Below are 71,543 nucleotides of genomic sequence, written 5' to 3' on the forward strand. Positions count from 1 at the left end.
GCAACATCTCCTTGCTACTTGGGTATGGAGGCTCGTCGGCGCGTGGAGTTCACCGGTGTAGAGCTCGCCAGTGACGCGGAGCTCGCTGCTGCAGTTGAGAAGGGCGTGACAGGTCCTATAGAGAAGGTTGTGGCGAGTCCGTGCGATGGAGAAGCCCGCGGCGAGCGAGAGGCGCGGTGGAGAAGGAGGAAGACAGGCTACCGTGCTCTGGCACGGAGGAGATGCCGGCCGGTAGAGCGGAGGCGCAATGGATAGGGATGCACGGTGGAGAGGGGAAGCGTGGTGGAGAGCGCTGTCGTCGAGGAGGAGCACGGTCGCAGAGAGCTGTCGCGGTGATGCGGTGAGGGGTTTTTTTTCTTTTTTTAGAACAGTTGGGGACGAGTGGATGTTGGGCTGTGTCGCGGCCCACCATCGGTACCGTCCGAACGGATGGACGCCCTATACCTAGCATTACCGTTTAAATATGGACGGTTTGTAGCCACCCCTGAAAACGACTTTTAGAGATGGTTGACGTAAGAAACCAAGTCTAAAAATCGATTTTAAGGGTTGTTGATTAAAGTCAACTGTCTTGAAAACTGCAAAAAAGTCGTTTTAAAAATATATTTCTAAGAATAGTTTTATTACATGAACTGTCTCTAAAAATGGATTTGGTCCAAGAGCTTAGGTTCACATACTGATTTCTAGCCGGATGTTTATTTGGGCCGCCTCTAGAAAATGTTTAAAATTTATTTGTCTAGTGTGCCTACGGATTATGTACTCCCTTCCCTCCTGAATAAATTTATTTTTACAGTTGTCTTAAGTCAAACTTTTAAATATTTGATCGGATTTGTAGAAAAAATATAAATATATGTGATACCAAATAAGTATATTATGAAAATATAATTTTTAATGTGTATCTAATGATACTAATTAATTTGGTGTCATAAATCTTGCACTCTTTTCTATAAATTCGATCAACCTTGAAAAGTTTGATTTCGAACAATTCTACGAATTTATTTATTCATGGATGAAGGAAGTATATATTACTAGCAAATATGTCCGTGTGTTGCAACGTTACATTCATTTTGTTGTGGAGCAGTCGATTTGCATCTTGAAGATTCATTTAGGGATCGGCATCGATTTCAATACGTCTTGGAATACAACTATGTACCATCTAGTAGACGTGTTCGTGTGATCACCTGGACGATGGTTCGGAGATTTATTCAATGACGACTCATCTCGGTTGTACCTGGTCGTTCTTGTTTTTAATAAAATGTTGGAGAGCTCTGCTCTACTGTTCTTTTAAAAAAAGACGGTTGCAAGAATATCTCTGGAATACTCTCATCTTCCTTCATCTTGAAGCTTGTCAATTTATCCTTGAGGATATACAACTTGGCACTCTTCACCGCCGGTGTGCCCTCATATGTTTCCTCCAATCTCTTCCACACTTCATTTGCTCTATCACAATCCTTGATTTGCTCAAACACCTTGGAATCAATGGCATTGTATATGGTGTTGAGAGCCATTGTATTGCATTGCTTGTTGATCTTATCTTGATTGGTTGGATCATCAGGATCAATGATAGCATAGTCATTTTTGGTCACTTCTCATACTTGATCATTGATTGAACCAAGATACATCCTTATCTTTCTTTTCCAATAATCATAGCATGTGCCATCAAAGAACGGTAGTTTGCCCCCCACATGGTTGAACACAACTTGAGCCATAATTTGACACCGAGGTTGTTAAGCCTTTAATCAAATGGTGACCATGACTCCGATACCACTTGAAAGGTCCTAATATGGCTAGAGGGGGGTGAATAGCCTATTTAAAAATCTACAAATTAACTAGAGTAATTTGATTAGTATGACAAATAGCGTAATGCAAACTTGCTCTAGCTCTACAAGGGTTGCAAGCCACCTATCCAACCATTCTAGTTGCAATGATTACTTACGCACACAAACTTGCTATATAATTACTCACTAAGAGCTCTCAACCTTGCTACTCTAAAGAGCTCAACTAGATGAATGTAAATAATAAAGCAAGTTCTCAATTCTAATTACACTAAAGAGCTTGTATCAACTAGTTTGTAAGAATGTAAATAAGTGAGTAGGATGATTATACCGACGTGTAGGGGATAAACCAATCACAAGATGAATATATAGCCAATCACCGGGAGAATGCCAAAGACAAGAGACAATCGATTTTCTCCCGAGGTTCACGTGCTTGCCAACACGCTACGTCCCCGTTGTGTTGACCAACACTTGGTGGTTCGGCGGCTAAGAGGTGTTTCACAAACCTCGTCCACACGATAGGACACCGCAAGAACCGACCCACAAGTGAGGTAACTCAATGACACGAGCAATTTACTAGAGTTACCTTTCGACGCTCCGCTGGGGAAGGTACAACTCCCCTTATAATCACCGGAGACGGCCACGAATAATCACCAACTCGTGCCGATCCTCCACCGCTGCACCGAGCCGTCTAGGTGGTGGCAACCACCAAGAGTAACAAGCAAAATCCGCAGCACAACACGAATACCAAGTGCCTCTAGATGCAATCACTCAAGCAATGCACTTGGATTCTCTCCCAATCTCACAAAGATGATGAATCAATGATAGAGATGAGTGGGAGGACTTTGGCTAAGCTCACAAGGTTGCTATGCCAATGAAAATGTGCAAGAGAGTGAGCTTGAGCCGGCCATAGGGCTTAAATAGAAGCCCCCATGAAATAGAGCCATTGTACCCCTTCACTGGGCACACTGTGGGCTGACTGGACGCTCCGGTCAGACTGACCGGACTCTAGACCCAGCGTCCGATCAACCGATGTAAGCCACATGTCATCCTGCATTCAACAGGAGTCGTCTGATCTCAACGGTCATGACATGACCGGACGCGTCAGTTACAAAGTGACCGGACGCTGGATCTCAGCATCCGGTCGTTTCTAGTATGGTTCCAAACGTGAGATTTCACGACCGGACGCGTCCGGTCATGCTCGACCGGACTCACCCAGCGTCCGGTCACTCAACTTCTCTTCTGTATGCCCTACGTCAGCGTACGTCAGCACTGACTGGACACACCCTGCCAGCGTCCGGTCGCTTTTAGTGCCAGCGTCCGGTCGAAGACCAAAACACACGCCCTCTACTGCCACCGACCGGACGCTCCAGTCCAACCAAGGCCAGCATCCGATCACTTACAGTGACCTCCAATTTTTCTGTCTAGGGCGCCGGTGGCATCGTCGGACTGTCCGCACTCCGCTGGTGGAGTTTCTTACCCTTGCACCTAAACTTCACCACCCTTGATCAAATGTGCCAACCACCAAGTGTATCACCTTATGCACATGTGTTAGCGTATTTTCACAAACATTTTCAAGGGTGTTAGCACTCCACTAGATCCTAAATGCATATGCAATGAGTTAGAGCATCTAGTGGCACTTTGATAACCGCATTCCGATACGAGTTTCACCCCTCTTAATAGTATGGCTATCAATCCTAAATGTGATCACACTCGCTAAGTGTCTTGATCACCAAAACAGAATGGCTCCTACATTTTATACCTTTGCCTTGAGCCTTTTGTTTTTCTCTTTCTTCTTTTCCAAGTTTAAGCATTTGACCATCACCATGCCATCACCATTGTCATGATCTTCACCATTGCTTCATCACTTGGAGTAGTGCTACCTATCTCATAATCATCTTGATAAACTAGGTTAGCACTTAGGGTTTCATCAATTAACCAAAACCAAACTAGAGCTTTCAAACTTGGTAAAGGTACTTGGTCAACAACCTTGATACCAGCGCGTGCCGAGCAGCGTCACCATATGGCAGCTGCTCCATGGGGGCCCTCGATTTCACCGTGGTACCATAAGCTATTAACCAGGCAACTACTACCAACTTACATGCAATGAAGACGGTGGGGTCATAGACCACAGAATCAGAGGAGTATTGCAAGGAAAGATTCAAACAACAAGGGTTTCTTTCGCAACAAGGGACAAGGACTTTAAATCCAACAACGGATTTGATTTAAAGAGATTCAAGTGTTCTACTAGGACATCCACAATTAGTCAAGACAGTGTCCTATGTTATCCAATCACGGTTGGTCTGCTCGCATCTGAATAGTAATTTCTCTTGTAACCCACTTAACATCGCGCTTGAAAACCCTAAGCACGTCTAACGAGACTTAAGGTAGATGGACGCAATAACACAGTGAAATAAATAAAATGCATATTCTGAATGTTCTTATGTTGGTACAACACACAAGCACTTACTCTCCCATTCTCGACACATCGTTCACCTTTTTCTATGATCGGACTACCTCAACAACAACGGACAAAATACAATGGAAAGATTACAATACCAGTGGACAGCGACGAAAGACACTACTAACTACGGGTACATCATCCCAAGGCAACTAATCTACTTTAGACCTCGCATCTTCATTCTCGGGCTCGGTGAATTCTTCTACTGCCCTAGCTATGGATCTATCTCCTCTCCTGACAACGACTGAGTGAGAGAAATCAAGGGTTCTACTTCTAACACTTTCGAGGGTGGAGGTGTCGGCGGTACTGCAACACCAGTTCTCCTTCTTTTTGGCGGGTGGATAGGGATCCCCTCCACGATCAAGGGATCCTGCCATTTAGCAGCCAACGTCCTCCGCTTGGCCCTGGTGACAAGGTAGGCCTCTTCCAACTGATGGGCATGTCGATCTTCAGCCTCCTTCAGAGCTTCCAACATGATAGTCTCTCGACTCTCAACAGCTGCCGCACGCACTTTGGCAAGATGAACCTAGAGCATCCTAGAGAAGATCTCGGCTTCCTCGGCTCACCGAAGGCACTTCCTCAGCTTCGAGGCTTGCTGGTCATACTGCTCATCCAGAACAAGTAGGTACGTGGTCAAGTGCACCACGGTAGGACTATCTTCTTGCGCATCCCACCCTTGCAAAGCCTCCATGTAAGCCCTCCATGGCCGTCGATTCTTTTTCAAAGGTGGAAAGAACCTCATGGAGGTATGGGCAATGGGCTCTTCATAGATTTGGCAAAGGTACCGCAAGGCTTTGCGGGTCACGGCAGGCGTGAACCACAGGCGATGTGAAGCACAAAGCCATAGTTTAACATTAACTCCAGAACAGGAACGAGTCAGGGTGCACCATACGACACGCGTGACACCTATGGATGGCATATCTGCAAGCAATACGAGCACTATAATGCACAAACAGGATATGCATGAATGCACGTCCTCCTACTGTTGCCAACATATAGGGCAACCGTTCTTAGATTTTTGACACGCCGACCTCTCCCTGTAGCTAGTCGATACTATCGGACTATGCTTGGGGTCAGTGTACCTATAGAGAGCTTAATTAAGCCTACCTAAGTCAACAGAGTGCCATCTATCCTAGATATATAACCATAGTAATATGGCTACTTATATAACTTCGCAGGCAACGTCCTAATTTTTTGAAAAGAATTTGTTGTCAAGTTTTAGTTTAGAAATACTACTGGACAGCGTCGATACCAACCCTGCCGGTGAATTAGTGTACAAACGATGTGATAGCTACGAAACTCAAGGTCTTGTTTAGCTGCACATCAATCAATGTAACTAGGCCCATAGATTAGCCACTTAGCATTAAATTTAATAATCTGTTTAGTATAATATCCCACGTAATCAATCAATGAACAAACGTATGTTCACCATGTATAAATATCCAACATCAGTCAATGGAAAATATAGCCCAATCATTCTAATTTTCTCTTCTTGTTCTGTTTACATTCAAACACATTACCAACACTGTTACTCTCTCTTGAGTTCACTAACGACAGGTGTTGGAAACTTCTCTTCTGAGTTCAAGAGAAACTCACCAATAATAACAGAACTCGATAAGAATAGAGGAATAAGGGATGATCTCTCCATCTCGATCTGATTAACGTCATGGAAGGATGATACCTAACTACATTGAATGCTACGTCATAACTTGCTGATTGCCCTAGACTCCACACTACACAGCGACCACAGGACTCCACGCCCCCATCTCCATCTATGTGTAGCATTGTAGCCTGCCACCATGCAGCTCCAAAAGGCCACCACACCCTCGCTAGCCTCTGACAGCGGGGCATGCTTACATACATGGCAGAGATGGTGTTGTTTCATCGATCTTACAAAGTTACAGTATACATCAATCGTCTCTTCCCAAGCAGCGCGATTCAAGACACCCCACCCCGCACACGAGAGTGCGCCTTCCTACTAATAACAAGTTGTAGCTGAGGCTTCAAGCAGATCCAAGTTCAAAATGATTGGCTGGCTAACGCATAAGGAAGCCCAAGGACCGCATTGTCAGATTTCTAGGAGAATTAGAATAAAAAAAGTGTTAGCTTGCTCTGTGTAGAATTGTAATATTTTACCAAGTTCTAGTTAAAAAACGATGACTTACTTTATGCATTTCAGCAAGTAATAAAAGAATACTTGCATTCTCAACCTGCATGTTGTACTTGTAGCACGTAGAGAAAAGGGAATTGGCCACAGCTGCAGTCTATGTGAAAAAGTCAAGTGTCAGATATTATTCTATCAGATCATGTACTGGCATGATGAAGAGTGTACTCAGAATCAGGAAGGGCCCTGACCCCTGTAAAACCTAAGGTAAGAGGGAGATATCTTCCATGCAATGTGCTCGCAATTTGCATATATAAAAGGAAAATGCATTATTTCATTTTTTTCTTAATGAATGGAAAACAAATAAGATGAAATGCATACTTCTTGTGTAAATATAAGCAAGGAAGTGCAAAGCCTGGCTAAACTATTTTGCAGCAAGGAGAGTGTGAGCACGGTGTACACTAAATTTTGTCTTTAGCTCAATGTCTACTTCAGAAACAGAAGATGACAACACCCCAAACTCATCACAGATTTGTTGCGCGGCTTTTAGATGCCCTCTAAGTAGATCAATTTTACGCAAATAATAACACATTAGATTATGGAAGCAAAATGCAACTACAAAATGAAGTGTAGAAATAGTTTTGTATCGATGAAGTGCTCGCTCATGTAGAATCTGCATTCCTAGAAGCTGGATGTGCAAACTTGCTGACGATGGGAATTTCTTTTCAGCAAGCTTTAGAGCACAGAATGCAGCTACAGATCAATCACATAACAGAAGGCCATAAGAAAAGGTCGATAAATACATGGCTCTTGGGACACTACACAGCCTATGGGCTATGGCACATTTGTGGATTGTGGTTGCATTATAGGAACTAACCTGAATATCCTTTGAACACTGCCAGTTGTTGAATTAGCTCTACATATGCTAGTGATAACTCTGATGAACTATAACAGAAAATACAATAGCATCACAAATCCAGGTTCACAAAGCATCAGAGCTTTCATTTAAAAAGTTTAAAACTATGTGAAATAGTTAAAGAATAGTTGCAACATAATTTATATAAAAATAGAAAAGTTATTGAAAAGACACTAAATTTAGGCATTTAGCACATTCCCACCTTGCAGCATCTGCAAAGCAGGTTGCATAAACCAGAGCATTCATCCATACCATTGGAGCACTGTGAAGAGGGTTGACAAAATATGGAAATATTAATTTTCTTGAAATGGTACCGGTAGAGTGAAACTCCACTTTAAGATATGATTCAATAGGGACATAAAACAACCATAAAAAGACAGTTAAAAGAATTGCTGACAATTTGGTAGTAAACAAGACAGATATGAGCATAGGGGAAAGGAGGGGAGAGGGGGGGGGCAAGATTGAAGCAACAGAACACCAGGATCATAAAAGGTCTTATTTTTTATAGATGATAGAACTATAGAACAAACAGTGATGTATAGACCCTGTTGTTACTAATATAAATAGACATAAGACTGATAATTCCTGGTACCAGATAAAATATGAATCAACAGTGCCCACAATGAGTCAAGCGCTATTAAATTATTCATCAAGTACCTGCTCTTTCTTAGTTGCAAGACACTTGTTTGCTGCTTATCTAACCCATCCTTTTCCATAATACAACACTGTACAAGTGGGAGAATTTGGTATGACAAACCACTATGAACACTGAACCCTGACATTAACAGAAAATAGATACATACCTCCCATAGTGCTCCCAAGCGGTGGCTCTCAACAAATATGCTGAGCTAGCTAATTGCAATATTGGTGCAGGTACTGGACTTGGTTATGCATGATAATGGAAATTGTCGAAGTCATTAATATGTAATTTCTTGGTGTTCTTAGAACTTCTATGCCATGAATCAGAATCAGCGGATAGATTCCTAAGCCACGAAGTGATAAAACTACCATTATCATTTGAAGTGGAAAGAACATCTGCTCCAAAGTCAGTCAACACACGAGAACCTAATCTTAAATTCTACCAAAAAAGGAGCAAGAGAAATTATGAATACTTTAATATAGAAGCAAACTTTACAGCCACTCTGAAGGATGAGCATAAAATGTTTTGGAGTAAATGCAACATACCTTAATGACATCTGCAGGACATGTTCTAAGCTTTGTAGATGCATTAGGGCCAAAAGAGACTAGTGGCCTTTGGACATGCTGACAAACCAAGGAAGAAAAGGTTCATAAACAAGGATGCTCTGAGTTGAAGCACATGAGTCCGTTCTTAAGCCACATCTAGCCTTTTCAAGACCAAAGTGACAGATGTTATAGTAACAGTAGCATGAATACAATGGTAACTACACTGTAAGTTTGAAGTTGTGCATTATGTTCAAACGTTGACGTAACTATGACAGGAGAACTGCACAGGAGGATAAGCAGAGAAATTTAAACATGACTAGGTAAAGAGATCTTCCTAAATCCTAATGTCAAACAGCAATAAATAGTAAATACTAGTAGCAGATTTCTTTTTTTCTCGAGCACACAGCAGAGTTGTGTATCATTATACTAATCAGATTCATCACATTTGCACAAAAACCGATCAGATTCATCATGAAAAGAAAATTTCTGAAATCAAGCACATCAGTAGCAGTTGAGAGATAGATAGAGAAAGAGAGAGCCGATGCTCTTTACATCTAGGATGGGAGATGCTATTCGCAAAAAGAAAAGACAGAATCTGCTCCTCCGTTGGCCACTAGAGACCTAGGACGTTGGATCTTGCTACCGGGGGAGAACCAGGACGACGCCGCCATCGCTGTTGTCGTGCAGTCGTGCAGGGCCACTGCCGGTCGCCGAGGAGCCATGCCGTCCTGGTTGAGAACGCGATTCAATGACATCACCGCCGAAGGAGACCACGCCACCAGGGAACGCTGAGCGTGCGGGCCTAGGCACGCCATCGCAGAAGAGGAGGAGCAACTTCGGAGCGCTGGCCACCCGTCGCCGATGCGTCCGGCCTCCTGCAGGGGAAGCCAGGGGATCCGCCCATCAGTGCCGCCACCAACCACGGCACGCAGACGCAGAGACGCCATTGGCAGCGTGAGGGCCACTGACGCCATCGATGGGGTGGAGGATGAGGGCCGGAGCTCGAAGGGGATCAATCCACGGCGCCCCTGCACGGATCGTCCTCATCACCGGAGGGAGGGACGAGGAGGGTGGCCGCCGCCGGATGCAGGGGGCCCTCGTCGGCGCCAGTACCGGAAGGAGGGGAGGGGGTAGTGCCACCGGTGGGGTGGGGGCAGAGCCGCTGGTGGCGTTGCAGCCGGGGAAGTCCGTAGCGTGAAGAATATAAAAGACACCGGCGATTGAATGATGGCGAGGTTTGGGGACAGGATTCTCGGGGCTGGAACGTGGAAAGGACGAAACAAAAATGATGGATGCATGTGTAAGTGCATGGTCAGTGAATCATACTCGCATGTGTGCCGACCACCGTGCCTAATTAGGCACCGGCCATGCATGTCGAGAATCCACCGTCCCCTGCTACGAGCCACCGTCCATTTGCGTGCCACATACAATCACTAGGGAAGCCCTTCTTTATTGAATGCATCCATGCACGGAGGAAGGTCGGTTGTGACGCGCCTCATCTGAGCCGTGAAATTTCTATCTAACGCACCAACTAAACAGAACGTACGTGGACATCCTGTGAGGCCGCCGATTCGACGTGCCTTCATATCTTTAATTGTGAAGTCTCATATATTAGATCTTCTTCAGTCTCACTCAAAAATATCCAACAGCGTAGGTGTATTGGCCTTTTTTTAGACGGTTATACATTCTGGAAGGCTATTCTAATTGATATGAAAATTACGATTATTGTACTCTCTCTCTCTCTCTCCACCTAGAAAATTACAAATATCAGCTTGAGATTGCAGTATATATGCCTCCGTGCATTCTTTTTTATCAGTGGCTTATTCCTTATTTAGGACTTGTTTGGTAGAGCTCCACCACTAGAAAAAGTAAATCTGGATATGGGATTCACCTATATCCATAGTGGAGTAGCTCCACCATGGATCTAGAATTCATGGAAGTGTTTGGTATAGCTCCACATCTCTCTCTATCTCACTTCCACCTGGCCCCACAAGTCAGAAAAAAACCTTCGGCTTCTTCCTCCCAATGAACTCGCGTGCACGGGAAAAATCCTCAGGCGGGCACGGTGGCCGGCCAGGGGGCGGGCGCGGCCATCCAGGGGCGCAACCGACCAGCTTGCGGACGCTGCCAGGCGCGGCGACGGTAGGAGACGGTGACCAGCTCACTGCCCCGGCAGGCGCGGCCACGGTGGGCAGCAACAGCAGCTAGCTCGCACGCCCCGTTGGGCGTGGCCCGTGTCGGGTGGCAGCGACCAACTCGTGAGGCTGAGCTCGCGGTAGCAGCGGCTTGCACACGGAAGAAGACGACTTGCGACAACAGCGGCAGCCAGCACCGGAAAGAAGAACGTACGCGAAAATAGAACAAACCATTTTTTTTACAAGAGGCAATGGAGGGTAATCTTTCTCAACTCTACCGAACTTGGATTTGGTGGAGCACCCCTTGAGTTGCTCTACCAATTTGGTGAATCTGGGGTAGATCCACCGTTTTGGTGGATCAAATCCACGGTAGAACTGGTGGAGCTAATAGCGTTTGGTTAAAAAATGGATCCGAATCCGTTTTTGATGAATCTAGAGTTGGTGGAGCTCTACCAAACAGACCCTTAAAACGACTCATGTTCAACAAATAGGGGTGTATGAGTAATTTCCATTAAACACTAATCTATCCTAAATTAAAATTGTAAAATGTCAAGTTTTTTGGACCGAGAAAGTAGTAATTACTACCTTTTTTTCTCCAGATTGTTGAATCTTTTATGGAAGATTTGGAATAACAAACGTCAATCTTTTATGGAAGATTTGGAATAACAAACGTCAAGCTTTGAGCACCCAACAATGCAAACCCGGGCGTGTAAATGCAGGGAATGACGGAACTGAACTGAACTCAAAAAGAGATCCGGTCGTTGGGTCTCCGGTCAAGACGAGCTAGCGTTGTTTTCCATCCGCGGCGCCCTTTTCGCGAGGCGCTTTTCACCTGTGGTCGCCGCACTGCCACACAATCCACAACCGAGCTGAATTGAACGAGCGAGCTACGGAGTACCTTTCAGCGTCGGGGACGGCATCCGTTTCGGTCGATTTGACGTTAACTTCGCCGAGGCAACGCATGCTAGCTTGCTCAGTCACACACGTAGACTGACGACGACTCTGACTGAAACTAAACATCCCTGCTGGTGGCCGTTGCTGAAAGATATGATGCATGGTGAAAATATTTCCTCCCTGAAGTGACCTGTCGCGCGCTTTCTGTTCCCCTGTCGCGGCTGAATTGCTGAGCTTTTGGTGCGCGTGTGAACGCGTTCTTTGACTCTGCTGACGACCATCCATCGATCTAGCTTCATGTTCAGGGTTGCGTACTTCGTCATTTCTTTTCTTGGTTGCAGTAAGTGCATGCATGCGAGCAGGCCGCAAAAACACAAGGATCCTTGGATCAGACGTTTTGCAGGGCTGGTATATATATGGGCCGATTCGAACTCAGACTCAGGTATGAAATGACTCGGTGGGTGGCCCAGCGAGGCCGTTAAGTGGGCTGTGCTTCCGCCTAGTGATGATGTGCTAGAAGATTAAGCCCAGCTTTTGCTCAAAAAGAAGGAGAAGAAGATTAAGCCCAGCTTTTCCTGGCAAACACTTTGCATGATTCATGTGGTGTGCCGGCATGTTCCTGTGTATATATTTTTTCATATGGCCTGGTAATTTCCTGGCAAACTCTTAGCATGCTCCATGTGGTTTGCCGGCATGCATGTTCATTCCTGTAGAAATGATGTTTGTTCTTCGTTATCTAGAACATTGGAACTTTCAGCTTCTGTAGCGAATTATAAGTGATCGTGTACTCTCTCCTGTCACAAACAACTGATGTTTACAACGTTGACAGTCTTTGAAACATAACTTCATTTGGGCGCTACTTTTTATTGTCATATAGCTGTAACACAAAAATAATGTATATACTATTATGAAACTACATACTCAGGTCGATACAAACCTACTTGTACCATTTCCAAATATCTGAACTCAAAACATGATCAAATAATATATAACCCAAATTTGTAATGGTAGGGAGGGAGTAATTCATGTTGTTAAAGCAACTCCAAGAATCTCTTTAATTTATATCCTTTCATGTCGATAGGAATAGAGATTTTAGTGAAAAAAAAACTCTTCAACAACTTCTTTATTTAGATCTCCAAATATTACTATCCTCTATTCTTGATTTCTCAATAGTCAACGATGAAGAGAGTGATTGACCTCCAAACTACTATGCACAAGATATAGATAAGTTGTTGGATAGTGGAAAGATATACAGAGTAATTTTTATTCAAAAGGCTCTCCAAATGAGAATTTAGAGGTCAGTTTAAGAAAGACTATTGGAGATGCTCCTGTGATAGGTAGCACTTCCAATATGAAAACTCGAAACAACCTTGAAACCTCTCACTAGTGACAGGAACTAAAGTTTAGTCCATGTTTTGGATGCCAAATAGAAGATCTAAATATTAACTAATCATGGTCTAACAAAAACTAGTAGAGGCTAATCGATGAGTACAACTTATTAGAAAAAAGAAAATATTAATTAGTCCATGTGTTAGCCTGTTATCAATGACGAACTAAACTTTAGTCCGGTGATCCAAACAGGCCCTAATTTAATGTGATGAGTAGAATATGTACCCAAAGTAATTTGGACACAGGTGCGGTACGGTCATACGTATGCAGCTTTGCACCAGGATTGGATCTCCCAGCAAATCGATAACGCATGATTCATGTGATTTACAATCATGTTTCAACAGATAACCATGTTTATTCAACAAAATAAAGATTGGAGAACTTTCTAGTTTTACTTGAAATTATAAATACTAGCAATAATCAAACAATATTTATATATTTTAGAGTGTGTTTGGTTCTTGCTCCATCGCTTGCCTCGCCTAGCTGAGCGAGGAAATCAACGAACAAGCATTTGGTTGATGAGCGAGACTATCTCGAAGCTTGTGTTGGCCAGCTTTTGGCTTGCTTGCTCAGGAGAGTGACAGTGTTTTTACCACCGGTAGTGATTATTGAACGTGTTACGCATAGCATATCTAGATGATAGCACAAGAGATAGAGAGTTTATACCGGTTCAAATGAGCATGCCCAACATCTAGTGTATGATGAGTTGCATTGCTTGTGTGCTACGGTTCCGGGTCAGGTACCAATCATGGGCTCCCTACCCACCTTGAATAGCTTGAGGTATAAGGTTACTAATGGATATCTCCCTGATCAGTGTACATATATGTTTTCTAGTTCGTTACTACAAAACCCTGAATGATTGGGTTAAAAGTGTATATACCTTGTACATCAAATAGACGAAGGACCATAGATGTCGCTCCAGTCAATCGACCCGGTCCACCCTATGTCTAGGGGGGCAAGTTCGTTCTCTATGACGATACACATGTGGTATGTAATTGTCATCATTGGCATAAGAAACCACCTCTAGAAAATCAGGGTGGTTGTTTTATGTTAATCGGCCCTGAAAATAGGAAGACTTTCAGGAGTGATTTTCTTATATGAACCACTCATAGAAATTGATTTCAAGGATTGTCCTGGGGCTCTGATCCAGGTGGACATTTTTAAGATGGTTTTTAATATGACCCTGGCTAGAGAGAAACGAAGACACTTCTATAAATTCTTTGCATAGTAGTAACGTACTCGGAGACAAGCATGGGCCACTCCTCATGTTGTATTTCTTGGCAAATTATTGGCATCAACCATGTGATAATGTGCATTCCTATAGAAATATATACCCATTCAATAGAAAATTGAAACTTCCAATCAACTGCAAATTACAATCAAGTACGGAGTAACATCTATAGTCCATCCATTTGTAATGTATGGAGTTTTGGATAGCAAAATTTTTGAAAGAAAAAAATCACGGTCAATCCTGCTGAGCAACGCAAGGCAACATTTGGATCTCCTTTTGGAATATTAAAGTTTTCTTTAGATACATTAATATTAGCTTCTTCATGTAAAGCTCATTCTTGTACCTTAAAAGATACCCGGATACTTGATACTCCCTCTGTTCCAAGTTATAAGTTGTTCTAGCTTTTATAAATATATAGCTTTTGCTATGCACCAAGATATCAATTATGCTTAGGTACGTGGTAAAAAATATTTATCTAGAAAAGTTAGAATGAATTATGAAATGGAGGGAGTACAAGTTACAAGCTTTTTCCCAAAACTTCTACGGAGGCAAAACCCAAGTCTAATAAAGTCCATAGAAGCATCTGAATAAATATCAGCCGAGTGTATGAGATCGAAGTTGCAAGGCATTGTTCGGGGTACTTGTATCCTAACCCGAACACGACTTCAGTTCCTGCTTCCTACTTTACAGATAGGGTATGGAGTGTCTACACCGGTGATGGTTCTCTCCTGGATCTTGGTGGTTCCTGTTTAGGAGGTTCGTGCATGGCGCTTCGACCAAGTATGGTGCTAATGTCGTTGATATGGAACAGAGGGATGGATGGTGGATTTGAGGATTTGTGGGGGATGGACATGTGAGTAAACTATCCTTGCTACTTATCGGTGATGCGCATAGGTTCATGGTCAGAGAAGCATAGGATGTGTCCTCAGTCGATGCACTTCGTTGGTTGCCTCGTCCAATCCTCCATGGTGGGACTTTATTGAGGCTCGGTTCAAAGCCTTCATGCGATGGTGGTACCTCTGGCCTTGGGGTTCTTGCCGGCTTCTCCTTTCTCTGGTGGTAGCATCGGCGACGAGGGAAAAGAGCCAAACGCTGCATCCTCAGGTAGCACACAAGATCTCAAAGAAGGACTTACTTGCAATTTTTTTTTGTCTAGGTTCTCTTATTTAAGAAGGTTTGAATAGGTGTTCTCTCTGTACCCTTTTAGTATGTTCATGTGTCTGTACTCGCCTATGTATATTTTGGTTGGAAGGTAATACACGTTGGTAGTATAAAAAACCCAAAAACGAATCCAAAAATGTTAAAACCGAATTCTAGAAAAAATCTATCAATACTCTATAGTTATATCTGTATAAAGTATTTGCACTTCAAAAAGATCCCAATTATTTTTGCTTATATATAAGTCTTTAACAGACTTGTATAGAAAGAAAACCCAAGTCTAACAAGCCACATAGAGGAAAATAAATCATCTGCAACTTTGTTGAGAAGACTCATCCATCCGCATCTGTATATTGAGATGGAAGTTGAACGGTATTGAGATCGAAGTTGAACGGTGAGCTCGTCCTCTTTGTTTCCTACAGCACACTTGGGCAGAATGCTAGGTTGGCTCTTCTATTTGAGCGCAAACCGGGGCCCTGTTCGCGTGAGCTTATCAGCTAGAATCTATAATATTTTTCTCTCACAACAAAACAACTTTAGCCGGCTTATGTATCAGCCAAACAGAGCCCACATAAGTAAATATATTAAAATCGAGCAGTGAGGGGATAAGATGTATATATATTAATTAATATGTAACGCAATAGGTAGCTGATTAATTCTATCAATAGGTGGTGGTGGATGGAGGCGTCGGAGTCACACGGCCACCTCACCATCGCGTCACGGGATCACACCCAGCAATGGTTCCTTCCATGTCCATCCATCAGTCAAAAGGGAGGGAGGGAGAAGGGCAGTGTGTGTTCTGATGATGAGGGAAATAAAGGAGCCAGGAAAACGACCTCTCACCTCCCCACTTGTCTGTTTATTTTATTACATATATGCAGCAGAAGAAGAGATCCAAAGCCCCTCACGTCTCAACTAAACATATTTAATCAAAAGCTAATTAAGTGGCCCACTAGCAGCTTAGCACAAAGCAATCAGCATTATTGGCTGATGAGTAACCATTTCTGAAAGTCATCACTGCAGCAAGATATGCAGGATACAGTGAAGAGTGAAGAAGTCAAGTGAAAAGCCTGCACTTGTTCTCTTTTGCCCCGGTTCACAGCCCGCTTGAAGGCTGAATGTGAACACCATGTTTGCATATACGTACCCCGTCTTTTGTTGGAACCCAAACGCAAAATGAGAATTGTCTGGATAAAAAGATCTTCACAAAAAAGAGAGTGAGAAAACGTGTAAAGAAAAGACATTAGTATGCAAAGAAAAGTGAGGGGGGAAATAAAGAAAAAGGAGGTCCAAATATAAAAAAGACCTGCCTTTTTTCTAATCCAAATTCTCTTTCCCCCATCTCTTCTTCTCCACAGTCCGCACTGTTCACCTCCTCTTCCCCCTCCTCTCTTCTCGATCCCCAAATCCGAATTGACCAGCCCAAATCGTCGCCCGCATGGAGTGGACGGCCCCGAAGCCCGCGTCCTCGCCCTCCTCGCCTCCTCTGCTCTGGGACTGGGGAGACCACGCCGCCACGGGCTCGGGCTCCTCCTCTGGCGACGCGCCGGTTCGGCGCGGTGGGAACGAGCGGGAGGCGAAGCGCGCCAGGGGCGAGGACGGCGGCGGGGGAGCTGAGGTGAGGTGCCAGGTCGAGGGGTGCGGGTTGAACCTCACCAGGGTCAAGGACTACCACCGGAAGCACCGCGTCTGCGAGGCTCACACCAAGTCCCCCCGCGTCATCGTCGCCGGCCAGGAGCGCCGCTTCTGCCAGCAGTGCAGCCGGTGGGTCGTCTTCTTGCTTGCTTTCGGTTGCTCCCCCAGACGTCTGCTCTTGCTTGCTTTGTGCGATTGCTTCCTCCTTTCCTATGATTGCTTCCTGCAACGATGGGTCGCGCTTTTGGGCTGCAATAATCGCGTGATTAGTTGATTGGTTTGGACAAGCAGGTGTTTTTACGTGTTCTCTTTTACTTTTGTGGCTATATGCTGTGTGTGTACGGCGTGTGAGGCTGCTGTGCGGTTTTTTTGTTTGGGTACGGAACTGCATTTTTTCCTGATCTGGGAGTGAAAGATGCTTCCTTTCCACTATTAGTACTGCTGTACTTGTGGAGAATCGTACGCATGGGTGAAATGGCTGTGCACTGCCTGTTTCCCTTTTCCAGTTTTGGTATATGTGTATGCTTTTGGGATGAGCTTTTTTTTGTGGGCTACAGGCATGTATCTATTTTTATTCCATTATTACTGTATAAAGATTGCAGGCATATATCTGTTGTATGCACTTTTACATGGCAATTGACCATACTTAGGACCTATTTTGTTTTTGCTGATTGCTTGGGTTCTGGTAATCCAGGTTCCATGCCCTGTCAGAGTTTGATCAGAAGAAGAGGAGCTGCAGGAGGCGTCTGTCTGATCACAATGCCCGCCGCCGGAAGCCTCAGCCAGATGCATTCACCTTTGCCTCTGCAAGGCTGCCTTCGTCATTGCTTGGTAATGTGTTTATATCTTAACTAGTGTTTGAAATTTGATATCAGTGGACACTGGCAAAATGGTGGTGATGGGCTCTTAGCATGCTTAAATTTATCTGCATGTACAACTTCCAAATAGATGTCTCGTTGCGCAAATGGCAAGCTTTCTATCTTTTATAGTTTGTAATAAGTTGTCTGTTGTGTTTCTTCATGGTATTAAATACAAACTAGGCTTTGGACTTGAGAGTACCATGATTAGTAATCTAGATATCTTGTACTATACAGCTAGGATTATCGTGTTTCAGTTATATTATTCTACCTTCTTACCTCCTATTTGTAAAGTTAAATGTTCTTATCCCTGAACTCCTCTGCCACTGCAGATGATAGAAGGCAAATAAGTTTTGTCTGGAATAAAGCTCCTGTTAGCCATGTAAGACCTTTCACTTCTCCATGGGACAGCTCATCTGACTTAAAGCTCCCTCATGCAAAGGAAACAAGAGAGGTATCAACAAAAGTTGGGACAATTACTGGACAAGTTCATTTGGATAAATCTCACATGTCCAGTGCTATTCCAACACTTAGCCATGGCAAAGATGAGCCTTGGCCAATGAAAGGTTTGATTTTCCAAACATTATTCTTACCTGCTGCAGAAATGTGTTCAAGGAAGAAGCTGTTATTTGCTTTGTTAACTGGTTCACCATATTTGTTGACAAAGGGTTGTAAAGAATCTCTGCTTTAGTCGGACCTTAACTAAAACATCTTGGATAGTTGACACATAAAAGGAACCTTTTAGTCATTCCCTCATTGCTTCTAAGTTTTGCAGAGATGGGAAGCTGATTATTATTAGACGAGTACTTTGAATTTTCGTTGCAGAAGCTTGTGAACTTACAAGTCAAAATATATTTGTAGTTGTTCATATGATTTCGCCTACATAGAATGTATGGTGGAACAAAGAACGCCGAACTCCTTGCCATAATTCAATCCATACTGGGCTAGCGGATGTTTTGTTGTAGGTGGCATGATTCTTCAGTCTGTAAATTTACTCCCAGAAAAAGAAGAATACTACAAGAATTGGACTGTCAGTTGTATTCACGTGTTAGTCTAGGATCCAAACACTTGATTATGTTAGATTTAAGGGAAATAGAATGCCGCAGGGACTGATATCATTTTCTCCAAAATGGTATTGGGAGTTGGTTATTAGCGATGATGAATTTTGAGTGCCAAGAAAAAGTAGATGTTTTTCTATCAATATCATATTTGGTAGCATTATTTTGTTTGTTTAGTTTCACGTATTCTAGGTTTCTGAAGTTCTATATCACTGTTGAGATACTCCTAGTTCCGTTTATGGATGACATATAAACTTCATTTCGCTTGCAAGATAGTACTAATAAACTGCAGGTCCATTTGACTCTCGTGCACTTACATTGCTAGGTGACCAGTGTAATAACTCTGAGCATCAGAGTTAGAAATTGTAATTGACTGTTGCAACTCTGCTTGTTTTTCATGCTAGTATGTTGTTTCATGCTAGTATGTTGAACCATGTGATTTCATTTGCCATGCCGTTCCTGCAACTTCTGTATTTTGATGTTCTGTGTTGCCCTGATGGGTGTATAATATAGTCTGAATGATTGGTTGTGCAGGTCCGGACATGTCTATAACTGCTTCAAAATTCGATGGAGCACCGGATCTTCAGCATGCTCTCTCTCTTCTGTCAGTTGGCGCTTGTGGATTGCCTGATCCTGTACATCAAACATCTTGCGTTATCCAATTTACTGGTGCCAGCGAGAACAGTAGTGACCTTCATTTATCACATGGAGGGAACTCTGGTCCAGCTTCATGCGCTGATGGACAGCATATAGCTACTCAGCCTCAGTCTCAGCTGGTTCGTTTTACCATGGATACCAGCAACAATGTCTATGAGCCCAGTTTCTTCGGTGTAAACCAGACAAATTAAGCGTGAAAGAGACACGCCACTTTATCATTTGGATAAATAGCCATGAAGATGGCCTGGGCTTGTGCATGAAGTTCTTCAATCAACCACCGGACATTAGGATCTCCCTGTTAATGTTATCTGCATATTTATTGGCCATCCCTGAATTAAGTTGAACCAAGTGTAGGCCAGCTTATGTTTAATATGCAGTTCCAACCTGTGATTGACCCATTTTTTCTGTTGTTTTTTTGCCCCCTGTGATGCACTTCTACTGCCCTGGTGACGATGATGTCAACGGTTGGGTATCTTTGAAACTGTCCTTGATGAATCTGGACATTTTGTGTGTGTGTGTGTGTGTGTATATTGTTGTTGCTTCTTCAATGTTTTTCCTAGAATATAAAAAAAAAAAAGCTGTTGTTACGATACTGACATCATTAAAATATTAGAAAGACTTCAGCTCCTGCTGCTTTTTTTTATGTTTTTATTGATACAATAGGAGAAGAATTTATGGTATAATTCCAAGTAAAGAAATCAATCTTGCCTCCAAATCAAACAGCTGTTTTAATTCTGGGGGTGGGGAATCATACAATTTGGTCACCATCACGATTGTCTCCATACAAGCCTCCCTGACCCACATGCTTATGTGGCGGACGGAAATCCCGTCTTCAGTGCAACCAACCAGACAAACTATCATACAGCTTCCCGTGTAGGAACTACCAGCCAAATTCCAGAAAATAAAATGTCCATGGTCGGCACACACTCCACACAAGCATGGTCGCATGAAAAGTCGACGTGCGACTTCGGCAACAGATGGTGCCAAACTAAAGCCATATCATCCTTCTGAAGCCCCGTATCATTCTGGAGCGGTCTCAGCCTGTTCATTTCGTCGTAAACGATCATGGATTATTTACTGCTGGCTAATTTGGTATGAGAGAAAAATAATGTTTCAACTTATAATCCACGATCGTATACGAGCGAATGAACAGGCTTGAAACGTAGGTCAACAACCAAGTACAAGGAACAGCGATGGTGCAAACAAACTTGCACGAGTCAACAGATGGTGCCACAACAAGAGACATATACCAAAAACTTTAGTCGTATATCATTCTGAAGCGCATACCGAAAACTAAAGTTATATATATCATTCTGAACTGCAGAAACAGCACAAATCTTGGAACGTAGGTCAACAACAAAGGGCAAGGAACAGCAACAGCAATGGTGCAAGCAAACATGCTGATTACAAGAACAGGCAGATGTTATTAACATAGGAAAGCTCCATTAGAGTTAGATTTTGTTAACATACAAGGAATAATCACCTATACTTTCAGAAGAGATTACTCCAGCTGTGCAACTTACACAAGATAGAACGCAACAACACAGAAGCTCAAATCCTAGGGTCTTCAGAAGAGACCCTGGCACTGACGCGGATACATGAGATAGCCTCTTTATCCTTTTCCCCCTCCATTCTCTTACCCACTTTGGGGTCATCTAGTCACCAACTCCCACTTCAGTCAGTGGTCATGGGTTCAGAAATACAGCAGCGGAAGCGTGCTTTGCGCACGTTGCTCACAAGCTCCATCTCAGCACTCTCAAGCATGCAGACAATCTCAGTAAATGGTGGGCGAACTTCTGGGTTCGCATCCCAGCAACGAGTCATAATGTGGCTTAGAGAAGGCAGGCAATCTTGAGGGATTACCGGACGAGCACCCTTATTTACAACAGCAAAAGCTGCCTGAACAGCCGTCATGTTGGTGAAGGGAAGCATGCCGGTTATTAGCTCCCACAAGACAATGCCAAAGCTATAGACATCAACTTTATGATCATAGGGCCTGTGCTGGATCATTTCCCTGCAAAGAAAAAAAGAAGAACAAATCATAAACTATACACATGGCATTAAGAAAATACAAATACAAATTCCAGAAGCAACTGGCTGCTAGTGAAGCAATGGCAAGTTGAACACTTATCTCCGATTTCGTATTGTAACCAAAAAAAATTAGACCATGTATACAAAAATGAAACATCTTTTCAGTTATTTTTGTTATAATTGGTATAGTCGCCACTCACCCTTCCCCACTGTGGACAAAATAAGTGCAAGTGTGCAACCTCAGCAATAGTTTAGTAAAAAAATGGAACTGGACACGATAGTCCAGTAGTTCCACCATATTAATAACTTTAGAGTTAGGGGGTGTTTGGTTTCTCCTCCTAAACTTTAGTCGTTGTCCCATCGGATGTTTAGACACATGCATGGAGTATTAAATATAGACTAATTACGAAACTAATTGCACAGTTTACGACTAATTTGCGAGACGAATCTTTTAAGCCTAATTAGTCCATGTTTTGACAATGTAGTGCTACAGTAAACATATGCTAATGACGGATTAATTAGGCTAAATAAATTCGTCTCGTGGAGTACTGATGGATTCTGTAATTTGTTTTTTTATTAGTATCCGAACACCCTATGTGACACCCTCACATGACACCTCCTAAATTTTAGTCACCGGATCCAAACACCCCCTTAGTCTATCCACTGTGTCGTGCGTAGGCATGCAACTCACTCCCATTAACATGATTTGACTTATTGAATATGCAACAATATATATTGCTAATACAATGAAAACCTGGACAGCGATGCATAATGGAACACTCAATAATACAGTTAAGTAATCCAAAAGACAGCTATGCAGCATGTACAGTTGAGTACTTGAGTTATCAAGTAATTATGTATGTGAAGTTGGATGTACAATCAGTAAAACTACCAAAGTGGCTGAAAATTTTGAATACCTGCACTTCAGGAACTTTGCAGCTATTCAACATAATACTGACCTACAATACTCCCTCCGTCCCTAAATATCTGTCGCCACGGTTTGCGTGCCAATAAGTTTGACTAGATTTGTAGAAAATATTAGCAACATTTGTATCTCTAAATAAATTTATTATGAAAATAGATTCAACGATCTATCTAATGATATTAATTATGTACTCCCTCCTCAAAAAAAATGTACTCCCTCCATACTGGTAATTCAAGTCATTTTGGACAAGACTTGGATCAAACATTGGGAATATAAATCATAAATAACTTTTAAGTTGTTGAGTTTGAAAATGTGAAAACCATATGAATAGATTTGTCTTGAAAAGTACTTTCATAAAAATATACATAAATCACTTTCCAATAAATATTTTTATAAAAATAAGATATTAAAGTTATGCTTTTGAGACCGTGTCGCTGTCCAAAACGACTTGAATTACCAGAATGGAGGGAGTACCATAAATATTAATATTTTTTATATATATTTAGTCAAAGTTGTTTCTCGGGAAACAAAAATGACAGTTAGAATGGGACGGAGGGAGTACTGTTTTAGAGTGAAGGCCTGAGAACTTGTGAGCTATGCAAATTGTGTTTCAAAATAAATTAAATGCTAGGCATTACAGATGCAGAGATACAAAGAAATTTCTGCATAGAGCAATCTTCAGTAAGGGGAAACTATAACTTACGGTGCCATCCAGCGGTAGGTTCCTGTCTCTGGTGTCATCCCTTCAGTTTTCACTTCGATACGAGCAACTCCAAAGTCAGCAATCTTAATGGATTTGTCTGCTGAAATCAGAAGGTTATCTGACTTCAGATCTCTGTGAATAAATCCCAATGCATGAACATATGCCATTCCCCGGGCTACATCCAACGCCTGTTTCACAGCCAACCGCAAAGGCACTGACTTGTTCTGCCTTCTCGCCAGGAATTGCCTGACTGAGCCGCCTTTTGCATACTCCGTAATAATACACCACACAATTGATTTCCTGCATGCCCCTATGAACCTTACAATATTTGGGTGACTCAGCCTAGACAACATCATAACCTCTTGCACAAATTGCTGCTCCATCAAATGGGCTCTTTCTGGATCATTCTCAGGCTTCTCCAGCAGCTTAATGGCAACATCTTCTTCATTATATGTTCCCCGGTACAGCTTCCCAAAGGCTCCTTGAGCAAAAGGATCCCCCATGTCCAACCTCCCCAGATCAATGGTCCACTGCTCATAGCTGTTGAGTATCTCTGTAGGATGATTTGGGTCCATCAAAACCCGGGCCAATGCATCCTCATTTAGCGCGTGTGCAGCCACACGGTTTGGGCGGAAGACACTATTGCCGACTGAATAGCTTGCAGTCAGTGCATCACGGAGGCCTGGGTGCTTCAGTATGACCGTGCGGGACTCGTTGGAGCCCACACTACTATTGTCCACTGACATGGCCACAGAACCACCAGCACAATTGGTCAGGTTGAAGCCATCGGTGCTGTCTACAGACATGTGAGAGCCCTCCCCAAACTTTTGGTAATACGGCATGTTGTAGAAGCCATTGATCTCATTGTCTTGCATCCCCTTGCCACCACCTCCGCCTATCATACCATGAAACCTCGCCCCCTCGGCCATCTCCCAGGATCCAATCCTAATAATAGAGATAGAGCTGCTGCAGGTTGCCCATCCTCAAGCAAGAAATGCCATCTTCTCTGCCCCCTCACAATCTCTAAAACAGGATAAAATTAATGAAGTGAGATAAAACAGGATAAAATTAATGAAGTGAGCTAAAACAGGATAAAATCAGGGTTCCAAAAAGCGGCACTAAGCGCACGCTTCAGCGCGCTGAAGCGCTAAGCGGACAGGTAACGCTTCGCTTTGGGGCATAAGCGCTCCCAAAGCGGCGCGACCGCCTTGGTGAAGCAGCGGCTGCTGGCTCCAGCCATGGCGAGGGCGGGCACGAGGCGACTGGCGAGAGGCGGGAGGGGGAGCCGCTGGCGCCGCCGCCGAGCCTGGGACTGCCCCGCCGTCGCTACCGACGAATCTCCGCAAAACGCGCTGAGAGAGAGCTGCGAGAGATGGAGGAGCTGAAAAAAGTAGATCTCACCGGCTCCTTCTCCCTTCTCACGCGGGATGGACGCCGCTGCCCCTGGATCCACGCGCTGCAGCTCCTCCTTGCCAGCGACGGAGAAGAAGCCCGGCGGCCAGGAACGACGGAGGGAGGCGGGGCGGCGATGAGAGGCGAGACGGCGCGGGAGGCAGGGCGGGAGGGGCGGAGCCGCGGAGCGGAGGTGGCGGATGCGCGCCGTCGCTCGGCGGCGCGACGGGAGGTGTGGGGGCGGTGGTGGTAGTCCGAGCGGGAGCGGTGGGGCGGCGGAGAAGAAAGAAGAGTTCGTGGTGCGCCGCGGGATCCCCGGTCTGCCCCAGAGCGATGGGCTAAGGGGAAGAACAAAATCTCCTGCAACTAAAAGAACCAAGCGTCAACATCGGTTTGGTGCGACAATTGCCTCGTTCGTCCGTCTGCCATCCTATGATCGATTTCACCTCCGTACGATAATTACGGCAGTTGTTGATTTGCTTTGCATACAGTTGTTGATTTTCCTTACGTGAGACCCGCGTGCGGTGGTAATTATGACAGTTTCCTTCCATGCAAAAGGAAGTACCCCTCGCGCGACCATCACGCCTGTTGTGATATAACTTTCTTACATGTAAAAGAAAACTACTATCAATCAATCAAATTAAATCAAATAAAAAATTATTCTCATCAAGAGGTTATTATTTTCCTTCACGCAAAACAACCGAACATGATTATCTACCATATTGCGGTGGCGGTCGATCCCTGCGGTGGCGGTCGCGCCGCCGACTGACGGGAGGTGGTCGTTCACTTGCCTCAACTAGCAAGAGGACAATCTCACCCTCGCCCGCGTCGTCCAGGAGCTAGCAAGAGGCTAATCTCGCGGGGTCGATTGCGCCTAGGCCGGGCACTTCGCTAATCGCTGCTGATTCATCCTGCTTTTTGCAGGAACAGGCATACATGATGCTGTCGGTGGCGAGTACGTGATCTTGAGGCCTTCGCGTGCCCCCTGTAGGACACCGAGGAGCTCGATGTTGCCGACAGGCTGATGGCGCATGTTGAAATCGGTGATTATGAGTGTACAGACCGTGTCAAGTCAACCTTGATAATTTTTTTTCCTATTTTTGTATGGTGCTTAATCTGCCGTTGTACCATGGCGAGCCATTGAACAGGATGATGTTGCGAAAGATGATGAGGAAAAAGATGATGGGGTTCATACACCGTTGATATTTTTTATCTAATCTTTGCATGACTCGATTGTCACGTGTAATTTTGTACTTTCGGATAGTTTTATAAAAAAATACTAAGATTATTGCTGTTAATAATACAAACAGGGACTGTTTAAGGTAGTGAAATATCTTACCACATTATTTCTCTGAGCTCTAGAATTAATAAGATGGTAGTATGTACTACTAAATCATAATCTTGAGCTGGTAGCCATAATTGGCTTCTTGCTAGAAAGAGATATAATGCTAATCGAATTTACATAATCTTGTGATGATGTTCCCACCTCTGTGAACAAGCAGGCATGATAGTTTGGAAGAAACTAGCAGTGACTTGATATTTATCTTCTGTTGGTGAAGTGAAAGCAGCAGCAACTGTTGGATTATTCAGATAAGCAAGGGAAATGGTTGTTTTTGTCTCCCTATTTTCTTTAGCTCAACAGACTTAATTTATGACTATGGCGCTGGTTATTTATGCATTCCATTAGACATCAATGATTCATTCATGATTTGTTGCCTGTAGATGTAAAATAATAATCATACTAATATCTATTGCTTTAATATTTGTCTGATCTTTTCATGTTTAAATGATGTAAGTTTTGTTCTTTTTTTCTTTGAGATGGATTTTTTTCTTTTTTTACTAATAACCCGCAGATGATAAAGCAGTTGAGGGCAGAATCAAGGATGATAGCACTGTTGAAGGCAGAGCCACCGATGATAAAAACTGTTGAGACAGAGCAAAGAATGATGATGACATTGAGGACGGAATAAATGATGATAAGACCATTGAATGTCAAGTCACTAATGATAAACCTATTCAGAGCAAAGTAACTAATGGCAATGTCATTGAGAACAGAGAGATTGAAGGTAAAGCCACTGAAAGAGGCAAAGGAGACCGATATTTGGATGAAACTCTGAAATATGATCAGATTTGGAGCACTGACTATGAAATTGCTAATACTGAAGAAAACCTAGTTGATAATGGCAACTAAGTTTCGTATGAAAATAATAAGGCTACTCTTGAGCTTTCTCTCTACTTTGTGGTGCTAAAGCATGGTTGTTCATCACATATGTTTCATACGCTAGCTTTCTATTTATCTAGGATTTACATTCATGCATCAAAAATTTTGTCCTCAGATACGAAAACTTCAGTTGCAAAAAAATCAGTTTCTAGGCTTCTGCTTGTTTCAAAATCCCGTGGCAATGATGTTTCAAGGTAAATTATGACTACGCTCTACTGCTTGTTTCCCGTTATTGTTGTTAGCATCTATTCTTTCAGATTCAAAATTTAAGAAGTAAGAACCTAATTTTGATGTAGGCTGATATTTTGGCTATCGAACACATTTGTCCTGAGAGATCATTGCACAAACATTTGGTACTTCATGGCACTCAAGTCCATTTAAGGTTTTCAGCACAAATGATGGCAAAGAAGCCTGAAGAGGAGTTTCGCTACAACACGATGGAAAAGTAACTACAATGGCAAGTATACACAATATCATGAAGCTGCTAGATGATTGGTGCGAAACTAGCACATTGTAGATACATTGGAGAAGATGTGGTGGCATATAAAGGTTAGCCCTATTACTGTCTTGGCACTTTCCAAAAAGTTGAGTATGGCTCCTGTAAAACAGTGATGAGTAAAACCTACTACAAACTAATTCATTTTTAAGTTTTCTGAAGGATTTTTATTTCACATGCAATGACACCCCATATGCAAACCCCTGTAGAAGATTTGTCAACACCAAAGATTGGGAGGTTGTTAGGGCTTTCTGGGTGATCAGCAACATAGGAGTTTTTCTATTGATCTCTGGAAAACTACATTTGATGATGCATTCAGCAGAAGTTGTCTTCTTCGTGCTGGTGGACATGAGTGTGGATGTTTACCAGTGTTGGCAAAATTGGTATGCTTTCAGATGCTGATTTTTGTTTCTTTGGTAATGGTATCTTTTATGTGAAGTCATGAAATTTTTTATGTTTCTATCAGGTGGTAGAGCATTGCGTAGCTCATTTAGATATTGCTATGTTTAATGCCATCCTTCGTGAATCAGAGATTGAGATACCCACGCATACTATATCTGACCCAATTGTGGACTCAAGAGTTCTATCGATTCTAGCTGGCGACTTAAACTTTGGATCAGGCACACAGCTTAAGAACTCTGTATGTGCTTAAATTATGAAATGCTTGCAATTACATGATGAACAAACAAACAACCTAGAATAGGGTCTATGCATGACACCTCCCTTGCACTATTGATTGTTAACACATGATATATACTTCGTAGGTTGGGAATTGGTTCAGATGGTTGTCTGGTACGTTTATAGTTATCTGTCCAAATCTAATTATCTTGTTCTGCAAGATATTACCTTTGTGTTTTTTTCATGTATGCTAGGGCCCTTAAACTGATGGTTTATAGTCAAGTTAGAAGATAAAATACTAATGATTTCTTGAACTTTATAATGGTCTATACAATATGAAGACTTATATAATATTGATGTTCCGTATATCATACTTATAGGTAATAGTACAACACATATTCATACATATGTTATCGTAACATTGTTTTTTCCGTTGCAATGCACGAGCATTTACCTATATTTACATATATACTCGAACCTATGTACAGAATGGTATGGAGATGCGACGGAACTTATTCGTGGATTTACTGGCGCACGAAAGAAATGAATATCGGAGATTTCTTTCTACCGATATAAAATATTATCTTAGCCGCATCACGGAAAGATCTATACAGTAGAGGCTGTGAGCCTACGACGTCGCGCTCTCCGTGACTGTGTTAAATTCATAAACTTCGCTTTTTGGATTAAATGTCACTTTAACATTGGTATTTAATTTTTACAGTATTGTTATCTTATCGTGCGATCCGTGTGTTTTTAGTACAAAATGTTAGCTATCCCGTAGCAACGCACGGAATACGCTACCTAGTAAGTAAAAGAAGAAAAAAGAAAAAAAACAGGAGTATTATAGATATTTTAGCCTTCTTGTGTGCTAGGAGATGCTGTTTTTATCTAACATTTTACCAAAACAGCAACCCACTTCTAGAGCTACTCCTTCACAGGAAAAGGCAGGGTCGTAGCATATAGGTAGACAGACCGGACAGACTTGGTCTATTCTAACAACATTTTAAGCAAGCTGTTTTTTTAACTAAATAAGCAAGCTGTACTATCAAATCAAATCTTTATATAGTAGTAGTAATAATAATAATTAATAATAAATAATAATAATAAAGTTAAACATTGGATCTTAGAGATGATGTTTAGTTCTTATTATGAGAAATGTGCATGCAACAATAACTATTGCTGCAAATGAGCCAAGCTCGAGTAAATTTAGGACCTGGTTCCATGGGACTAGAGACTAAAGACTACTTTTTAGTCTTTTTTAGTCCCTTTTAACCAAATAGGAGGGACTACTAGAGGGACTTTTAGTCTCTAGTTCACTAGTTCCTTGGCAGAGGTTTTTTAGGACTAGTGGACCAACTTTACAACCCTTATCCCTCCCTCTCTCTCCTCCCTCACCTCTGTCCAAAGGAAGAAGAAGGATATTTTAGTCTTTGTTCATCCCTTTAGTCCCTTTTAGTCCATGAAACCAAACATGTTATTTAGTCCCTCTTTTACAGTCCTGTTCACTTGGACTTATAAGCCGTACTTTTTCAGCCAACAAACAATATTTTTCTCTCACAATAAATCAACCAACAATACTTTCAGTCATGGCTTATCAGCCAAGCAAACATGGCATTAGGTCCTCTTTTAGTCCCTAGTCTTTAGTCCCTGTAACCAGACAGGGCCTTAAGCACTTCAAAATCGAGCTTGATAGAGAATTCAAGCCGAGCTTGGCTCGCTCTAAGACTGGAGTAGGCTCAAGCTCGACTCAACAAGGTTCGTTTATAGGTAAATATCATTGTTTGGGAAGTAAAAGATAATGAGGTAATACAAAAATTTACAAAATAATTAACATAAAGTAATATAAATAGAATCTTTCATATGTACCAATTATACTAGTTAATGTTTTTTAAGACATCACTAGGAGTGGTGAGAGCCCTACCTGAATAATTTTCCACTGATATCGGCGAGGCTGGGAACGAAGGGTGAAGAACACCTATTACAGGGACGATCCTTGAGGTTACAAAATAATTGTATCATAATAGCAAAGTATCTATAATGAAAATTAAAGAAAATATAAGAAATAAAAGAGGCAAGGGATAGCTCATGAGCCTTAATCAAGATATTTGAGCTAGGCTAGTCGAGACCCACAAGCCTACGGTCAGGCTCAACTGCTCAAGCTTGGCTCCAAACCAAACTTGAGCTTGGATCAATCTTTTCACGAGTCCGAGCTAGAGTAGCTTGTTGAGTCCAAACATTTTGTATAGCCCTAGCACATTCATTCGATTTCCATCGCTTAAGGATCTAATCGACATACGTAGCGTGGCCACCCAAGATACGACATCAACTAAACACGCCTTTAGTGTTGCAATGTAGACGTCTGACTTTATTTTAGTCTAATGATTCCTATTTGTTTCTTTATTACGAGTATTTCACTTAGAAATAGTTCAACCCCTAACAAGAAGCCAAGAATTAGCCCTAACACTAAGCAAAAGATAAACTAAGATGAGTCCTTAAGACCATGAAACTAAGCTATGTCCCTAGCATACACACTAGGAAAAAAGATCCTTAGGATTAGCGGAAATGTAACCTAGATAGTATACCACATGAAGTCTAAAAGCCACTAAACATTTCAAGCACACTGGCTCCAAGATGGCAACGAAAGTAAATGCAAGAAATGAAAGAGTTGGACAAGAGACAACCCGATTTTTCCGTGGTGTCATGCAGTTGTCACTACCCCTAATCCATGTTGTAGTAGCCACTAAGAGTTAATCTGACTTGAGTTATCAAGGTTTAAGATCCATTAGGAGTACCAACTATCCACTTCAGATTGGCGGGTCTTAGACTAAGCACAAAAAAAACTCCATTGAAAAAATTACCAGCTCGTCCTCCTTTGGGCATATTAAACTGTGACCGCAAAGGAATCAAGCAAGACGCAAAGAAGAACTTCAAAGGCTACAGAAATTTCAATTTTCTTGATAATTCATTCGTCGTCCCTTTTTGTGTAGGTTGGATCAGAAATTTGGATTTAAGAGTGGACAAAAATGAGATGAAGAAGGCGAAAAGGAGGAGATGGGAACAAAGGATGCAAAATTGTCGTGCGTTTTTTTTTTCATATAGTGCTTTATGTGCCAGTTTCTCATATTAGCATTTTTTTGCCTTTCCCACACAAAGGAAAAAGATTTGTTTAAATTATAAAAAACGATTAAGGTTCATCAACAATTATAACCTAGAAGGATATGTAACTATTTTTTTTTGTTAATAATAGAAAAGTAAAAGAGGTGGTAACTTTTGCTAGAAAGTAAAGGTCTGTTTCATATGGCTTCTTTTTTCATAAATTACATAGTACACACAAAACACACACACATCCTACTCCCTACCATAAGTACCTTTGAAAGACTGAGCCGGTAGATCTTGTATACATGTGCATATACTCACCATATTCTTATGAGCACCTCCAGACGATTGAGCCACATGCACCAGATCTTGCATACATGTGCATACACTCACGGTACCCTTATGAGCACCTTCGCATACACTCGCCATACCCTTATGAGCATCTCCAGATGAAAAACCACATGCACCTCGTTGTTGACGGGCACGTCGCATGTCATGCATGTGCATACACTCATCATACCCTTATGAGCACCTCCGAATGACTAAGCCACATGTACCTCATTGTTGACGGGCAAGTCACATGTGACGCAGTTAAATTCTGGAATAAATAGAGAAAAATACAGACGTCAAGTTGATGACTTGAACCGTAGTGAGCAGGTTCCATCACAAGAAACCCTGACCAACTGAACTATCCTCGATGTGGTCCTATGCGTTCTTGTGGCTCATGCTCTCCCTACACTAACTACTTCTGTATTACTGTTGAAAGAAACTCAATTTCTCTTTAAAGAATATACTAGGAGCCGATGTAGCTCCTAGCATAGCTTCACTAAGAGCAAGTATAATAAGAGGCTGTAAACTGACTAAATGCTGAGGTGGAGGAAGAAGAAGAAGAGAAAGAATAAATGGGTTGTAAGCTTATAGTCGGTTTGGGCATAAGAACTAATAAACTCCGTGGGAGAGATAAAGTGAGCCATGCATTAATAGTGAAGAGCTAACCACTATATAAGTGGACTGGCCAGCAAGCCGACTGTATTATTAGTCTTGCTCTAACTGTAGCTTCTAGGGGTTACTGTGATAACGCCGAAGCCTAAACGAGCCATAACTACTAATCAAGACTACTCCCTCCGTCCCAGTTTAAGTGCACGTTTGCACTTCAAAAATTTTCCTGAAATAATCGGTTCGTATAGGCCTGAACGTGGCATAGCAGTGCAGCAGTAACCTCAAATCTTGGAACGTGGCAGAGGCGATTAAAAAAACATGAAACAATCATTCCAACGCTTCCTTTCCACTCATTCCTACTAGCCACGGAACGATTTGTCATTAAAAAATGAAAATGGACTGCCGAGCTTTATCCCTCCGTCCCCGTGGACTCTGTGAACTGTTATCTTCCCAGCCTTATTCCGCATGGCCGTCGTTGTCCGCCGCACCTGCTCATCTTCCTCCCCTGCGCATGCATAGCTAGATCCAACGCTTGGGCGGCGCTCTCATGAAGCCCCGCAACGGAATCCAGGCCTAGTGAAGTTGGGCTCGATCGACGATTGGCACGCGGGCTCAGCTCCGGCCGGTGGAGCCCCGGCCCCGGCTGCCACGGGCTACACGAGCTCGTCCCTGGCGCCGCGCGGGAATGGGGACATGGCGTGGAGATGGACGCCGACATAGGCAAGGCGCAACTAGCGCTCGATGCGGGGGCTCAGCTCTGGCCGGCGGGAGCCACGGCAACGCGGGTGTGCGTGGGCGGAAAGAGAAATAGAGCTGTGCGAGAGCGCGAGGGAGTGGTGGGACGGGTCACTGAAGGAAGTATCGCGGCTGATCAGCCTGTTCAGTTTGGCCGTGGCTTGTCGTAAACGATCGTAAATTTTTAGCCGGAACAGTATTTTTCCTCTCACACAAATCAGTCAAGCAGTACTTCTTCACGAACCAGCAACAATACGAACCAGCCAACCAAACAGGCTGGATATTTGCAAGGGCATTTTCGTAATTTCACGTACACTTTGGTTTGCGTGTCCAAACTTAGAGGTGCAAATATTACGGAACAGAGGGAGCATGCTTGAGTTTGGATGAATATACTCGAGCAACTAAAACCAAGCTTCTTTTGTACACATGCGTTTGGTAGTCGTGGGTGATCTCAAAGCCGCGTCCATCTGTAGCACTGCTCATAGTCAAGTCGCCAAAGTCGGGGTGGTCGGTCGGCTAGTCAACAAAAGTGTTCAGTTAGCACGTTCACAGGATCACAGGCCAGTCTGGCAGTCTCTGTCAGGGATCCTGTCCGCTAGAAGCGATGCTAGGCAGCAGCACGTTGTTTGTTGGGCTGGAGCTGGACGCAGCGACACGCGACACGCGACCGCGACGCCGTGGTTGACTATGTGTGCACGGGAGGAACATGGCTGGGGTGGGTCCATCTTTTCGGCCAGTTGGCATCGCCGGCCCGGCAGGGGAAAACGTCCCACGGGCCACCGGGTCTGTTGGAAGAAGGCCCAAGGCCTCTGTCCGGCACTGCGATGTGTGGCATGCGCCGGCGGCCCGCCCAAGGAGCCGGCCCGACCCGGCCCGGAGAAGTGCTGGTGGTGGTGGAACTGGAACGTGCAGGCCACTCTCGTCTCGGCTCCCGGCACCACGACAGCAAGCACACAGTGCAGCACACTCACTCGGGTCTCGAGCTCCCTCCCCCGCGTGTCGCCCCGCCGCCCTCGACGGCGTCGCCGCGCCATGCCCAGCCCCATGGATCCCGCCGCTGCGGACCAGCCGTGTGTCATCCAGGCGCTCCCGGCGAACTGCAACACCCTCCCGCCGCCCCTTGGTCCAGGCGCTCCCGGCCCAGCACTCCCCGGCCAAGACCAACAACACGCCGCCCTCCCCCGCCGCCAAACGCCGCCCCGCGCCTGCCCCGCTGGGCCCGGCGCCGCCGAGTCCCGCACGGCACCCGCTCGGGCGGCGCGCCGGAGTGGACGCCCGCCGAGACGCTCGCGCTCGTCGCCCAGGTCGCGGCCGTGGACGACGGTTGGTCCCGCTCCGTCTCCGCGTTCCAGAAGTGGACCATGGTCGCCGAGAACCTCGCTGCGTCCGAGGCCTGCGCGTCGGGGTCCAGGACCCGGCGCGGGCGCGGGAGCGGGAGCAAGAGGACTGCCGGGGAGTGCCGCCGCCGCTGGGAGGCGCTGGCGGCAGAGTACGGGGCCGTGCGCCGCTGGGAGGTGCGCACCGGGGGAACGTACTGGGAGATGGGCGCGGCGGTGCGGAGGAAGGCTGGCCTTCCTGCGGAGTTCGACGCCGAGGTGTATGGGGCCATGGACGCGCTCATACGGGTCGAGGAGGCGCTGCTTGCGGATGCCGCTGGCGGTGACGCGGGTGGGGAGGAGGTGGAGGGCTTGGTTGGCGGCGGTGCCGGCGTCGAGGTGGGTGTGCAGGACGGCGGTGACTCCGGTGAGGCTGAGGTTGGAAAAGAGCAGGTGCAGGAGGATGCATCTGCGGGACAGGAGGAGGAGGAGGAGCCACAGGAAGAGAAGGAGGCGGAGGAAGACCTCGATGAGGATGGAGAAGAAATGCAGGAGGATGGGGGCAATGCTGATGCTTCAAATGACTTGGGTATGTGCAAATCATCCACTTATGTGCTGATTCAGTTTCGTGTGCTTATGATTGCCGATAGCTTGCTTCTGCTTACTAAAGATGTAGTCTGGTTATGAAGCTTATGAAGTAGGGGGATTTATAACAGAAAAAAATGGGGTGATTCAGCAGGGCATTTGATATGCAGTGATTGGCCTAATATGGTTTTGGTTTTAGCGGATTCATCAGTGAAATTTGATGTCAGTCAAATATGCCAATACCGCTATTAGGAATGATCATATCATCATAAGAAGACAAAACTTCAGGGACTGTATTTCTGTTGTACTGGTTATTGGGGAAAATAAGGCTCATGTTCATCCTTTCTCATGACCCATTGTAGTGCCCAATTGCGATATCTTTTCGTGTTTTGTCATGTCCACACCTCAGTGGGCAGTGCGGGATAGCACAGCCTCATTGGTCTGTTATAGTTTTCACGTATGCAAAATAGCTAGGGAAACTAGGTAAGTGTTGATGAACCATGAAAACTAGCCACAATTTTTTTTTAAATCGTCAAGAAATTATCAGATGTAGGGACTAGGGAGGCATGTCCTATATCTGTGTAAAATGAAACTTGATGTCCAACTCATTGGCAGGAGGAGAAAACTTACCACCTTTTTTTTTAAATAATAGAAAAAGATTTTTAACTTTTAGCTTCACTAGATTTGCTCTCTCTAATGTATTGTGATATCTTACACGTCATTTAATCCCTTGTTACTGTCTTGTGGTTGTGGCCTATAAAATCATGAAGCAATTTTGTGCAGTCAGCTTTTGATTTGGTGCCATGGTAAGGTGAAGCAATTAAAAATGATTTATGTTTTGTAAAGTTGCATTGGACAACTTTTTTGTAGCTTATAGTCCTCAAGATATTCATATCAAAGCTTAGACTGTCTAACTTTTGAAGGACCTGCTTAAAGCCTCTTGCCCTGTATTTTTGGGAAACTTTTGGCATACATATAGTTTCATGTATAGTATCAATTAGCCAATGTTTGTAGCAAATGAGCATCAGTCGCCAAGTAACACAATATTGCGTTGTTTGATAATACATGCACAATCATGTTAGATAGATGGTTTGCTTTAAGAACTCATTTATGTTCATCGAATATACATTTGTTCCTGGTGTCGAAAAGGATTATATTTTATGCTGCTCTGAGCCAGCACAATACGAGTTCCCTATAGTTCAAAGTTCCAACTCTGATGTATTCTTGTTCCTTTTGTCTTGTCATATTTTTTGCTGCTGCCTTACTTTCTTCACAATATATTTGTGTAGAAGGGCAAGAGACCGGGACAAGTATTGAACCCAACAAAAGCCAAAATATTGCATGGGAGCTGGCAAACAAGTTACACGAGAACGCGCAGCGTATCCACACCATACTGAACTGAAGAGGCCGACCAAGATGGTGGCCAGAACCATGCTCTTGGTGGTTTGATGCTGCCTGATGCAATGGAGGCCACCCGCCAAAAAGCCGATGAGCTGATCAAGTCGCTAGGCGGGCTTGTCAGCTACCTGAACCAATTCACCGAGCTGGTCAAGGAAACTGGGTTCGAGAACATCGCTGGTATGACCTGATGCACGAGACGCAGCCACACAGGCCTCCTTTGGAGGATTAGATGATCATGCTGCTTAACGTCTTAGAGCTGTAGTTTCTCTGTGTCGTCCTTCATCTTCGTAAATATGCAGCACTGTATAACGACCGCCCAGCCCGTGTGGTGTAGGGTTTGTAGCAGACACTGTTAGGTGCCTTGACAGCACCGCTGTTATGGGCTTCTGGCCCTTGATTACTGAGATCAGATGCTCACATCTGTTGTCTGGCGTTCCTTTCAGTTCTGGCCCTGAAAATCCCTGATGGTGAGAGATCAGATGCCTCAATTTGGTAGCAGTAGCAGATGTTCTCAGATGCATCACATATTCACATGTGAGATATAAGATGGGTGGGTGATGAGGCTGTAGTAATTTGGGATTAAACCAGAATGTTGCGAGGCTGGTGTCCTGGGGACATGGCATCTGTTGTTGCTGACAAAAATGAACCATGAACTGGCCAAGGCTAAAACCTGCTCTCGCAGCCAACTCCAACCACGAATGACACAGAAACCGGCCGCAGCGACAGACACAACAGACGCTGCGTGTCTGCCGTATCTTCTCCCGCCTATTCTTAGGCTCTCTACCTCCCTCCCCACCCGGCGTCGCGACCCATCACCGCATTTCCTCTCCCCGCCACCTCCTCTCTCCTCTCCATTCTCTTGACCCATGCACACGCGGGACGCGTAGCTTCGCCCTCGCCTCCTCCCACGACGACGCGCACGGGCGTGCGTGCATGCGGCGAGCGGTCACAGCCCCTCCCGCAAGGCGACCACCGCCGCGCGCGTGAAGACACCGGCTCGCCTCGGCTCGGTTCGTCTCGTCTCGTCGGACGACTCGCTCGGCGCCGCCCGCGTCCCCATGGCGCGGCCGCGGCCGCACGGCCACATCGTCCGCGTCCCCTTCGCCCTCGTCTTCGCCTTCGCCTCTACCGTCCTCCTGTCGCCGGCCGCGGAGGGCGTCCAGGAGGGCGACGTGCTGATCGCGTTCCGGGACACGCTGCGCAGGCCGGACGGCGCGCCGCCGGGCCCGCTGCGGAACTGGGGCACCCCGGGCCCGTGCCAGGGCAACTCCTCCTCCTGGTACGGCGTGTCGTGCCACGGCAACGGCTCCGTGCAGGGCCTGCAGCTGGAGCGGCTCGGCCTGGCGGGGAGCGCGCCCGACCTGGCCGTCCTCGCCGTGCTCCCGGGCCTTCGCGCGCTCAGCCTCTCCGACAACGCGCTCACCGGCGCCTTCCCCAACGTGTCCGCGCTCGCCGTGCTCAAGATGCTCTACCTGTCGAGAAACCGCCTGTCGGGCGTCATCCCCGAGGGCACGTTCCACCCCATGCGCGGCCTCCGCAAGCTGCACCTCTCCTCCAACGAGTTCTCCGGGCCCGTCCCGGAGTCCATCACCTCGCCGCGCCTGCTGGAGCTGTCGCTCGCCAACAACCACTTCGAAGGCCCGCTGCCGGACTTCTCCCAGCCGGAGCTCAGGTTCGTCGACGTCTCCAACAACAACCTGTCCGGACCCATTCCGGTAGGGCTCAGCCGCTTCAACGCAAGCATGTTCGCAGGTAGCATATCGATCGATCGATCGATTCTCGCTCGCCTCATCTATCTTTAGTTTTCTTTCCGGCGAAATCCTCTCGATGTCTTGTTGACGAACTACGACGATCTGCATGCGCTTCAGGCAACAAGCTCCTCTGCGGCAAACCACTAGAGGTGGAATGCGACAGCTCGGGGTCGCCGCGCACCGGCATGTCGACCATGATGAAGATCGCCATCGCGCTCATCATCCTCGGCGTGCTGCTCTGCGCCACGGGCATCGCCTCGGGCGCCCTCGGCCGCCGGAAAAGAAGGCCGAGGCGCGCGGCCGCCGAGAGGCTGGCCAGCGGCGACCAGACGCCCTCCAACCCGAAGCTCAACACCGCGCCGGCCGTCAACATCGAGAACGCGGCCAGCACCAGCCAGCCGCGCGCCGCTGCCACGGCCGGAGCGGCCGGGGGCGGGGCCGCCGCCGCCGCCGCGGGGAAGCGCCCGCGCCGCGACGAGCACGGGCGGCTGGTGTTCATCCAGGAGGGCCGCACCCGGTTCGAGATCGAGGACCTGCTCCGGGCGTCCGCCGAGGTGCTGGGCAGCGGCAACTTCGGGTCGTCGTACAAGGCGACGCTCTGCGAGGGCCCCGCCGTGGTGGTGAAGCGGTTCAAAGACATGAACGGCGTCGGGCGGGAGGACTTCTCGGAGCACATGCGCCGCCTCGGCCGCCTCGCCCACCCCAACCTCCTGCCTCTCGTCGCCTACCTCTACAAGAAGGAGGAGAAGCTCCTCGTTACCGATTACATCGTCAATGGCAGCCTCGCGCAGCTCCTCCATGGTATGGTGCTCTCCTACAATACTTAGAACAAGAAAATGAAATGAATATAGCTGGGTGATTGATTCATTCTGACGAACTTGAACTTGATGATGATCAGGTAACAAAGGGTCGCTCTTGGACTGGGGGAAGCGTCTGCGGATCATCAAGGGCGCGGCGCGGGGGCTGGCGCACCTGTACGACGAGCTGCCGATGCTGACGGTGCCGCACGGGCACCTCAAGTCCTCGAACGTGCTGCTGGACGGCGCGTTCGAGGCGGTGCTGTCGGACTACGCGCTGGTGCCCGTGGTGACGGCGCAGATCGCGGCGCAGGTGATGGTGGCGTACAAGGCGCCCGAGGGCATCGCGCCGCAAGGGAAGCCGTCCAAGAAGAGCGACGTGTGGAGCCTGGGGATCCTCATCCTGGAGATACTCACGGGCAAGTTCCCGGCGAACTACCTCCGGCAGGGGCGGCAGGGCAACGCCGACCTGGCTGGGTGGGTGCAGTCGGTCGTCACGGAGGAGCGCACCGGCGAGGTGTTCGACAAGGACATCACGGGGGCCAGGGGCTGCGAGGCCGACATGGTGAAGCTGCTCCAGGTCGGCCTGGCCTGCTGCGACGCCGACGTCGAACGGAGGTGGGACCTCAAGACGGTCATCGCGCGCATCGACGAGATCCGGGAGCCCGACGCCGCCGCCTCCGACTCGTCATCGTCCTAGGCGAGCACCGGCGTGTGTACTTGACCAAGCAAATCCCACTGATCGATCAGCAACTCGTCGACGTCGTGCGTGCATGCCTGAGCTACCTTCGAGACGAGGATTTACATACGTGGCGTGGCGGCCATGAGCATGAATGAATCGGTTGCTTATTTGGTTCCACAAATCAACTAAAGTTGGATGCGTTGGTCGGCTGATCGATTTGATGAACAAATGCGTTTGAGATGGGATAAATCATGGTAATACGCTTTCTGATATGTTCATGGGAAATTTCCGATCGTGTAAATTGGTTTAGCTTAATTAATCTTGTCACAGGAAAAGAGGTGCTAGTGTAGTAGTGTGTAAGGTGCTTTAAATTCGTCTGTCTTGTAATTGCGTTTAATTCGTACAAATCCTTTCGCACTCAAATTTAAATCATGTTAGAATATATACATATAGTACCACTAGTGTGTAGATGTTTCTTGAATAATCCAGGTATTGTTTTTTAGTTTCCTTGTGCTTCCCGTATCTGCCATCAGGGGGAAAAAAGGCATTTATACGCGATGTACTTGGTTTCGTTTTTTTTTATTGTCTGCTCCGCACCCCTGTGAAAACTTCCTTCATACACTTGCATTTTATTTTATGAGCATATTATTATAAAAAAATCGGGTGGTTTTCAGGAAGTTTTATATAAGCTGAATGTAAATCCATTATATGTTGACAGTAACTAATATGTGGGAGAGAAGATTTTGAGCCGTTTATTCCCTTTAATTGGTGCTCATTCTCTTCCACGCATGTTATCATTCCGTTTCAAATTATAAGACATCCTGTCTTTTTTAGATACATAGATTTTGCTATGCACCTAATAAATATGTAGTGTGTATAAATACATAGTAAAAACTACGTATTTATTTAAGCCAAAACATCTTATAATTGAAAACAAATAGAGTATTTAGGAAGAAAAAAGGGAAACAGAAAAGAAAAGAAGAAAATAAAAAGGTGCGGTAAAGAAAATTTTCAACAGGCACGATATAGCAAAATTGTACTTCTTTACATGCATACTAAATATTAGGCACCTGTATTCGTGATTTTTTTTATGAATGTTCAAATCACAAAGAGTCTAGAGATGAGGGGGAGTGGTTATTACCACTAGGCCCTCCACAGTGTTGGCTTAGAGTGATGCTCCAAATGGACGGAGTAGGTTTGAGCATCACTGCGTATACTGCAACTAACGATGTCCAATGTAGAAATTTTGGGAGCGATGAATGTACAAGATCCGGTGCCCATTGACTAAACAAATCCAAAAATATGCTTCAAAAAAAATATACATGCTCTTCATCTCGTGCTCCTCTCAAGCCATCATTGCTCTTATTTCTTCTTATCAAAGCTGGGAGCTTTGGCCGCTCCTCGGGCCATCCACGTCGCCCAAATTACTTCAGTCGTTGGATTCTTCGATCTACGGTCCTCGTTGCTCCCACCGGTGTCTACAGTTCCCTCCTTGGAATATCTGCTACCACAGCGTCCGCTGCCTCTCGAAGCCTCCTGGCGTACCATTAGAAGAAAGAAACCGAACCCCGTCTCCCTTCACCTCTCCGCGACGCTCGCCGCTCCCCACGCGCGGCACGGCTCAGGCGACGGCGCGGGACGGGATCGGCGGTTGCCGGGCCTCCACGCGGCGGCGGCCTCCCTCCTCCTCCTCCTCCTCCACCACCACCACCCCCACGCCGATTCCTCGTCGCGACGCAAGGCGGCGGGTCACGTGGCCTAGGGTTTCGCCCCTCCGTCGTCGGTCGTCCCCACGGCCAGCCAGCGGAGCCATTGACGCGCCGGAGGGCTCTGGCGGAGGAGGAACCTCCGTGCTGGCCGTCGATGATGATGGAGAGGTCACGTCAGCAACCTTGGCGGTGGATCTAGAGTGGCCGCCCGCGGGGCCCATCCCGGCGGCGGATCTGAAGCTGGAGCACGGCGTCCAGCTTGCGCAGGCAACGGAGGAGGTGGATCTGCGGCCAGCAGCCGGATCTAGCGCGAGTCCTCCCCTTCTCCGCTAGATCCGGCTGCATGGGCTCCACCGATGGCCGGCAAGGTAGGAAAGGAGATAAAGGGGATTTTTTGCTCAGCCCCCTTCCCGCGCTGCCTGAATTTGCTCAGACCTAAAATAGAACCTTGTCCTATTTACATGGATAATGATGTCTGTTACTTTCACATGTCTAAATCCAATCCTAGACTGATCCTATTGTGTGCGTTTAATTATATGCCGCCACCAATAGGAGGTGTTTCCAAAGCCTGTGCTTTTAGCGCCACCTTCTCATATAAGAGCTGGTGCCGGCCTGAACTTCTTGTGTGTTCATATGTGGATCATGTGCTACATAGCTGAGTTCTATCTCTCATAGGTGTGTTCATATGTGGATCATGTGATTTTATAAAAGATAAGTGGTAGATCAACTCGCCAGATAACATTGTAGCACCATCAAGAATTACCTCTATATTTTTTTTGGAGTACCACTAAGCTAATATTAGTTGCTATGCCGTTTGTATGTATATAAGTTGCAAGCAGCAATGTAGTGCCTCAGTGGTTTGCTTTACTTTCTAATAATAGCTTCTAAAAAGCGTTCAACTTAGCGATATAGGCTTATGCCTTGCTGCCTATGGTGCCTTTTAGCGAAGTGATCACCTTATCAATTTATCCCTGCATCTTACTATCGATATTTTATAGGAAATAACTGCTTCTTTGTACGTCTAATCTGGCTGGCCAGTGTTAGATGCAACCAAAAAAAGATGTTTGACTCAATATAGATCCATGATGAGAGTCCTTGCTATAGGCTCATGTCATTTGCAGTGATTGTGTGTTCACGCTGGTTGAGTCATTATCAAGGTACACTTTGTCAAGCTATATTCTTTCCCCGTGGCAGGGTGGCCCGTACTGAGCCGGATCCGTAATGCTTCGTGATCTTTGGTCTGTGCCTTGATAATGACAAAGTGTACCTTGATAGTGACCACATGATCATTAGAGTACAGTGATCCGAGCATTACGGATCATTACGAATATAGAGACCAGATGAAATGATCTAGTCTCTATATTCTAATGTTTTCCCCAGCTCATTTCATCTTACTGATTTTTTACAACTGCATCTCTTCACAGGATCATTACTGTGTTGGTTGGGCTTCGTCAATTCAGCAGGATTAATCACTCCACTATTTTTCCCTTTGATAACCCAGTCAATACCTGCTACTTTTAGGTGCTTCTTGGATTAATCTCCTCACCCTCTTCTTCAAGGTACATTAGGTTGCTCCTCTCATTTAAGCTGATTTCTCCCATGTAAGTTGTTTTTGCCATAAATGCAATTGACAGCTGGCTAGTCACAAGGCCATGGTATGTTCATCCATTTTTTTCCTTGTTCCTTTCTGGTATCTATTTATGGGATATGAATATGACCTTTTTTTGTATACCTTCCATTGATCAGTGATGTTTCAGAGGTTACATATCTTTCTATTACAACAACTATTTCTTAGCTTACAAAAAAATGGCCTTCATATCATGTATGTGTTTGATTCTGATGATAGAACAAAGCCGATGAAACTTAATAATTTGATTTGTTCATACACGGTTGGCCCCAAGCAGTGCCCCATTCAATGCATTTACGTTTTCCTGCCCATTCATACTGCATAATTATGATTATGATGTAATCTACTTTGCTGCACTAAACTCCCTCTGCTGCTACTCATGCAGTCATGCTATCAAATGTTTACAGGTTCAGGTTAACTGCTTTTAGCAAAATATTCCTGCTCCAAAGACCCTCCTGATTGCAATTTTTCCCCTTTTGCTAGGTTACCTTTGTAGGGTTTTGTTACCACCTGGATTCTAAGATTGTTGTTTCTGCCATGCTTTATTTAATTTTCCACCTTATGTTGCCTGAATGCTCCACAGCATTATTGCGCAGAGTTAAGGGATTTGCAATTTCTTTGTATCCTTGGTGTGATCGTATAGAGCAACTGCTGTGGCGTGATCACTCTACTACTCATTTGCTCACAGGTTCGGCTGAACACCCACCATTTGTTGTTGATTTTCCTTATACAATGCACCATGTCGAATGTGTGTGATCAAGGCAGGTTGCATACATCTCCATTTATCCGGTATCTCTCCTCCATCCGATTTAATCCATCTAGTCTTTTCAAATACTTCTTGCTACAGCTTGTGACTGTGTCCAACAGTGCTGTAGATGATGCCTAAAAATGTGTACATTTACAGTGTGTGCAAATTATGATTAAGAGAAATAATCATTTTTCGATAATTTATTAGAGTCAGCTCGTCAACCATAATGGTAATTTGTTTAGTATGAAATATCATGGTTGCTGATAACTCCATATTACTGATTATAGAATTCTTTGTTTCTTTACATCTCATTATACATCCACAGTCCCATTTTATGTTATGTTAAGCCAGCAAATATGTCTACTGCTTTTTCAATATAGTTCTACTTTATATAGTTGCATCAAGACTCTATACAGACCTACTGCTCCACCAATGAAGGAAACTATATTATGCCATTCCCATTAAATAGAAATGGAATATTTTAAACTGCCGTGTATATACGCTCATTCTAGATTTTCTTGTTCCAGCAATTCGGTGCGTTACATGCTCGGACAAATAAGATATGGCTTCGATCCTTCCTAGGTCCAGGCACAAATTGTGCAGCCTATTCTGCTGCGATTAGTATTGTATTTCAGTAATGAATGCTAGCGCTTTTGTTTTGCTAATTTTCTACGTACCCAACATTCGGCTGCACAAAGATTGCCTTCCAGCTTTCTCTGTTGTGCTGCCATGTGACATTATCCTTTATTTCTTAGGCATCATGCACTGCCACTAATTCATTGCTTGCTATTCATTCAGTAACGCTGATTTACCTAAATTTAGTTTCCTTTATTAATATCTATGTAATGTGTATTTCAGGTGATACAATATATAAATATGTGGTTTACAAAAAAGAAAACCTGGATTCCCAACGCCGATAGTACTTTGCATTATACTGATAGACATGCTTACCAATTTCGTGATTAAACGTTGCCATGGTTTCAGCGGTAACCTCCCATCATTTTTGTTTTTTTTACTACTAATATGATTAGCATCTACATGATCGCCCATGATCTATGAGGAACACAGTCAACATTTAGAGGCTAGTATTTGCCTCTCCATTGAACTCCCTGCTTAGCATCACTGCAATTTGTTCGGTACCCAAAATGGTTTTACAAGGTGATTCTGTTTGTTGCATGTTATGTTTCAGGTTTGCATCATCACATTATTCTGTAGCCTGAGCTATATGAATCGAGTCAACTCAGAAGTTATATTATGCCACAAACATTCTATAATCATGTATCTCTCGAACATATATGTAACCACGCGTTTATCGCCTCTGCGCGCAATGGAACACCAAACTCTGCAAGGTCAGATATGTCTGCTATTTATTGATTCCAAAATACAAAGTAGAAAACCTTAGAAAACTATGCATGTTGGGCGAAATATGTGGACGCCAAAGCTAAAGATTTTAGATTGGTTATTACATCACTGAGATACAGTACTGTCGTTCTACTGATCCAAGCATAGACCACTCTTAATTTTTTAATAGTCTTACCGTATTAAATATAAAAAGAGCTCTAATCTTTAGGTTTTTGTGCATGGCGTATCTACATTAGACTCATAATATTGTTTCCGTCCAAATATTAAACTTATTTTTTTTTCTACGCCTTAATCGGGTGATTTGCCGGCGCGTGCGATGACGCGCATGATGGACTAGTTGTATATCAATTTTACTTGTACCGTGGAATCTAGCAAGCGATGCCTACCACTACAGCCCAAAAGGAGTGATGCCCATTCTCTTCAGTGGACCACCTTTTAGTTTCGGCTGTTAGCACATTGCAGAAGGCCTTATATGGTTATCCATAAGTGTCGAATTCAAAATAGCTTAAGACATGATGGACTAGTGGCAATGCCGATTGCAACGGTGGGGGTGCTACCGATGGGCATGAAAAGAGTTTTTTTGCGACTCAGGGATTTTCATTCATCATGAAGCATTAGGATTACAATCAACCGCCAACAGGTGAACTACACAGGCTGGGGCAGACTGCCACCCACTCGCCCAACCTGTTGTCGCCAGAGACCTGCTTGGCTAGCGTATGAGCAACTCGATTACAAGATCTGCTAGTGTACACCATATTAAAAGCACTAAAACACATGCTATTAAGTTCTCGGATCTCCTTGATGATCAGCGCAATACGCGACCTTTGGTTGGTCCCCGCCTCCCAAAGCTTCACTAGTTCCTGGCTGTCAGCTTCAAGGTGGAGCATCTGCATTCCCATGTCCCTCGCGAACGCCACGCCATCCCAGCATGCCAAGGCCTCCATTGTCAGAGCATCCAAGCCACGGGGGTACCACTGCACCCGTCCCCCGCAGGTCCCCGAAGCTCCTCGAAGGACAGCCCCCGTCGCTCCCTGCCCTGCTCCGGGTAAAGTGCTCCAACTGTATTACATTTGTTCCATTCTTCCTGCGGTGGACACCATGCTTGCTTAGCTCCACCCAATGCTTTCTGCCGCTGCGGCGTACTTAGTTGCCAGAGATCAAACGCTGCATCAATCGGCCACTGAACTGTACTCCGGACTGGCGACTGGGTCTCACCATGGCACCCCTTGTTCCTCTGCATCCACAACGAGTACATGTGGATGATGAAAATGCTATGATTCTTGTCAGTGCATACATCGGCCAGTAGGATGTTACTCGCCTAGGTGTTGGGTGAAGTCTGGGCATCTTTGCTCCTGTAAGGGTAAGTACAACGCGTCCCTTGAGCCCGTCTCTACGATGCTAATGCTAATTTCACAAAAAAAACCCCTCGCCGATGCTAGGAGACGGGGTTCGCGTCGTCTTGCGAGGCGACGGGGATGTCCCGTTGCCCGAGGCCGATACTACTCCTCCAGCAGCGTTGTACGGGTCGGCGGCGTGCGGAGGTTCCAGTTTTGGCGCGCGTTGAGAGAAATCTCGCGCCAAATCGTTACCCACCGGTGTCATCGCCTTCGCTCGCTCTGGTGTCGTAGCCCTCCATCCTTCAACGGTTGCGCCGATGTCAACTTCCCGTCGGCGCGATGAGATGCCGGGCTCCTCGAAGTCCACGTATCTAGGAAGAGCCTGACGCCTGCAGATTCGTCTCCTCCTCGCCCAGTGGCCTCAGAGTCTGGCCATGGAGCCGTCGCGGTGCTTCATGTTCGGCGCGTCCGTCGGGGGCCTCATGGGTCTTTGCCTCAGCGGCCGGCTCGTGTTATTTCTTCTTCTGCTGATTCCTAAGGGCAGCTGCCATCATCAAACTGCCAGCAAAAGCCGTTCATTCAGTTCCTGTCTGCAAGTTACATGAGTGCCCGTATAGATGGATTGGATGATTATGTATTTATGTTGAAAGATTATCTTTGATTCATCTAGCATGCCGCGTTCAGGACCTGGTCATGGTTCTATTCATGTTCTGAAGTTAGCTACCTAAACGCGGATGGTGGCCATGATGGGTTATCTGAATGCTTCTATGTTCTAAATCTGTTACCTGATGAGCTATCTGCTTCCAGTTAAATATGTGACCTATACTGACTACATGCAGAGATGGTGTTCATAATTGACACTAGTAGAGAACAGACCTTTGATCCTCGGCTAAAATGGGCTCTAGTCCTGGAATTTTTTGCCCCCGGGACTAGAAATACCTTTAGTCCCGGTTGGTGGCTCCAACCGGGACTAAAGGTCCCTGCCCAACGACTACTGCGCCAGACAAAGGTGGCAGGGACCTTTAGTCCCGGTTGGAGCCACCAACCGGGACTAAAGGTATACTTTTACTCCCGGTTGGTGGCTCCAACCGGGAGTAAAAGTCTACTCCCGGGCCGTGGCTGCGCCCGGGGTTGGAAAGTTACCTTTAGTCCCGGTTGGATCTATCAACCGGGACTAAATGTTCTCCCTTTATAAATCGGCCGTCTCCTTCCTCCCCGAGCCCGAGCTCAGCACATTTTGAAGCTCACTGCAGTAGTGTTCTTGCTTCCTCCCTCCCTCCATTGTTCCTCCATCCATTCTTCGATTCCTCCGTCGATTTCTTCGATTCCTCCGTCGATTCTTCAGTTGTAAAGGTTACCAATCTCATACTCTCATTTTTTACCATTTTCTTATGCCATTTTGTTCACTATATATATTTATGGTTCTTTATTGTGGTTTTTTTCATTTGTAAGCAATTTGAGCTCAAAATCACTTTAAGCTTGCATATTTACATGAAAGAAGGTTAAAGTATATATAAATATAAAGTTAGAAAATAGTTAGAAAATTATAGCAAATCCTTACTAGTTGAACTTGCGGACCGTGTTCAGGTCGGCGAGGATGTTCTCTGCCGAGCGGTAACGGACGTCAAGGAGGAGCTTTGATTCTACGAGGGAGAGCGATAACGGTCGTGGAAGACCGTGTTCCCTTCCTCGTAGAATCGGAGCTCTTCCTTGACCAAGTACGGTGCCGTCCGGTGGAGAAATGCTCGCCGAGCTGATCACGTAAGCAAGGTCAACTAGTACGGATGGTTATTTATTCACATGTCCCGATATCGTCGTAGTAGTCTGTCAATCACCGTACCTAAACGTAGTATATATAAATAAAAACTTAGAAAATAGTTACAAAATTATAGAAAATCCGTACTAGTTGAACTTGCGGACCGTGTTCAGCTCGGCAAGCATGTTCTCTGTCGAGCGGTAACGGACATCAAGGAGGAGCTTTGATTTTACGAGGGAGAGCGACAACGGTCGTGGGAGACCGTGTTCCCTTCCTCATAGAATCGGAGCTCTTTCTTGACCAAGTACGGTGCTGTCCGGTGGAGAAATGCTCGCCGAGATGATCACGTAAGCAAGGTCAACTAGTACGGATGGTTATTTATTCACACGTCCCGATATCGTCGTAGTAGTCTGTTATGTGTGTACATTCCCATTCTTCTGTTAATTTGCGGAAATATCATATGAATTACTTACCTGCCGCAGTAAAAGACGAGAACACAATGACCATTAAAAATATCATTGTTTAGAGATCTAGATAATTTTATAGTTTGTTAATTTTATTTGTTTATAAAAGAAGAAATTTATAGTGTATTAAAAAATGAGTATAGAGAGTAGATGGCAACTGCTTCCGGGTCCTCGACCTCTCATAGGTTTCCAAAGCGACTTAGGCCGGGCCTTCCTCTCATTCCATGCGGCAAGTGTCGTGATGAGACGAAGATTGTGATGGAGTACCGAGTGAAGAAGGAGGGTCCCAACAAGGATCGTATCTTCTACAAGTGTCCGAATCGCAATGTGAGTTATTTTATCGTATTTAATGATTATGGTTAGTTTATACCTATTTTCATGATGGTTGTGATTAAAGTTCTAATTTTTTGTTTTAATTTCAGTGGGATGGCAGTGGACGATGTTCAGGCTTCTACTGGGAGGAAGAGTATGTTGAACTCGTGCAAAAATATCTTGCACAACAGGCAGATACGGCGGCTAATGAGGCAGTGATCCAGCCGAAGAAGCCCAAAGATGTTGCACAATCGGAGGATCTGTCTGTTTTAGTTGAGATTGGTCGCGAAATCCTTGTGCTCCTGAAATGTATTTTAGCTTTAGTTCTTTTAGTGGTTGTTGGGATTGTCTACATTGTAGCGATGCTTTCATAAATTTGTATCTTTTGTGGTGGCACGCATGTTGTATAAATAATTAATTATGATCTAGGTTTTAATATGATATTTATGTCATGTAATGCAGATGAGCCGTCATTGGATGTATAATGCTGATCGCCGCTCACAAGAGTTCATTGACGGCGTGCATTCTTTGTTACGTGCGGCCGAGGCAAACAAACGCGACGGTTTCATGTGCTGCCCATGTGCCATATGTAAAAATACGGTGGAATATCCTTGCTCAAGGACTCTTCATTCGCACTTGTTCAAGTCGGGTTTCATGCCAAACTATATTTGTTGGACAAAGCACGAAGAAACCGGTGTTGTAATGGAAGAAGATGAAGAAGAACAATGGGACGACAATGATATTATTCCTGATGGTGCGTGCTTCAATGATACTGCAATGGGAGAAGCTGAAGAAGAGGTAGCCGCAGAAGATGAGCCGGCTGATGATCTTTGTCAGGTCATTCGTGATGCACAAAGAGAATGTGAAAGTGAAAAGGAGAAGATCAAGTTCGAGCGGATGCTAGAAGATCACAAGAAATTATTGTACCCAACTTGTGATGCAGGGCAGAAAAAGTTGGGAACCGCACTAGAATTGCTGCAATGGAAGGCAAAGAATGGTGTATCTAACAAGGGATTTGGAGAGTTACTAAAAATCCAAAAGAAGATGCTTTCGAAGTACAATGAATTGCCCGCCACTACCTACGAAGCAAAACAAGTTGTCTGTCCTATGGGGCTAGAAATAGAGAAGATACATGCATGTCCTAATGACTACATCCTATACCGTGGCAAAGAGTATGAGAAATTGGATGCATGCCCGGTATGCCATGCGTCGCGGTATAAGATCAGGCGAGATGACCCTGGTGATGTTGAGGGCGAACGTCCGCGTAAGAAAATCCCTGCCAAGGTTATGTGGTATGCTCCTATAATACCACGCTTGAAACGTCTGTTCAGAAACAAAGAACATGCAAAATTGTTACGATGGCACAAAGAAGACCGTAAGGTAGACAATATGTTGAGACACCCTGCTGATGGGTCCCAGTGGAGAGCAATCGACAGAGAATTCCCGGAGTTTGCAAATGACGCAAGAAACTTAAGGTTTGCTTTAAGTACAGATGGTATCAATCCTTTTGGAGAGCAGAACAGTAGTCATAGCACTTGGCCTGTTACTCTAAGTATCTACAACATTCCTCCTTGGTTATGCATGAAGCGGAAGTTCATTATGATGCCTGTGCTCATCCAAGGCCCGAAGCAACCTGGCAATGACATCGATGTGTACCTGAGACCACTTATTGACGAACTTCTCATTTTGTGGAATAAAGAAGGTGTACGTGTGTGGGATGAGTACAAATAGGAACACTTTGATCTGCGAGCATTGTTGTTCGTAACAATCAATGATTGGCCTGCTCTAAGTAATCTTTCAGGACAGTCAAACAAGGGATATAATGCATGCACACACTGCTTCGATGATATTAGAGGTGTATTCTTGAAAAAATGTCGAAAGGTCGTGTACCTTGGCCATCGTCGATTTCTTCCTGCAAATCACCCCGTAAGAAAGAAAGGTAAGCATTTTAAAGGGAAGGCAGACCACCTGACCAAGCCTCGCAACCGAACCGGTGAGGATGTACTCGATATGGTCAATGATGTGAAAGTCGTCTTTGGAAAAGGACATGGAAGCCAACCTATTCTGAAAGACGCTAACGGTCACGCACCCATGTGGAAGAAAAAGTCCATATTTTGGGACCTACCCTATTGGCAAGTCCTGGAGGTCCGTAGCTCGATCGACGTGATGCACCTGACGAAGAATCTTTGTGTGAACCTGCTAGGCTTTATGGGTGTGTATGGAAAGCCTAAGGACACATTTGAAGCACGACAGGACCTGCGTTGTTTGAGAGAAAGAGACAACCTGCATCCAGAGAAGACAGATGATGGACGCCATTACTTACGTCCTGCTAGCTACACTCTAAGCAAAGAGGAGAAGGAAATCATGTTTGAATGCTTAAACAACATCAAGGTACCATCTGGATTCTCCTCGAATATAAAGGGTATTATAAATGTGCCAGAGAAGAAATTCTGTAACTTAAAGTCCCATGACTGTCACGTTCTCATGACGCAATTACTTCCAGTTGCATTAAGAGGAATTCTACCTCCAAATGTACGTCTAGCCACCGTAAAGCTATGTGCATTCCTCAATGCAATTTCTCAGAAGGCAATTGATCCAACTGATCTAGCTAAACTACAGAATGATGTGGTTCAATGTCTCGTCAGCTTTGAGTTAGTGTTCCCTCCTTCCTTCTTTGATATTATGACACATCTCCTAGTTCACCTAGTCAAGGAGATTTTCACTCTCGGTCCTGTGTTCCTACACAACATGTTCCCCTTAGAGAGATTCATGGGAGTCCTGAAGAAATATGTTCACAACCGTGCTCGCCCAGAAGGAAGCATCATCAAGGGCTATGGAACAGAAGAGGTCATTGAGTTCTGTGTTGACTTTATTCCCGACCTTAACTCGATTGGTGTTCCTGAATCGAGACATGAGGGGAGACTAAGCAGAAAGGGGACACTAGGGAGGAAAACATATATTGGTACGGATGATGATTATTTCAATAAAGCGCACTACACAGTTCTACAGAACTCCTCTTTGGTAGATCCGTATATTGAGACACACAAGGATCTCTTACGATCTGAGTTTCCAAGGAAGACTGAAGCTTGGATTACGCATAAGCACATGGAAACTTTCGGCGGTTGGTTGCGAAAAAAATGTCAAGGTGATGAGAGCATCCATGAGCAACTGTATTTATTGGCTATGCAACCATCATGGCATATCGTCACATACAAAGGGTACGAGATAAATGGGAACATATTCTACACAGTTGCCCAAGATAAAAGGAGTACCAACCAAAATAGTGGTGTCCGCATAGATGCCACAGACCCGAATGGGAATAAGCAGACATATTATGGACGCATAGATGAAATATGGGAACTAGAATATGCATCTACTTTGAAGATCCCATTGTTCAAGTGCCAATGGGTCAAGGTGACCGGAGGCGGGGTAACAGTAGACAACGAGTATGGAATGACAACAGTAGACCTTAGTAATATTGGGTACAAAGACGAACCATTCGTCCTTGCCAAGGATGTGAATCAGGTGTTCTATGTCAATGATATGTCTACCAAACCAAAAAGAGGGAAAAACGATAATGACTCAACCAAAGAGCCAAAGCGCCACATAGTTCTTTCAGGGAAAAGAGTCATCGTGGGAATTGAGGACAAGTCGGACATGTCAGAAGAATATAAAAAGGATGACCGAATTCCGCCCTTCAAAGTGAACAAAGACCCTAGCATCTTGGTAAATGATGAGGACACTCCATGGTTACGAAGCGATCATAACCAAGGGACATACGTAAAGAAGAAGTTCACTGCTGTGCCCACTTGATGATATAGTGATTTAATATAGTGTGTGTTTGAGATATTATGTAATAATTGTGAATTCAGATGTTTATTATGTCATGTTTCAAATTAAATCAATGTTTGATTTGGTGGGATTTCTCTCTCAAAAAGGTAAATTAGGATACTGAGTGATGAAAAATTAAAATATTAACGTTAAAATGATGTGAAAACAAATTTCCTGTCCAAAACCAATAATTTTAATAATTTTAATTAAACACTACATTTTTGCATTAACGAAATAATAAATATTAGTTACATTATGTTTTATAATTCTAACAAAAAATAAAAAAAGTTAGGTTATCGATTTTTCCTATGTGCAATAAACAAAAATAAAATTCATATTTTTAATAAAATAATTTTATGCCTTTTATTTAATTTACTATGTATTTAATAAAAACTATTGCATTTCTATTGTATTTAACAAGACTATTGCTTAAAACAGGCGGGAAACGAAACTGCAGGCCACCTTTACTCCCGGGTGGGAAGCCCACCCGGGAGTAAAGGTGGGCTGCAGTTTCGTGGCCCGCCAAAAAAAAGCCTTTACTCCCGGTGCGTGTTACCAACCGGGAGTAAAGGTATACCTTTACTCCCGGTTGGTAACACGCACCGGGAGTAAAGGCACCTTTACTCCCGGTTGGTAATACGCACCGGGAGTAAAGGGTTTTTACTCCCGGTTGGTGGCTGGCACCGGGAGTAATTCTCCTCTGCTATATAACCTCCAGCGCCTGGCAGATCGATCCGCTCGTCTTCTTCATCGTCGAACACCGCCGCCCTCTTCTTCCTCGCGCCGCGTCCGTTCGCCTTCCGTGACACCGGCGCCGCCATCTTCTTCCTCGTGCGGCCTCCACCGCGCGCGCCCGTGCCCCTCCTCCGCGCTTGCCCGTGGCCCTCCACCGCGCCCTCCTCCGCGCCCGAGGCCCTCCACCGCGCGTTGCCCCACCACGCCGGCCCGAGGCCCTCCAGTACGTACACTGCCGAGCTTGATCGAGGTGATATATTCGTCGATCTCTTTGTACATTCGTCCGAGCCCTCCACTGCCGAGTTATAGATCACGTCGAAAACTACAACTTTGGTGTAAGCCATGTCAACGGTCGAGGTCGATTGAAAATTCCAAATTTTGAATCACAAAATCTAGAAACTAAAAATGAATATTTGGAACTCTAAATGATTTTAAATAAAAACATATCTTAAGGCAAGTTTTGAATATTTGGAACTCTAAATGACAAGTATAATTAAGGATCACCAATGAAATTACTTTAGAAATTAATTAGATCGATGTAAATCCATGGCTTGTATAATAAACACGCTATATATTATTTGGAAACAACGCTACGAACCATCCGCTAATGATCCAGCCCATCAACCGCCATATATTCATCACTATATGATATGCCATTATTTCAAGATGCAGTTTCAATAGAAGAATTTTTTCTATCTTCATAGATCAATGTTTGTTAACAAAATTTTATTCAAATATATTCATATAGGGTCTTTTTTTTGAAGGATTTGTTGTAGGATATATAATGGTCAAATAGGAACTCAATTTTGATACCCAGTTTGTAAACTAAGCGTTTTTTTAGTTTATCAAAAATATCACATGTGATGATGTTAGCAGTTTTTGTTGGACTTGCATGCATGGCTACAGACAAATGAAGGAAAACTTCAATGTTTCTTCATTTGTGAACTTTGAATATACAAATATAATATATTAATGTTGCTAAAGTAATATGAGCATTACATATTTTTTTCCGGGAAGACTATCTTCAAACTTTATATCATAGCATCAGAGATCGCCTGTAGAAGAAGAAAATAAATTCTTATCATTTCGGAAATAGTAATGGTTATATGAGCAATAAGACACATATACTTACATTTCATAATGACTTATACTTACATTATTAACATAGAATTTTCTCATATGATGAATGACTACATGGTTCACATGGTACATAGGATCACAACATCACGCACCGACACCGCCCCGGCCCGCCTCATGTCGTCGTCGTCAGCACACCGGCCACCGCGCCGACACGTATATATACGTCATTTGTATTCATATGCATTTCGTCCATGCGTTTCTATGTATACGGCGGAGCACCGCCGCCCTCGTTCACCCATGTGTACAGACATATATACGGCGGAGTGGAGCACCACCACTCTTGTCACATCGCCCTTTCTCGTGCCCTAATTCGCCCTAGTACCGACGTAGTTCGTCCTAGTGTGGCGAATTGCGTCCGTGATCGAGGGGCAAGATTTAATAATGCATATTGTTTGTAGATTTTACGCATGTAATAAGCAAAGATTTGACGTACTATATATTGGTTTTGTTTTTTGAAGCTAGATGGCCGACCCGAGAAATATGGATGAGGAGGAGTTGATGATGAATTTGATCAACACTGGCACTCAAGTTGCCGGCGATGATGGTGCTAAAAATAACGTGCAAGAGGATGTAGATGACGGGAGTCAGTACTTAGCTCTTGAACAAAATGAGCAACAACATATTGGCCAAGTATATATTTTTTATTATTAGCTATATATATATATTATCATATGTCTTATGTGTGCTCATGACATTAAAAATAATGTTTATGTTTTGTAGCCCTCTGGATCGACATCAACAACTACAACGAAGAGTAAAAATGTTCGAGGTCCCAAAAAGCCATTGGAGGGTCGCTTCATCATCTCGGAGTTCAATGTGGATACAGGAGAACCGGGGGGGCCGAATAAAATGAAATTTGTGCACCACTGTGGTTACCTTGTACGGGACCGGCTCCCGATTAGTACCCGTGAATGGAAGAAGAAGACCAATGCTCCTCATATCAGTTTTGTCTCCGATCGTGACAAGGCGTTAATTTGGAATGATGTCTTGGTACATTTCACGCTCCAAACAGATGATTATGATGATATAATAGATGGTGATGAATTGAAGGAGCGAGTTAGAGATTGGGCAATGAAGAAGATGGCCACCCAGTTTTAGACTTGGAAGAAACACCTATACACGACGTATGTCAAGAAGAACATAGCACCAGATTTTACTGTCCCAGGCCCGATCTCAAAGTAGAGGCCCTATTGGGATGAGTTTGTACAGTACAAGACTTCGGAAGAGGGTGTGAGTCGGGTGATAAAGAACCAACGTAATGCCCAACAGAAGACATACCACCATACCTTGGGATCAGGTGGCTACCCGACTGCCATTAAGAAGTGGAACAAAATGGAAGCAGACCTTCTTGCCAAGGGTATCAGACCAGAATCACTCGAGTGGGGAGAACATGCAAAGAATTGGTTTTTCGCTCATGGGGGAACACTAGACCAGGAGACAGGGAAGTGCATTTATGGCGCAAGACTGCAAGAAGCAGCAGAAAGATTGTTTTATGCTTAGAGAGCTACTGCTAGTGGTGCGTTCAGGCCCAACAGAGAGAAGGATGAGCTGACATACGCCATCGGGACTATTTAACATGGTGGCCGAACTAGAGGCAAAGGAAGTGTCTCGTGGGAGCATGGATTCCCTCAGGACAGACCTTCCTACAGAAGTCGCCAGAGAAAGAAGGAAGAAGAGGCACACCGGCTCCAGAGGTTGGAGGAAGCGGTGCGTGAAGCACAGGAGCGGGAAAAAAACCTTGAAGCGAGAATGCAGGAGGAAATCAAAAGGCAAGTGCAAATAGCAGTGAGTGCAAGCAAGCAGGCATCAGAGCCAGGAATCAACATTAGCCAATCTGTTCAGTTGAAAAGCAGCTGCGCTTCCACGGAGATACCAAATCAAGGGGACACAGGACTGCGCTTCCCTGTGGATGACGTCACTGAACCTTGTACAACGTGTGAGCTACACATTCCGAAGGAGAATTCCACAATCAAGGTGGCTATCGGTCTTGTTAATCCTATCGACCGAACCAAGACACCAAGGATTCATGGGAATATAATCCAAGAAGGATATGCTACCATCTCGGTAGATAAAGCTGAAAAAGGTTTTAGTGATTTGCCTCTTGACATTCCTGGAGGTGATGGCGAGAAGACTCTAGGAGAAGCGGAGAAGACATTCATTCTATGGCGCAAGCGCTACATCATCATTCCAGGGATGTCGGCTCCACCTCCTCCTGAACTACCTCACCATAGGTACGTGCGGATGAAAACACTACATCATTAATTTGTATTGGCTTAAATAATTAACAATCTGCTCATAATAATATGTCATTCCTTTTTTTGTAGCAGATCCTCCCCCAACCTAAATCCAATTGTTCAATCGCCAGATCATCATAGTGCTCTGTACGATGACATTGTGTTGGAAGACGAGGTTGCATCCACACCCTCTCCAAGGAGGTCTCCAATGCCGCAGCCGCCACCTCCAAGGAGGTCTCCAACGCCGCTGCCAACACCTCCAAGGAGGTCTCCAACGCCTCCCCCGCCCCCGCCTACCAAGAAGCCTAGCAAGAGGCCAGCCCCTCAAACGAAGAACTAGTCCCCGCCTGCAAAGAAAGCCACCGTGAAACCAAGGGCTATTCCCAAAATAATATCTGAAGAGAAGGAAGAAGGAACTGATGCATATAAAAAAGACATGTCTAGATTCTATGACAAACTTAAAATGAATCAAGAAGCAAGGAGAAACCCAGAGAAACCGTACTTCTTCGTAGCTCCGGATATTTTAAGAAAAAAGGTGACTTCTTATCAGCAACAACAGCGGGAATCTCGTAAGCCGTCCAAATCAACGTTATCAGACTATGACCGCACTCTCACCAAGTCAATTGAGGCGGCACAGAAAAAGAAGCGGGCAGGGAAAGGAGTTGCCCAACTCGGACAACAAGCGCACCAATCAATCCCCCCGCTAGTTGTTGGTAATGAATATGGTTCGAATTTAGGATTAATGCATCAGGCAAACATACCTCCGGATGTCGATTTGGACCACCTTGGTGAATTTCTTGATGAGACTGGTCTCAACCTTTACCAGATGTTTGGTGATGGAAACATTGAGAGTGCGGCGGAGGTTGATATTTGGAAGAAAAAATTTGTACTAGGCCAGAGTCTATACAACCCTCAAGCCTTATCTGATCTGGGGACGCAAATGTACCTGCTAAACAAGTGGTACATGCAGGCGTCTACCAGTGGAGACTTCTGCGTTTGTGTCAGAATTAGAGACGAACATTGGTTCCGTGGCGATGATGTTATGTATGTTGACTTTGCATAATTTCATCAACTATGCCACCTGACCTCTCTGGACAAAGTTATCATTAGCTGCTATTGCCTGTAAGTAATAATTCTTTCGATCTATTATTAAACTCATCATATGTGTGTATATGCATATAAATTATCCTAACAAGTACTATATATATGCAGATTTACAATGACAGAGCTCAGAAAGGAAGGCTGCAATGAAATTGGTTTTGTTGATCCCCATATAGTATTCAAAGACCCAATTACTCCAATGACTAATTGGAAGTCTGAGTCAGAGAGTAACATCATGAACTTCTTAGTGAACCAACGCCACAAGAAGGATATACTCTTTCCCTATAACTTCAAGTGAGTGTTAATCATGTCGATCATAGCCTTAATGGCTCATATGTTGATTCTAGTTAATTAATGAGTGTTATGCGTTATATCCTATAAACACATGCAGCAATCACTGGATATTGATGGACATCGATCTGGTGAAAAGTCACTTGATAATCTATGACTCGATGAGAAAACCACAACAAGACTACCAAGATATGATAGATATTATCCAGAGGTAATTTCGGGATCTCTAGCAACTATATATACACACAAACATGATGATTAACTATATCTGATGACGTGGCAAATTTTTTATTGGGCAGTGTTTGGAAAACCTTTATTGAGAAGCAACACATGGAAAAATACAAAGCGCCACTGAATGTAATCCCTTTGAAAGTAAGTCCCCTGAATCGCATCATCTTTATTAATTAAACATATAGCTTTCACCGGATCACCAGATTGGATGACAAATCTTTTTCTCGTAAAGTGGTGTCTGAGGCAGAAACAGGGGAACAACTACTGTGGTTACTATGTTTGCAAGTTTATCAAGGTGCTCTCCCAAAGAACTCCTACAGAGAGACTCAAAGTACGTTAAAAATACACTATATATTCATTTAATTATTATTATTGATTGTGTTACTATGTCTTTATATATATATATATGTACATATATTAATTTATTTTCCTTTAATTCAAACCTGTAGACTCGATGGTTGGAGGAAAAGGTCATACGGCAAGACCAAATCAAAGCAATTCAAGAGTCTATAGCCGGATTTTTTAATGAGCAAGTCATCGATTCCAAGGGCGAGTTCTACTTCGACTCAACACTGCCATTGAAGCCAAGCTAGAGGATGAGAGGAAACTTGTTATGTCACAACAACTATAATGCAATCTTTTGTAATATATGCACATGAAATAATATAATGTAAAATACACATATGCATGCATGCATGTAAATATATATATGATGCATGCATGCATATATATATATATTTCTATGCTTGAATTGTGTGATTTAATATGTTCATTGTGCTTGAACCGAAACATACTATATGCGCGTATAAATGTATAATTAGCATCGTACAATACGACTTCGAAAACCTATTTTGAAAAGAAAACAAAAAATGAAAAGAAAAGAAAAAAGAAAAAATCCTTTAGTCCCGGTTCGTATTACCAACCGGGACTAAAGGTGCCGGTCATCGTGGCATGTCAGGAGGCACCTTTAGTCCCGGTTGGTGTTACCCACCGGGACTAAAGGTCCTCCTTTAGTCCCGGTTCCTGACCCGGGACTAAAGGACCCCCCTTTAGTCCCGGATGCTTGCTCCCGGGTGGGGAACCAGGACTAGAGGGGGTTCCCCACCGGGAGTAAAGCTCGGTTCTCTACCAGTGTGATTCTGACTACATGCGAAGTATTAAATAACTTACAGACGACTCCCTGTCTGTGGGTTGTACGACCTGTCCTTTCAGTTGTCTATACGTTGGATTCGAGGCTTTTGGAGACGACCCCTCGTCTGTGGGTTATACATGCCTTAAGAAGTTTAACTTCCCGCCAAAAAACCTTCGCGACAGTGCATTTTGTAAGAATATGTCTTATGGACTCCATATCAGCTCTGCATAGGTCGTAGAAAGTAGTTGGTTCAATATACCGCCGATTAAGGATTTCCTTTGCTGGGAGAATATCTTGCATGTATAGATGAATCTAGATTTGTAAAGTTGGGAACTAATTTAGATCTCAAGTTTAGATGGCTAACATTGTTTTTGAACTTCCAGCCACGTGGGAGCTAACAAAACATGACTACATATATACGATATTTCTTTTTTGGGTATTCATGTGCACCAACACAAAAAAATTCGTTTTGGGGTATTCCTTTCCTGTCACATTGTTTTTAAAAGAGATGGCAGGAGAGGAAAAAGAGTTTACACCTGCTATGGAAAAAACAAAGAAAAGCGGGGACATTTTTCTAGCTAGGGCACACACAACCCCACGCCCCAAAATACATGCGAGATATCAAAGGGCTACCCCACAGTGGCCAAAGCTCTCTTTCTCATGTCAATGTCCCTATCACATTGTTTCCCCTTCTACTTACTCCCATGCTCCTATGATAATTTTGACGGGCACAAAATGCATGACAATTGTGGGTAGTACCGCATAGACTCACTGGCAATAATGGAAAACATTTGTGGACCACTAGTAATTATAAGAAATTGCTCATGTTAGGCATAATAATGTGGTAATATCTTGCCTATACAAATTCACTTAAGGCATGTTTTGATCCCTTGAATTGAAACCAATATCTAGAAAGTGCTTCTTATTTCATTATTAGGTTACTTTCCAATTCCTATCAATTCCTGGGAACCAAATAGGGCCTTATACTTTAATATAATGGGACACTTAATTCATGCAAGCTCACTTACTTCATTTGTTGAGCCTAGTTCACTAGCCCAAAAGGATTAACATGTCAGTATAGTTTAGTTATAGCATGATATATGCAACAAATCAAAATGCTAACAACTTAAGGGCGGCAAGGTGGAAATTAGTAGCAAATCAAGTGTCAATAGAATGTATGATAGGGGATCATGCATATGCCTATGTGGTCAGCAAATTAAGAGATGGAACATGCATCACAAATTTCATATTGCATAGGTTTCAGATGACATAGAGAAGATATATATGGTTATAGAAGTCATGCGTTCACTTTAAGCTTTACATTCTTGCGCTTATTTGGATGGAGAGGGTGTTGGTCATCCACCTTTTGATTAGGCCCAAGGGTCAAGATGATACAAATGTCACTGCTACACAAAAACTTTTAGAAGGTGTTTGCCTTTGGCGCTCGAAGGCGGGCGGGCTGGTTTCCGCCTCCGTTAATTGGTGGCCGACAGCCGGCCCAGCAACTGCCTCGGTTAATAAGACAACAACCTCGGTTAATCCATGATTAACTGAGATGATTGCCTTAAGAAAACCACCTCTGTTAATGGATTAACCGAGGCAGACACTGTAAGCCAACCGCCTCGGTTAATGCACGATTAACCGAGACAGTGGCCTTAAGATATCCGCCTCAGTTAATGATTGCAACAAAAAAAATAATTCATAACTTTTTCATATGAACTCGGATATGAAGACAAACTTATTTATATCAAAATTGTAGCTCTCGACAAGATATACAGCTTTGTAGTTGAAAAGTTTTTAAATTGAAACAATCTAGGGTCCCAAAATATTGTTGTAAGTGCATAGATTTTGAAATTTGAAATTTAAAATTATCAAACGATCTCGGATGTTGGCATGGTCTATACAAAAGTTATAGTTCTCAAAAGAATCTATAACTTTTTGTAGTTGAAAAGTTTTAAATTTAAAAATATTTAGAGTCCTAAATATGTGTTCTAAGGTTATATATTTTAAAATTTAAAATTTTGAATTTCTAAACTTAAATGTTCACAAAGTTAATACCAAAGATCTAGTGGCCGACCTGATCTACATGTTTAATATTGATAAGTTTTTGATTTAAAGTTACCTAGAGTCTCAAATATGTGTTTGAAATTCACATGTTCTGAGACTCAATTTTTTGATTTTTTTAAAACTATCTCTGATGGAGATATATCCTATACCAAAGTTGTAGTACTTCACAAGATTTAAAACTTTGTAGTTAAAAGTTTTTCCATTTGAGTTCATTATTAGTTAAAATACATAATATAAGATTACAAAATATTGATATAAAAAGATAGCATATTATATATAGACATGAATGAGCGTGTAGTGCAGTGGTAGAGACATTGTAGTGTTACGCGCTAGGTTGTTGGTTTGATTCTCCATAGTCACAAGTTTTTTTGGTTTTCTAGACAACATTAATGGAAGCGGGTATTTTAGGACGCCCGCCTTGGTTAATGGTATTAACGGCAAAGCAACCGCCTCTGTTAGTCGATTAACCGAGGCGGGCAAAGCAACCACCTCCGTTAATCCACGATTAAACATGACCTTTGGACGGAGGCGGTTGCAAATGCCTGCCTCCGTTAATAAAAAATGCCTACCTCAGAAAAGATTTGTGTAGTAGTGTTGGGTTGGAAAATGGATAAAGCCTTTGCAATGTGGGAACCTTGACTAAGTGCTCCCTTCCCTAGAGAATTGTCCTGAAGAATATCGCTAGGAGGGTACCCTTAAAAATATGAGAAGACAAGGAGCACTAATCTTCTAATCTTCTAGACCAAGGGAGGAACCCATCTCGGTGACACTTATATATGACCTTTTGCTCATATCTCCAAGGTATTAAATGCAACATGAGCAGCTAGCAAAATGACCCTTTTTTTTAAAGAAAGACCGGCTCCACAGTATAATCAACCCTAGCCTAAAATTCGCTCCCATGGTAGTCAAACTCAGGACCCGAGCAGTGCTACTAGAGCCATGTAACCAATTGAGGTCCTATAGCGTTCGGCCTGGTTGTTCTAAAGGCTAAAAGTTAGTTTGTGTTGAAGTTGTGTTAGTATAGGCTAGGCCCAACCAATAGAATCACAAGCCTAATTATCGGCATTATAAACTTTTATCGGCCCAATACTATCTATTGGATGCACCAACCTAGGGTTTCATTTCTCTATATAAACCGGCCCCATTTTCCATCCATGAATCGCCCCTCCTGTTCCTCTGCCGCCACTGCCATCCCCCTACCTACCCCCACCCTAATACCACTCTCCTCCTCCTAGCTTGTGCCACCATCGCTTTTGGCTGATTTATTGTTGCATCCTTATTACCATAGTTGCTACTCCCCCTTCCTCTTTGCCTTGCTATCACATCTCCACCAGATCTGTTGTTTGGGCTACAACTAAGGTGCATCCCTTGTTAGATTAACATCGCAATCTATTAAGACCAACAAAAGGTAAACTACTATCTCGTGCATATTGACAGCTAATTAATGCGCTAGGGACCCCACTAGCCATCAAGGATAAAATTCTAGGTTGATGCACCCATAAAGTTTTCCTACCTCGATGGATCTAAGATCTAACCAGGTGGTGGAGAGGTAAATCTATAGAACCAATGCCCATTAGTGATCCAAGATTTGGGTCCGGTATACCCCTATGGATTTCCTACTATGGGGATTAGGTTTATTCAGGAAGTAGAGGAGGTAACCCTGAATCCAGTAGCCGCCAACAATTAAAGATCTAGATCCAGTATTTTTTTTCCTACTATGAGCTAGGTGGTGAAGGAGGTAAACCTAACCCTAATACGATCCAAGATGTGGGCCTAGTATACTAAGGTTTCTGGATATTAGATATATCCAAGTGATGGAGGTAATCCATTTTGCCTTTGTAAAAAAAAAACTTAATCATTTTTTGTAATAGGTAACCTTACATAATATAGTGCATTGTATTTTGTATTGCACACTACAATTCTTTTATTGAATAAATAGGGATTACCTTTGTTCTATTATTATGGAAAAGTGTAGATCTAGTGTTAGAAATTTTGCATTGAGAAGTTTGCCTTCGACTCAATACTAGAGATATATATGATGCATTCTGCAGTGTGCATTCAGTAGGTAGAGTGGTAGCTTGTGCACGGTATGGCATGAATTTGCATGCTTGTATGCATTGTTTTCTACAAACTATTCGGTTGTACTTGCTACTACTACTTCTGGTATAAAAAATTTGAGCCATTGTTGTTTCAATCTCACAGGTAGATCCAAGCGGTGATACATTTTGTCTCCAAACCATCCTCAAGAGACATTCACAAATTTACCAAGAGCCATCACTGGGAGATATGTAGAATATAACATGGACCATGTGCTTCCTAAAGGCATCCAAGCCTGTTCATCACAGGCAGTGGATCCCAATGGAGGTCCCTTTGTACAGCCAACTATTAAGGTGGCAACAACAGAAGAGGCTGTTATTGACTATGAGGAAATCATGCCTTGTGATTGTCCGCTAGCTGTTGATTCCTTTGGAAATCATGCAGTCCAGAAGGTTAAGTTTCTCCACCACAATCTAGTATATATATTGACCTTGAACTCCTGGTAGCAATTAACCTATCATTTCTTTCCATCAGATTATTTGCCATGGCCCATGGTCCTACAAAAGGAAACTCATTAGCAATCTAATGGGTCATGTGCTAGGCCTTCGTTTTTATGCTGACCAGTTGATCCAGAAGGTAAACCGAAACATTGTCCCATTATTTAATAGCAACTCAGATTCAGAAATGTTTTAGATGGCCTAACCTTTGTTGTTTTTATTGTTCATATATTAGATATCTCTATGATTCCAATCCTTTATATCCTGTGGTGGGCTCCACTTTTCCCTAAAGGTTTGCTTTTTTTTGTAGGAGCATCCACAGTCCAAAATCTCCAGAAAAATCAGCAAATCCTCGGATCAAGCAGTACAGAACCGGAGAGTGAGACTTCTTTTGTTTTTGGCCTTTCTAGCAAGTGAACTGAAACTTGTTTCTCACTCCTCTGAATGTTTATTTATGTCAAATGAATGAGTCTCCTTCATATGTTGCATGGGTAGGAAATTAAAGGTTGAAGGCTCTGTTACATACACCTCTAAGGCTCTGAGGTTTCCTAGTGTTTTACCTAAGTACTTACTTCCAAGTCGGCGTTGACTATTTTGGAACTTGGTTATAATTCAAGTTCATGCTGCATCGTAAATAATCTGAGCAACGCCTCTTACTCAAACAAATAGAACTAATACCTAAAATTTGGATCAACTTCTGTAATACAAACAATCTGAAAATTGTAGGGTGTGTTTGCTTGTTGTGATTGAAATTATTGGTCAGTTAACATGGCTTTTATTGAACAACTAACCCGTCAGATACTCATGATGATGGCTTTGTTCTACAGGAGGAGTTTCTCAAAGAATGTGCAGGGGAATTTAGTTTCTCTGAGAAAGATGCACAACAGCACAAGTATTTTCTCGAAAATTTCTTAACATAGTTGATTCACTAAAGCAGAGTAACAATCTTGGATGCATAGTCACCAAGGTTTGTTTGTGCCTCTAAATCTAATTTGTGGTAGTAAGAACTAATATTTGATTTTCTAAAAAGGTTCTAGCTAGCTTAATTGTACTGTTCCATGTGCAGGAAATTTTATTGAATAATACATAGTGCATTTGATTTTGGTGCTCGTAAGCTTGGGAATATTCTTCAAGTGTTTGCCTGTGATATTGTCAATGAAGTGAATCAGTTCTTTGGGAACACATTAAAGAGAAATCATACTGGTTCAAACAGATGTTTTAGTGAGCTCATCTTATTATATTGCTTTTCAATGGGCTTGAATGGGGGAAGAGTTAACAATGGCAGTTCATGCTACTACTACTGATTTAGTAAGTGTGAGGAATAATGGTGACTTGCATGAAGCTTCACCAATAGCTAATGAAACATGTACCTTGCCATCTGGGAGGTGCTGATTGACATAACACGAACCTCCTGTAGATGATCCAAATCGAAGCTGGTTGTTCTAGTGAAACATGTACCTTACCATCTGAGAGATGTTAGATATAACACAAACATGTTGCTGCAGATGATCCAAATCCAAGCTGGCCGTTGGGCCGGATGGCTAACACCGTCATGTGATCATCAATACTTGCTTATTAGAGTGACCAACATGTATAACTAGAATTCATGTATGCATCCATTCATGCATCAGCATGCTTGTATTATTACTTTGGTTAGTGAAATTTCTAGTTAATGAGGCAAGCTTGTATTGTTTACTTTTGCTTAGTGAAATTTCTACTTAACAATAACAATTGGAAGTACCCTGCCACTGGTACAGCACGTAGTCATCAGGTCTTAAGAGTGCACAGGCCCCGTTCGGCTTGCTGAAACTTGGCTGAAACTGGCTGAAAACACTGTTCTGGCTGAATTGTTGTGAGAGAAAAACACTGTTCCGGCTGAAAAAAAAAAGCCGAACAAGCCGGCTTCTAGGTAAGCCGAACGGGGCCACGTGTACTTTGTGCATGAAATAATTGTCTAGAAACCGATAAACAAGTCACAATTTCAAAAGAAAGATTACAGTGGCTTGTTTAGAATTAGAAATAGATAAACAAGTCACAATTTCACAAAAAAAAGTGCAGTGCGTGGCTAGTAAGGGCTCGACTAATGCCATCCTGGATTGCAGACCCTGTGATGTGATTTATAACGTCGTCATCCGCAGCTTGTCGGTTGTCCTTTTAATTGTTGGGCAAGTTTTTGTTCCTTCTATGGGACAGAATAAAGTGTATTAGTTGCTTTGAGCATGTGTGAAAGCTTAGAAAACAAATAAATGAATGTCTTTGCAAACTGTTAAAGACTGCTTGTATGTTTCCATTCAAGGTTGTTTGCTTTGGGAATATAACATATTTTATTTCTAGCCTAGAACATATTCACCAATTAGAATTTCAAGTTCTGTTGCTGAACTGTATCACCCATCAGTTAGTTCAGTATAATCAAGCAATGTCATCTAATTTATCATCAGCTCATCATATACATGTGGGTTAATTTGTACATCTATCAGCCAGACAGAGAGTTATCCAAAAAAACAGACAGAGCGTGGGAATATGCAACGGACTTGGTGGTTCCGCGTCAAGCTGACCGTTAATAACCTCCCAGTGAAATCCTGGAACGAAGACACGATCGGGAGGCCGTATCGTATCGTGGATTATTTACTGCTGGCTGATTTGGTGTGAGAGAAAAACACTGTTCCTGGCTGGAAATTTACGATCGTTTACGAGCAAGCGAACAGGCTCCGCCACGGATGGCAGCACGTGGAGGATGAACTGCTCCTCCATCGTAGTCCCAAATCCCCTAAGACGATTGCCCAAACATGTGTTGGGGCAAAACCTTTGTCTCAGTTATCTCCAACTCCGGCATCCATCAGCGAGCACATCACCAATTGTGGTTGTGCTACCTTCGTCAAATAGTGCAGCAGTTTTTATAGATGGCTCCAAGCTCCTGGCAAAAAACATTTGTAATTAGTTAGGTAAACAAAAAGAATCTACGAAGGAAAATACAGGGTCAACTAAATATTAACACTGACCATTTTTTTTTTGAAATATCAGGCAGATTGTCAATATCCAGCATGAAATTGAGAGAAAGAATCCCATTTCTTTCTGTTAGGTTTAGACCCACGTCGGTAAGTCCTCACTTATCAGGCTAATATTTTGGGTTGAGTTAAGTCCAAGGCCTTGGTATGTCGTGGGCTCCGATGGACCTAGGCCTGAGGCGGTGCCAGCTCATGGGTATAGCGCAAACACTTTCCAGAATGCAAATGCCTTCTGTTGCAATGGTCAAATTCAGTTGGTAAAAAAAAGCTCTTTCCACGACGACAAAGATTGTCAATCTTTGGATAGGTCGAACCATGTGCCTGTTTAGTTCCCAAAATTTTGCAAAATTTTTCAAGATTCTCCGTCACATCGAATCTTTGGACGCATGTATGAAGCATTAAATATAAATAAAAAATAAAACTAATTACACAGTTTAGACAAAATTCACGAGACGAATCTTTTAAGCCTAATTAGACTATGATTGGACACTAATTGTCAAATAACAACGAAAGTGCTACAGTACCATTTCCCAAAAAAAATCGCCAACTAAACAAGGCCCATGTAGTATCAACAGTCGGTCCTGGAGTACTTCTTGGTCGTGGTCAATTGCCACCCTCGAGGTCTCCACACGTGCCCCAAGCCTTAGACACCTCCCTCGCCGGTGGCCACCCCCGACTCTTTATATGATTCAATTATTATATTCTTTAAAGCACATAAATTTTTGGATCGGTGTAATCACAAATTCATAAATTTAATGTGGAGCACTTTTTATTGCTTCACCTACCTCTGACCATGACATCTTCCTTCATAGTTTGGGGGGTAGGGAGGCGGGGAAATCCCGATGCGCCGTCCGAACGGAGCGCGCGGGAACCTCGGTGCCACACTGTTTCTCTTCCTCGCGCTCCCTCCTCGCGTTCGCAGCCCATGACGTGGCCCACAGGAAGCCCATCAACACGCTGCCCTCGTCTCCATCTCCGGCGCCCACACCCAAGCTCCCCGGCGCCGCCCTCGTCTCCATCTCTGGCAGCTCTCTCCCTCTCTCGTCTACAACTCCGGTGGGCTTAGAAGGAAGGGGGGAGGCAGGGAAGACAGGCGGTGGGGATGGTGGCCGGGCCAGGTCTAGGGTGGGGGCGTCGAGGTCGCCGGCGAGCATGGCCATGGCGGCGGCGACAGCGGGAGTGGGGGGGGGGGCGGGGAGGGGAAGAAGGGGGGCGCCACGGGCACGCTAGGGCTCGCTGGAGCTCCGGCGTGCTAGGGCGCGCCCGCGGTGGGGGCGAGGGCGAGGGCAAGAAGAGAAACAGTACCTGGGCGAGGCCGAGGCGAGAACATAAATAGTCATCGACGCGCGGCTTCCGTCCGAACACTCGGACCCTAGCATGCCCCGTGAGGGGCGGGGCGCGGGCACGTGTGTCTGTCGCCGCGGCCGGTCCTCGTCGCTCCTGGGCGCGTGAGGGGATGGCCTTCGTAGATCGAGTATCAAATACTAGCTCTGTTCGGCTGCTTTAAAAGCCGCTTGTACTGATTTGTACGACTAATTTATTAGGAGAGAAAATACCAGGCTTATAATGACAGCCCCGGACACTCCCCTAGTATAGTAGTAAAAAGCAGCAGCTTTTATTTTTTTTAGGGATCCAGCTCCCTTATGTACATACTATATGATGGAAAGCGGAGCGGATGGTACACAGGCGAACGTCGTACAGCAGCAGGTAGTAGTAGTAGGTTGATACACGTACAATACTATGCGGCAGGACGTACATATATACGTACACGATACAAGCAGCGCATGCAGTAGCCAGCAGTTAATTGATGCCGTGATTGTAGGTGATGTCCAGTCCCGGAAGCCAATCGTTGGCGCCTATGAAGTTGTCGGCGCTAAAGTTCTCTGCCACAGCAGCGAGTTGTATCAAGTTCGCCCCGTCCCTCCCACCCAGCGAGACCGCCAACGCCGTCGCAAGCCCCGCGCCGGCGAGCCACCAACCAGCAGCAAGCTCTCTCCTTCCAGACCCAGATCCGAACTCCCCTCGCCCTGATCTATCGATCCATGGAGTTTGTGGACAGGTTCCGCCGCTCCCTCACGTTCCCGTGGCTCCGGAGCCCCGCGCCGTCCCCACGGCGGCCGGGCCAGGATCCGCCGCCGCAGCCGCCCCTACGCCTCCCACACCCCGAGCAGCTGTCACCGCGCACCTCGCCCACAGCGAGGAGGTCGAGCCCAAGACGGTGGAGCAGCTGATGGAGGACGAGTCGCTGGTCCTCGTTGAGGACGTTGTGGAAGGCGGGGACGAGGATGAAGACGAGGACGACGTCGCGGCTCCAACGATGGCGTCGCCGGCGCCGCGGACACCAGATCCCGCCGTCGCGGCCACCTCCCTCTGCGTGGACGCCGGAGTCAAGGTGGGCGCCCCCAGGATGCGCGCGGTCATCCCCGGCGTCGCTGCCACGGGCTCCTCCTCCCCATCGGCAACCCCCTTCTTTTTTCTGAGGGCCGCTCGGCAGGAAGCCCTAAGGGTCCTCGTTGGTCTGAGGACGTCTACGGCTACTGCAGCTACTACTCCAGCAACGGCAATAAACAACTGATTAATTATAATATTAAAAGTTATTACATAATTCAGATCATGGTAGGGGGCAATACATTCTAAGAGCCTATTTGGCAGGGCTCTGGCAGGGGCTTTAACTAGGGATGAAAACGGATCAGATACGGACGGATATCATCAATATTATATTTGTTTTTATATTTCTGTCCAGATTCGGATTCGAATACGGATAGTGTCAACTATGTCGGATAGCATACGATTGGATATCGACATCATAAATATGCGATTTGAGTATTCAGATATGGATACGGTATCGGATGTTGGATATCCGGACTCGGATACGGACAGATCTCAACCCCTCTAAACGGATTCGGTTTCTAATACGGTCGGAAAATATCCGTACCGTTTTCATCCCTGGCTTTAGCTCTGGCTTTTGCGGGAGCTGTGTCAAACGTCTGTTTTGGAAAGGGCTCTGCATAGGGAGCCGGTTAAGAGCCGGAGTCATTTTTTGCCTACGCAGGAGAAGCCTAAAAAATGAGCTTCGCGCGGCTCCTTGCTGTGGGTTCACGTCGTCTAGTGCGAAGGAGCCTTTTGCCAAACGTTTTCCAGAACGACTTCAGCTCCTCCAGAAGAGCTGCTCCTTCAGAGGAACCAGAGCCGGAGCCATTTTCAGAGAAACCAGAGCCCTACCAAACAGGTCCTAAAGTGGTATACCCACATCATAGCAATGCTCAAAGAAAAAACGAAATAAAGTGGCCCTATTCACTTGTTATAATTCGTATTTTTTAGCTTATTTTTTTAGCTGAAACAGTGTTTTTCTCTCACAACAAATCAGCCAAAACAATATTTTAACTTGTTTTCTCAGTAAAGCAAACGGGCCCACTGCCCAGGACCGTCGTTGCCTTGGTGGTGGTGGTGCATGCATGCAGTTCTTGTACTGCAAAGTGCAAACCCCAAAGATTCACCGGCACTATCGTAGCAAGTTAAAGTTGGATTGAACTAGCAAATGAAATTCATCATCAGAATTATTAATTTGTGTCACACTGCACCGGGGACGATCATGAATTAGGGCTGAAAACGGATCTGGATGAATATCACTGATATTATATTTGTTTTCATATTTCTATCCAAATTCGCATACGAATATAGATAGTGTCAACCATGTCGGATAGGATACGATTGAATATCGACGTTATAAATATACGATTTGAGTATTGGAATACGGATACGGTATCGGATGTTGAATATCCGGACTTAGATACGGACAGATATAAATCTCTCTAAGTGGATTCAGTCTCGAATACGATCGGAAAATATCCGGACTATTTTCACCCTAACCATGATCATTTTTGCACTTATATTCCGTCTGGCTTTGCTAGAATTTTGTTAAATGCAATATACACAAAGTAGCCGTGGATATGGCGACGCGTTCCAAGATGGAATATCATCACCTGTCAACTGTCATTTGACATTTGAAGGACAGGCGCGCCTGATTGTCATGCCGATGCCAGTTATACCTAGCTAACAGCCTGTTCGGGGGACGTATCGTATCGTGAATTATTTACTGCTGCCTGATTTGATATGAGAGAAAAATACTGTTCCCGGCTGAAAATTTACGATCATTTACGAGTAACCGAACATGTCGGCACCGAAAGCCTCAGGGGTGTTGGGTTCCCGGCCAGACTTCGCCACGTCTTGAATGTGCCAGCCACGCGAAACAGGCTATTGTTTGGTTCCCACGTCAGTTGAGGCGGCCACGCAACGTTACAGTTCATTTCTGTGATAGTTTACGCCACAAGTGCGGCGAGCTTTTCCCTCGCCACAAAACTATGGCGGCGCCACAGCCTGGCTGGCTACCAACGGCAGCGAACCAAACAGCCCGTGTCTATAACTCTAGATGGTGGCATGGTGCTGTTTCTTTGGATATGTATTTTACTTTTTTTATATTAATTAAATTATTCTAGTGTTTATTCAGTCAAAGTAGCATATGTTTATTTTTAAAAATATTTTTTCTCGATCACGCAAAAATTTTGCGCGTTTTTGACCTGTTCGGCTAACAGAATTTTGGATGAAACAGGCTGAAAAACACAGTTCTAGCTGAATTGTTGTGAGAGAAAAACACTGTTCCGGCTAAAAAAAGAAACCGAAGAAGCCAAATATGGGGTAAGCCGAACGGTGCCTTTGTATTATAAGAGAGAAAACTTTGGTTACAACACGCCTGTGGGGGTATAACCCCAGGTACCCACGACAATAGA

At 44.3% G+C, this 71,543-nt stretch overlaps 4 protein-coding genes and 3 pseudogenes across 4 annotated transcripts; 5 read left to right on the forward strand and 2 right to left on the reverse strand.

The window, feature by feature from the left end:
* Positions 1-6,104: 6,104 nt before the first annotated feature.
* LOC136462790 (anaphase-promoting complex subunit 5-like) lies at positions 6,105-7,672 on the reverse strand (annotated as a pseudogene).
* An 8,889-nt stretch (positions 7,673-16,561) lies between these two features.
* On the forward strand, positions 16,562-20,039 carry LOC136466706 (squamosa promoter-binding-like protein 4). Its single transcript, XM_066465197.1, has 4 exons — positions 16,562-17,009; positions 17,575-17,711; positions 18,070-18,303; positions 19,330-20,039. The coding sequence occupies exons 1-4, from the start codon at positions 16,684-16,686 to the stop codon at positions 19,641-19,643; spliced, it is 1,011 nt and encodes a 336-aa protein (XP_066321294.1). The 5' UTR covers positions 16,562-16,683; the 3' UTR covers positions 19,644-20,039.
* An 817-nt stretch (positions 20,040-20,856) lies between these two features.
* LOC136466705 (serine/threonine-protein kinase STY13-like) lies at positions 20,857-24,958 on the reverse strand. Its single transcript, XM_066465196.1, has 3 exons — positions 24,513-24,958; positions 23,112-24,134; positions 20,857-21,466 (listed from the first exon to the last, which is right to left on the reverse strand). Exons 2-3 carry the CDS (start codon positions 24,038-24,040, stop codon positions 21,127-21,129), a joined length of 1,269 nt encoding a protein of 422 aa, XP_066321293.1. The 5' UTR covers positions 24,041-24,134; positions 24,513-24,958; the 3' UTR covers positions 20,857-21,126.
* A 1,947-nt stretch (positions 24,959-26,905) lies between these two features.
* On the forward strand, positions 26,906-27,872 carry LOC136465203 (uncharacterized; annotated as a pseudogene).
* Positions 27,873-33,652: 5,780 nt separating this feature from the next.
* On the forward strand, positions 33,653-36,311 carry LOC136462792 (trihelix transcription factor ASR3-like; annotated as a pseudogene).
* Positions 36,312-36,719: 408 nt separating this feature from the next.
* LOC136462793 (pollen receptor-like kinase 5) lies at positions 36,720-39,601 on the forward strand. Its single transcript, XM_066461843.1, has 3 exons — positions 36,720-37,662; positions 37,779-38,462; positions 38,560-39,601. The coding sequence occupies exons 1-3, from the start codon at positions 36,969-36,971 to the stop codon at positions 39,156-39,158; spliced, it is 1,977 nt and encodes a 658-aa protein (XP_066317940.1). The 5' UTR covers positions 36,720-36,968; the 3' UTR covers positions 39,159-39,601.
* A 22,831-nt stretch (positions 39,602-62,432) lies between these two features.
* LOC136462794 (pumilio homolog 1-like) lies at positions 62,433-65,317 on the forward strand. The gene is made up of 6 exons (XM_066461844.1): positions 62,433-62,625; positions 63,420-63,706; positions 63,789-63,890; positions 64,062-64,130; positions 64,579-64,718; positions 64,818-65,317. The coding sequence occupies exons 2-5, from the start codon at positions 63,518-63,520 to the stop codon at positions 64,669-64,671; spliced, it is 453 nt and encodes a 150-aa protein (XP_066317941.1). The 5' UTR covers positions 62,433-62,625; positions 63,420-63,517; the 3' UTR covers positions 64,672-64,718; positions 64,818-65,317.
* Positions 65,318-71,543: the final 6,226 nt, after the last annotated feature.

The sequence above is a fragment of the Miscanthus floridulus genome, chromosome 7 (assembly GCF_019320115.1).
Source record: "Miscanthus floridulus cultivar M001 chromosome 7, ASM1932011v1, whole genome shotgun sequence".
Classification (NCBI taxonomy): Eukaryota; Viridiplantae; Streptophyta; class Magnoliopsida; order Poales; family Poaceae; genus Miscanthus; species Miscanthus floridulus.

Coding starts and splice junctions, on each gene's coding strand:
- LOC136466706 (XM_066465197.1), top strand. CDS start 16,684: ATGGAGTGGACGGCCCCGAAGCCCGCGTCCTCGCCCTCCTCGCCTCCT. Junction 17,010..17,574: donor TTCTGCCAGCAGTGCAGCCG/GTGGGTCGTCTT, acceptor CTGGTAATCCAG/GTTCCATGCCCTGTCAGAGT. Junction 18,304..19,329: donor TGAGCCTTGGCCAATGAAAG/GTTTGATTTTCC, acceptor TTGGTTGTGCAG/GTCCGGACATGTCTATAACT.
- LOC136466705 (XM_066465196.1), bottom strand. CDS start 24,040: ATGGCCGAGGGGGCGAGGTTTCATGGTATGATAGGCGGAGGTGGTGGC. Junction 21,467..23,111: donor ACCTACCGCTGGATGGCACC/GTAAGTTATAGT, acceptor TTTTCTTTGCAG/GGAAATGATCCAGCACAGGC.
- LOC136462793 (XM_066461843.1), top strand. CDS start 36,969: ATGGCGCGGCCGCGGCCGCACGGCCACATCGTCCGCGTCCCCTTCGCC. Junction 37,663..37,778: donor CAACGCAAGCATGTTCGCAG/GTAGCATATCGA, acceptor CATGCGCTTCAG/GCAACAAGCTCCTCTGCGGC. Junction 38,463..38,559: donor CCTCGCGCAGCTCCTCCATG/GTATGGTGCTCT, acceptor GATGATGATCAG/GTAACAAAGGGTCGCTCTTG.
- LOC136462794 (XM_066461844.1), top strand. CDS start 63,518: ATGGACCATGTGCTTCCTAAAGGCATCCAAGCCTGTTCATCACAGGCA. Junction 63,707..63,788: donor GAAATCATGCAGTCCAGAAG/GTTAAGTTTCTC, acceptor TCTTTCCATCAG/ATTATTTGCCATGGCCCATG. Junction 63,891..64,061: donor CTGACCAGTTGATCCAGAAG/GTAAACCGAAAC, acceptor TTTTTTTTGTAG/GAGCATCCACAGTCCAAAAT.